The following is a 72,089-nucleotide window of genomic DNA, read 5'->3' as shown; positions in this document are numbered from 1 at the left end:
TGCTCAAATGGTCACCAAAGGGACTTCATTCGTGCAATTGCATGGAAGTGTTTCATCTGGATACAGGAATCTCCAAAGAAGTGGAAAGATTAGCTCATAAAGAGATTTTCATGTGTCGTGCTTTGATTTTCCTGTGAACGGAGGCATGCAGTGAACCCTCGAGTGGCCTAGTCCTCAGTCTATGCCATAAACATGAATACTCACTAGGTGGGCTGATGTCACATTCCCACTTTCCTAATGTTATTACACGAAATCATAATTGCTTCATTTTTCATGCTCATGTGTAAATGATTTGTCTCCATTATAATTAAATAAGTTACAGTAATAACTAATTAAATGCACTAAATCAGTTGTCAATTCAATTATGACCTGTAATTTCTTTTTTAATAAACCTAATTTCATATAAAATACATAAGAACAAGTGGGGGTATGATATCAGTTTGCTCACTGAATATTCATGAAGACATGCTTACATCTGTTTCATTGGAATAATGCAAATATTAAAATTCAATATCCGATTTTGATCAAATTTCTAGCATTAATTGCTTTGTGAATTTTACTCTATTTTGGAGATGAGGTCAATGATGAGTATCTTCAGCCTGGAGCATCCCTTTATCATGTTGGTAGTGGAACACCTAAGTACCTTCTAGGCAGGGCCAGAGGCAAGACTTCGAGATTCTTTCTAGAATTTATTTACATCCTGGATAGAAATACATTAGGCTTTTCTAGTAATGATTTGGGGATGAAGGAATGGAGATGTGGCTGAGAATTCGAGTGTGGCAAAATGATTCTGTTTGGTTTGGCTTGTTGCAATTTCTGCAGGAATTATAATCATGGATCGTCAGGTCAACATAATGAAACACTAGGAGGTGATCAAATGAATTGATTTTTGTATATAGAAATACTGTTTTTACAAGACAAAGTGAACAACGAACCTCATTTTGTTTTCGGAAAAACGAACCTTATTTCGTTTTCGGATTAACGAACCTTTGGAACAATGAACCTCATATCGTTTTTGGATTGTCGAACCTTCGGAACAATGAACCTTATTTCGCTTTCGGATTAACGAACCTTCGGAATATCCAAACCTTCGGAAAAACGAAGCTTCGGAATTACGAATGTATACGAAATTAATAACAAGTTTTGATAATAATACATCACAAAACCATTCATTTTGAATTGGTAGAATAATTGAATGATTATTCAGAAAAGTGGCACCTTTATTATAGTTTCACTCTGCTATGCAGGTGAGACAAAAAAGGAGAGAAGGGAAACAAAAAATTTGTGCATTTTCATTTATTTACAGTCAGACTGCAGGTCCCAAGAAAGTGGCTTCTTTCATCCAAGTGATATTCATGACTTGAGTTGTTTTGCATATTTAATGAGCTTGATGCAGACCAAAACACCTCTTTTCATTTGGTCATTGCTGCTCTAATTGTGCATCGAATTTCATGAATTTGGTACCATTGTAAAGAAGAAGAATAATTCTTTCAGGTCATGTGTTTGGATTGATTCAAAGATTTTGTAATATAGGTTAAAATTTTGATCTAAAATATCCTACAAAGTAAATATTTTCACCTGACAAAAGCTGCTATTTTCACACTTTATTTATGTTTGAGCCCAAATGATTTTTATATCATGATAAAGCTGAATATGTATGCTTTGAAATGATATAGGTTTCAAAATAAGAATTGGTTTAATCGGGTCAAGATCAAGTACATAAAGCAGTTTGAAAACAAGAATACTGCACTCTGATTGGTCAAAGAGACCACCCAGTGGCAAATTCCAACGGTTCCAGTGCCTGGGTTCGTGGGAAGGTCACACTTCCCATGTGGTAATCTCAAATACCCCGCGCCTGTTGTTCTGTGAACCTTATCCAGCCAATCAGGACTCTGGATTTCATGCAAGTACAAAATTTCAGAAATCTTGTCTTGTACCTTGGTGGGAAAAGTGTGAACTTGACCCGATTAAAAGGTGCCGCACATCAAGAATGGCATTGTGAGAAAGTACAAAAGTTCAGCTTTATGGTGATATAGATATCATTGAGGCTCAACATAAAAAGTTTTGCACAATTTGCAAAAGAAAACAGAGGAAGAAAATTCAGTTTTGAGGCACACTTTCAGGCCAGAAATTTACTTATTTAACAAAATATTGTATACAAAATAAATGACCAATATGAAAGAGTAACTCTTACTCTATCTGATGGTGCAATAATATTTCATTTAACTTGAGGTTAAAACAGGTAAATTCTTAGAAAAAGAAAATCTCACGAATCATGAGATTTTGCAAGGAGGAGGATTCAGCCACGAGATGATTTGGATGAATCTGGCCTTTTTTGCTCATTAGCATAGGGACCTGTGGTCTGACTGTTTAGGCTTATTCATTTTCAATAGTCACAGCAGTTCACAGGTGCTGCCATATATGGTAACTATTATATCAGTGCTAGCCAGCAGCTTGCGAAGGAAAGTCAGTTTCAAAGTAATTGCTTCAGTGGTGTACAGATGAAGGGGGGGGGGGGGCTTTGGGTGCTTGCTCCCCCCCCCCTGCCTCCTACAAAAAAATCATGACCAAGAAAGGGGAAGAGAATATGGTGAAATACATTATTCAGAATATTGTGCTTTAATTGGATTTTTATAAATAAAACAAATTCTAAATTTTTGCTCGCTCACAAATAAAAAAAAATGCCCAATATGCCATTATCTAGCCACTTCAAAATCTTTGGCTCACTCTGCCAATGATTTGTTTCATCACACTTCTAGGCAAATGCTTTTATATAGAATACACTATTTCTCATGATTCCATTGTTTATATAATATGGCTTTGTGGAATTGTTTGGGGTCTAGAATTACTTCATTAATATGCAATTTTATTAAAATCACAAAAACTGCAAGTTCTTTTTTTCTCCTAATAATCAGAGGCGAAATGAGCCAAAAATTTTGAGGGGTTCAGATATGTCGTATCGGGCAAAATTCAATAAAAGTTGTGAGCGAGGAAGATTTTTCATTTAAAAAAAAATCAAATTTTGTAGCTTGACATGAAAATATACAAAAAATGTTATATTTCATTTTTCTCTCTTTTCTTTTCTTTCCTTTTTTAGTCTTTTTTTTGAGGGGGGGGACCATCCCAAGCTCCCCCCATCTGTTTACCTCTGTCTATATCACTGTTATATTGTTGTCATTATTTGATGACTAATTTCATAGAAACGACTGATTCAGAAAAATATTAAATACAGCCTTTCGTGAAAAGCTGTCCCGGTTGTCTCAAAAATGTGCGTTTATTTGTCTGCCCTCCATCAACCCACCCTATTTCAAGAAAAGCTCCCAGCTTTCTCGAAATGGTGCGGCCATCCCAGCTCTGCGAAGACAGACGATGGTAACAAGCCAACAGTTTATGATACAGTATATTTTGATGGTATCATAAAAACCTATATAATTATCATTATTTTATGAAGAAAGCCTGTATGGTTTATTTACGTTAACTATTAAAATTCTCTATCTGGGGGTACCCATCTCAACGTCCGTATGACATTTTTTTTAGTCACGAAATGAATTAGTGATAATTTCATTTTCTCAGTAATTTAATGCCCAAGTCTACATGGTGTTACCATGTTTGATGCATATTTTGCCTCTGTTATTATCTTGATTGGATTTATTTCCAGATTCTTCACAATAAATGCAAGTTTTATCATAATATTAGTTCTGAAAATTGACTAAGGCAGTAAGGCTTCATCTCTTATGTATTTTCTACCGATAGTATCGATATAACGATATCAATGGATTCTGGTTAAAAATCCTTTTGGGTTAAGATTGGAACTAACTCTGTAGATAAAGATATAGACTAACTTGTCCAGGTGTTGAGAAACGGGCCCCTGCTAAGTAAGCCTAGAGTTTTCTTAATTATGTGTAATTGATCTCATGGCATTCGTTTACATTTGCTGCAGATTCCCATTCAGCAATTGGACTGAACCTGTACTGTAACACAGTATGGATGAGCTTCATTGAATTCCTCCAAGAGCTCTGTACTCTGTTCTGATCATTTTGAAGATGCTTGCTTGACAGAACTGGGCAAACGATTCGTCTTAGACAGGATGCTGTCCCAACCATATTTGATATCCCCCCTCGTCTTCAGAAGGTACAGTAGATTAATATCATACATGTGTTCTAAAGAAACATATTTTCTGTACTATCATCTACCTTTGGTTTGACAGGACAATGTTTTAAACATTCCATTTTCAGTAGCCAAAGAGAGATAAAGAATTATATATTCGGGAGGGTAACCATAGACCTGGGCCTATATTGTGTATTTAAAGTAAACGCTTACTCAATAATCAAACAAATTAAAAATTTGGTTTAGCCCTACATAATTAGCCTGGGCTACTTTGAAATTGCATGGCGAAGGATGCATCGCTGATTTTTCAGACTCTATTGAAATTTATTTTAAATAAATTAATTTATGCATAGAGAATTCTCTGCTGTACAGGTAAGTCTCCAAATAATTCCCAAAGGTCTATAGTTTCTATCAAATGTGCACCTAAAAAAATGGTAAATCAAATTTCTATTATGTATTTTATTGTTTCTATAATTTCTTTGTTTCAGGGCCTTAAGTGTTTTGTTTTTTCTGAAGGGATTTCCATTGGATTAAATTTATATACAAAATAACGTTTTTGAGCATTATTTGGTCCAACATGAACTCATAAATGTTGCGTATCTGGGTGTTGCGAATTTGGTCCCAAAAGTTCTGCGAGACTTGAACCAAAAAACATCATGAGGACTTGTTTCTCAGTGTGGACTTATTGCAAAAAACTGTGGAGGGGGCGTATTAAGCCCTCCCCCCTTTGGGGCCAGATAGGGTTAATATATCATCATAAATATTAAAAAAACATGTTTTTCTTGCTGCAAGTCGGAGGAAAAGTATTGATTTCTAAATTAATATTATTCTTCATGTACTATTGAATATTAATTTGACAAATTCAAAGTTATCTTTCAATTCTTGTATCTCTGTTTGTTCAATATTTCTTTTTTTCTGAAATGTTTCTTTTTTAAAATTCACTCTTCTACAGAATTCACACAAGCCAGGGAAACCCCCGGAAGAAAGACGTTTCGATTCAGCGAACAACCTCCCAGATACTGCAAAGACACCTGTACCAAAGTCCTCAGCACTTTCATTTCTCAAGGACCACTACTACTCAATACCAGAAAGTCCAGGAGGGGTAAAGTGGAAGTTAACAACAATAATGGACTTTATTAAAAACTTGGAGAAGAGGCTGGAGACCACACAGAAGTGTAGATTACATGTACTTGCTGTTAAGTTTGGACAAACCTGACTTGCACAACTTTACAACAAATAATTTACGCTATGTGCATTCTGATTATTTAGCATAGCTCAATGAAATAGTTTATCACTGGGCATGTAACAAAAGTGAATTCATTAAATTTGAACGTGTTGCAAAAATGATGTCTTACAGTAAATTCATTCTGGCTTAGAATGTCGGAAGAGAAAAAAGTTTGTGAAAAGAAGGAATGACGGCAAGCTTACTGAAGAATAGAACAGGATAGAGCAAGGGAAACTTAAAGGTCAACTTCACCCAAAAAAAATTTTGATTTGAATAAAAAGAGAAAAATAAAACAAGCAAAACACTGAAAATTTGATTGCAAATTTGATGTAAAATGAGAAAGTTCTGATCCAATCCAATCCAAAAGTCATTTGATATAGCGCCTTTTCCTTTCGGTTACAAAGCGCTGCACACACACTACTCCATATTTGTTTTGGCCACTAAAACAACTGTTCTACACCTGAGAATGATCGGTCTAGTCCATGCAATTAATTGTCCACTTAGCAGAATAGATGGGATTTAATGGCCTTCTTGAATTGTTCAACAGAGGAGGCCATCTGCACTGCAGCTGGTAGGTGATTCCATAGTTTTGCAGCAATCACAGGAAAGGACGTTTCACTCGCACGTCTCTTGGAAAGGCGTTGAGTGAGCCAGATTGACGAAGATGAACGAGTAGTACGGACTTGAGAACGACGAATGAGAATGTTATCGATGTACTCCGGGCTTCTGTGGTTGAGCGACTTGAAGACTAGCAGCAAAATTTTGAAGGCTATCCTCTGTCTCACCAACAAATGGAGTTCCAGTCGGAGAGGTTCTGTGCGAGTCCGAAGGGGAGCAGAGAAGACAAGCCTAGCGGCAGAGTTCCGTAGTCTCTGAAGTCGGTCTAAGTCTTTCTGGCTAAGAACGCTGAAGAGACTATTGCAGTAGTCCAGTCTGGAAAGAACAAGAGCCCTGACAGCAGCATGACATGTTTGCTTGTCAATAAAACGTCTCACTCTCCAGAGGTTACGAAGATGAAACTTGACGTTTCTGCAGACCAAGGTGACGTGATGGCTGAGATTTGCAGAAGGCTCAAATGTTATACCAAGATTGCGAACAGACTTACAAGGCTGGAAAGATTTCTCGTTAATTGTCAGTCTGACATCCTTCATGAGATCAGATGATAAATGATGTGGCGAAGCAGAGACAAAGATTCAGTCTTTGCATCATTGAGTTTGAGCTTGTTTGCCTTCATCCAGTCATGGATTTCAGTGATACAGCAGCTAAGTTTGTGAATAGCATTATCAACTGCCACTGGATCCGTTGGAACAAACTGCATACATGTGGAAGGAAACATCATGAGATCGAAGGATATCTCCAATTGGACGAACATAGAGTGTAAACAACAGTGGGCCGATGACGGAACCTTGCGGAATGCCGTAGTTCAATGTATGTGGTCTGGAAAACTGACCCGACACAATTTTAAAATTTAGCTAAATTAAAAAAACAAGAGTTAAATGCACATTCTGGTCGGTATGCAAATGAGGAGACTGATGATGTCATCCACTATTTCTTTTGTTATATTTCTCCTCGTCATGTTTAACAAACTTTTATTCCTCTCTGATCATGTGGAATTAGCATTATTCAATACTATATGGTTCAGTAAAGTTTGCCCTTATTGTCATATCTCTAAATAATGAAATATCGTATAATTCAAACAATAAAAAACAAAATAAAGAGTGAGTGAGGGACATCATCGACTGTCTCATTTGCATGTCACTGAGTTGTGCATATTATTTTTTTTTTATGAAAAATAAGTGAAAGTTTGAAATGCCATATCTTATTAGACATGCGATTTTGATGGAATTTTTAGTGTTATGCTAGTTTGATTTCTCTCTATTTAATTGAACCAACATTTTTCTGGGGTAGACTTGACCTTTAATAATGAGCTGTTTGATAGAGAAAAAAAGATGAATTGAGATTGAGGGTGATAGACAAAGAGAGACAGGTGTGGAGGAGCCTTTGATTAATGCCCGAGAAAGCGAACATTAGGCCTACCATATTTTTTTTTTTTGTATTTCTAAAACTGTGTATGTTGTATGAAATGAAATGGGTATAATCCTTTAGTAAGATACACTCATTCACAGAATATTGACTTAAAAGAAAAAAACCCAAATATTTTACTGATTTTCTACTGATCAGAGACTCATATCCAAAGTACCCCCCCCCCCTTAACTTCAAGGTATTGGAGAGAGATGTTGAATGTGACGTGGCCAACTGCAGAAAAAATGCAGGGGGAGCCAAACATTTTTGGGATATGTTCAAGGGAGTGAAGCGACTGAGCAGAAAAATTATTCTGGGGATATTTGAGAGAGCGAAAAGACTGAGAACAAATGGAGGGGCCAAGATATTTCGAGAATATGTGAGAGGGAGCAAAGTGACCAAACAGAAGTAAAAAAGTAAAAGGAAAGAGGGACAAAAATTGTTGTGTTTGTGAGGAAGCAAAGCATCCGATCAAATAAACAGAAAGCAGGTCAGGCAAAATATTTTCGAATTTGTGCTGGTGAGCGACACATTCACTCCTGAGCAATAGGGACTTGTTTAAAAATGGCATAGGAATTATGCGTTTTCTAAGCACAATACGGTAGAATTTAAGCTTTGTGAGAGTTAAATTCTGAATGAACTGTATTGGTAGCTAAGACATGCGCAGAGGATTATTTGTCTTTATCCATTTTTATTTTCCACATTTGTCTTTTGTTTGACTTTATTCTCCAGGGGGGGAACCCCAGTTCCTGTGGATGCCAATGGGGCGGGGTCTTGGAATAGTTTGAAAGGGTGAACCTTAACTTTAAAGATATCAAAGAGAGAGAAAGAATTGTAAAATGAAAATGAATGAAAGCAAAGAGAGGTGGAGAGAGTGAGAAAACAGGTGAACTTTCGAGGGGCATTAAAAAGTCTCAGATTAAAAACATTTTTGTTTTTGTAATTGATTATTTATTTCTTGTTTTATTTACTCGGTCAATCAAAATATTTTGGAAAATGTCTGCAAGGGAGCGACACATTTACTCCCGAGCGAAAGGGACTTGTTTTAGGAAATATGCAATTTCTAAGAATGGTAAACACATGATGTAAAGTAAATTGCCAATTCGTCTACTGCCATTTAGTCCACACACCACATAGTCTACCTTCATTCGGTCTAATGCCTTTTTGTCCACCACCCATTTCGTCCAATAGCAGCTTCGTCTACCACCCATTTGGTCTAATTTTATGTAGGCTTATGCCAACTCGTCTATTAATCAGTTCGTCCAATTCTAAAATCGCTCAATTGTCATTTAGACTAATAGCCAAATAGCCAATTGGTGCAATAGCCATGTTGTCTAATACAAATAAGATGCATTATCCGAGGGGGCGAAATGACTTCTTAAATATACTTTGAAATTATTGAAGATAAAAAAGAAAACATATAACTAGGCCTACTGTCAGGAATGGAATGATGCAGTACAGCATACAGCATCCCACACGCTCTCTCTACTACATAACGCTCACAAAAAGGGGAATGGGAGTGGTTAAAAATGTTAAAATTGGAATAGGGTCCTTTGATTTGGAATTTTCCCTTTCTTGATAATCATCATTCATGATAATCATCATTCATCATATAACTGATAATATTAATAAATAATTGTAATTCACGATAGTACTAATAAATAAATGTACTATAATAATGATAATAGCTTTTGACGGTACCCAAAAAATTAAAAGAGAAAAAAGTGGGAAAGGAGGGGAAGAACATGACATAAGAACACAAAATGTATTACAATGGAGCTGAAAAAGTTTACTTTTACGTTTAAAAAAAATCAAACGACAGGTGTAAATTAATAACAAATCACAAGAGCAACAGGATGATCGAGTCAGCAATACACAGGCACCGAACTAGAAGGGCTGCTAGTAGTAGACTATTCCTATTTGATTATAGACAAAATGAATATTGGACCTATTGATGATTAGACCAAATGATTGTTAGAAAAAATGGGTTGAGACTAAGTGACAGTGGATCAACTGCAGTTGGACCAAATTGAACATAGACAAAATGAAAGTAGACTAATTGGTCATTGGCCCATTTGCCCTTAGACCAATTGGCAAATGGACTTAATGGTAATAGACATACTGTAATGAAAATTGGACCGTGACAAAATGGCAAAAATTGTAATTAGACAAAATGAAAATAGACGAAATGGTTATTAGACCAACTAGCTATTGGACATAATGGTAATTGGAAGATTTGGGAAACAACTGATTTTACAAGAAATGACATACCATTTGGTGAGTGGGCAAAATGGCAGTGGATGAAATGGCAATAAACCTACTGTAGGCCTACGGTAGAATTTAGGTGTTTTGAGAGTTAAATTCTGAATGAACTGCTTTTGCTGGTAAGACATGCACCAAGGATCTGTTTCTTTTATCCATTTTATTTTCCACATTTGTTTTGTTTGATTTCAGTTTTCAGGAGGAAGCCCCCCCCCCCATCCTGTGGAAGCCAATGGGGCTGGGGCTTAGAATAGTGCAAGATAGAGAGGGTAAACCTGAACTTTAGATATCAAAAGACAAACAAAGAATTGTAAAATGAAAATGAATGAAACAAAGACAGATAGAGAGAGAGAGAGTGGGTGAACTTTCGAGGGGCATAGGAAAGTCTGAGATTAGAAACAACGTTTTTGTTTATTTTTTTATTCATTTATTCTGTTTTCTTTACCCAGGGTAGACTCTTGAGTACAAAACTGCTTTACAAGAGAGCACTGCACATCTACATGTATTTATCAGCATTAATCCCATCTAGGCCTGGGGGCCTCGGAGGCCCCCCCCCCCCCCTCAACGAATCGCGTGATATTTTCGTCGTGCGAAATTTTCTGACCGCGCCGCTCGCTGACTTTTTACTTTCAAGTCTTGCGCAACTTTTGAGACCAATTTTGCGTCACCCGGGTACATGGTTCCGAAATTACGCAACATTATGTAAGTGCATGTCAGACCGAAAATTGCTCAAAAATTGTGTTTTCAACCAAAATTCATAAATGTATGATTATTTTTAGTTTTTCTAGTCTAAATGTATTCATTTTATGCTTTTTATGATCACAGAAGAGTCCCCAACAAATTTCATTGAAAAAACAATGAAAAACAAAAGGTAAAAAAAAAAACAAAGAAATACATAAGAAATTGCAATAAACAACATAATACATAAGAAAATGATTTGATATCACAATTTCTTTCATGTACACTTGCTAAGGACACCACAAAGAGTTTCTATACCAAAAATTAGTACATTTGGAGCTTTATTTAGGGAGTTAAAGGGAAAAGTATGATTTCGCATACTAATTACGCATAAATTAGCGTAATAACTTAATAGCGATTCGCATGAAATAAATTACTATACAGTCTTGTAGATTATGCTCCAGGCAACCCGCGTGCCGATTTTCCGCGCGGTCGACGGCTGAGATCTTGGGGGGGGGGCCTGGGAGCCCCCCCCCCCGCGGCCATAGGAACTCCAAAAATACCCAGGCCTAGATAGGGTTAATGGTTTACATAATTTCTAAAATTTGCGCAAAGCTCTGGCTGAAAATGTGTGATATTCCAACCAGAAATATTGGCATTTTAAGTGTATAAGCCCCTGCCACCCACAGGAGGGCAGAGGGGGCCTTCCTGCCTATGCTATTTTAAAACAAGTCCCTCCTGCTCGGAGTGAACGAGTCGCTCCCTCACACATATTCAAAAATATTTTGACTAACCTGCCTTTCTTTTTGATCGGTTGCTTTGCTCCTTCACATACCCTAACAATTTTTTTCTCCTCTACATTTTCTTCTGCTTGGTCACTTCGCTCCCTCTGACATATTCCCAAAATATATTGGCCCCTGCATTTTTCATATATCCCTAAATAATTTTCTGCTCTGTCGCTTCGCTCCCTTGCACATTTCACAAAAATGTTTTGCCCCCTCCCCCTGCATTTTTTTTTTCTGCAGACATCCATGTCCAGTCCAAACTCTCTATCTCTTTCTCAAATACCTTGGACTGATGGGGAGGGGGGGGGGGTTGCTTTGGATATGAGAGTGACTGAACAGTTGAAAATCAGTGAAATATTTGGCTTTTTTTCTTTTGTTAGTATTATCTGTGCGAGTGTATCTTACAAACAGTTTATACCAATTTCATTATATAAGACATACAAGTATTCTGAGAAATACCAACAGAAACAAGTGGAATGCCTCTGGCCTTCTCTCGCCTGCATTACGCGATTCGATATAGCAGTAGTACTGACTTTGAAAACAGCTAGTACATTATTCACAAAAGAATACTATGTCCATTGACCCAAGATGATTTTTGACCATGATCATATGACCTAAGACATGTGCAAAACAATTATTTATACTTGATTACCTTATGTCTATGTTTCATGAACTACATGTGTAGATCCATACACTTTCTAAGTTAAAATGCAAATTCAACAAATATACCCAACACAGCAAATTTCATTGACCCTAAATGACCTTTGATTTTGGTCATGTGTCCAGAAACAAGCACAAAATATTCAGGAATACATGGTTACTCTAATGTCCCATGAACTAGATCTATAAACTTTAAAGTTATGACAATTCCACCAATACCCCCCCCCTCCACATTATCAAAGTTCATTGTCCCTACATGACCTTTGACCTAGATCATGTTATATGAAACTTGCACAAGATGTTCAGGGATACTTAATTGATCTTAGTCTAAGTTACATGAACTAGATCTCTAAAATGACAGTTATGACAATTCCTCAAGTACGCCAACATGGTCAAAGTTCGTTGACCAAAGTGACCTTTGACCTTGGTCAAGTGACCTGAAATTCAGGCAGGATCTTCAGTTATACACTATCACCCTTATGTCCAAGTTTCATGAACTAGGTCCATACACTCTAGAAGTTATTTCAAATACTTAACCTTGGTTAAGATTTTGATATTGATTCCCCCAACATAGTCCAAGTTCATTGACCCTAAATGACCTTTGACCTTGGTCATGTGACCTGACACTCAGGCAGGATGTTCAGTAAGACTTGATTACCTTTACATGTATGTCCGAGTTTCATGTGCTAAGTCTATATATTTTCTACGTTATGATGACTTATGATTTCAAAACTCTAACCTTGGTAAAGATTTTAATGTTGACGACTCCGCCGTCATTGGAAAAGCGACGCCTATAGTCTCACTCTGCTATGCCGGCGAGGCAAAACCCCAGATTCTTCCTTATTGTCCAAATCCTTAAAAAAAATTATGGTAATTATGGCTCTTTCTATATTACCGTCATTCTTAATTCATCTTTTTTTCTATATCAACAGCTCATTCTTAATTGTCACCTTGCTCTATCCTGTTCTATTCTTCAGTCAGCTTGCCATCATTCCTTCTTTTCACAAACTTTTTTATCTTCTGCCATTCTAAGTCAGAATGAATATACTGTAAGACATCATTCGCAACACATTCCTATTTAATGAATTCACTTTTGTTACATGCCCAGTGATAAACTATTTCAAATAATCAGAATGCACACAGTGTAAATTATTTGTTGTAAAGTTGTGCAAATTATGTTTGTCCAAACTTAACAGCAAGTACATGTGATCTACACTACAGGATTTCTGTGTGGTCTTCGGCCTCTTCTCCAAGTTTTTAATAACAGTCCATTATTGGTGTTAACTTCCACTTTACTCCTCTTGGACTTTCTGGTATTGAGTAGTAGTGGTCCTCGAGAAATGAAGGTGCTGAAGACTTTGGTACAGGTGTATTTGCAGTATCTGGGAGGGTGTTTGCAAAATCGAAATTCTTTCCAGGAATTCCTTGGTTTGGGTCATTTCTGTACGAGACAAATTAGAAAAAAGAAACATTTAAGAAAAAAAGATATCAAACAAAAGGGAAGGTGGTTATTTTCAAGATGGCGTCCAAGATGGCCGTCACTCAGTATCCACCATAGAATCCCATTTAGTTCGATTTTCATGGTCTATGGGGTAAACAAAATTGTTGATACAGGCTAGAGTGAATCATACATGTAATCCTTCCAATGTGATTGGCAAATCCAAGATGGCGCCCAAAATGGCTACCATAGGTTAAAAATCCACAATTCATCTAATTTGCTTTTATTTGGTTCTTATTCAATGGTTTTAAGGGTGAAGTAGTACATTGGAACAAGTTACAAGGTCTGGTGTGTCCAAAAATCCAAGATGGTGTCCAAAATCCAAAGATGATCGATGGCTTCCCAAAATGGAGTTTAAAATGGCTGTTGAAAAATAAATTGGACATAGTTCTTTCATATCCACCTGGGACATAATGATTTTGGTTTCTAGACCAGGTTTCCAATGGTCAAATAAGACATTGGGATAAGTTACAAGGACAGTCGGTTCAAAAATCCAAGATGACTTCCAAAAATGGATTATAAATATTGCTGTTGCTACTTTAAAACAAGTGGAATGCCTTTGGCGGTCTCAACTGCATCACGCGATTCTATATAGAAGCAGTGCCGACTTTGAAAACTACTATAACTCGCACAAGATGTTCAGTGATACTTGGTCACTATTATTTCCACGTTTTATGAACTAGACCAATACACTTAGAGATAGGATGGTAATTCAACAAATACCCCCAACGTGTCCAAAGTTCATTGACCTCACATGACCTTTGACCTTGAACATGTGACCTGAAACTTGCACAGGATATTCAGTGATACTGGATTACTCTTATGTCCAAGTTTCAAAAGTCAGATCCATAAACTTTCAAAGTTATGATGGTAATTCAACAGATACCCCCATTATGGCCAAGGTTCATTGACCTTTGACCTTGGTCATGTGACCTAAAATGCGCACAGGATGTTCAGTGATACTTGATTACTCTTATGTCCAAGTTTTATGAACTAGACAAACATACTTTCAAAGTTATGATGGTAATTCAACAAATACCCCCAATTTGGCCAAAGTTCAATGATCCTAAATGACCTTTGACCTTGATCATGTGACCTGAAACTTGCACAGGATGTTCAGTGATACTTGATCACTATTAATAATAATAATAATATTCCGCATTTATATAGCGCTTAATACATCGGAACGACGTCTCTAAGCGCTTTACAGACATATTATTACCCCGGTCATCGGATCCTTGTGTCCACTATTATGTCCACTTTTCATGTATCAGATCCAAAAACTTTTAAAGTTTTGATTGTAATTCAACAGATGCCCCCAAATCGGCCAAAGTTCATTGACCCTAAATGACCTTTGACCTTGGTCATGTGACGTGAAACTCGTGCAGGATGTTTGGTGATACTTGATTAACCTTATGTCCAAGTTTAATGAACTAGGTCCATATATTTTCTAAGTTATGATGTCATTTCAAAAATTTAACCTTAGGTTAAGATTTGATGTTGACGCCGTCGCCGCTGCCGTCGGAATAGCGGCGCCTTTAGTCTCACTCTGTTATGCAGGTGAGACAAAAATGAAATATTTACCATCCTTGTTACTTGTCCAAATATATTATTTGACCCTTTATACCAAATTTAGACACCAACATTATTTCTTATAGATAGATTATGTACAACTCTGACCATTGAGAGATATGAGTCGTTTTAGATGTCTTTTTTGAAAATCATCTTAGATTTTTTATGCAAACTGGACAACTGCATATCAATGTGACCAGTCTAAACGCATAATTTTAAACATGAAACTTTAGTGTGGACACCGAAATCATATCTCCTTGGTGGATTTAAATAAACTATGTCCTTTTTTTAAAGTAACAGTAGTCATTTTAGACTCTGATTTTTGGAAGTCATCTCAGATTTTCGACATACTGGATGACCACAGACTGTCCTTGTACCTAATTTTCTGACTTTTAATACCATGGTAAAGACATAAAACCTTGGAGGATATTACATGACCTATGTCCATTTGTAAATGCCAGCGGCTAATATTATCTTTAAGGCCACCATGGAGTTAAAGACATAATTGTCCATCCATCATCCTTGTAACATATTCTTATGTATTGTTTATGTTTAACCCTATCTAGGCCGGGGTATTTTGGGAGTTCATATGGCCGGGGGGGGGGGGGGGGCCATGATCTCGGCCGTGGACCGTGCGATCGCGCCGAAAATTGGCACGCGGGGTTGCCTGGGACATAATCCCGGGGGGGGGGGGCACTTACATTGACGAGTGGATACCATGCACGACCAAAAAACACGTAAAAAGGATGTCTTTTTCACGATAGGGCACGTTACGTACGTAACGTGATAAGGGTGTCAAAAACACAAAAATAATGAAAAAAGGGTATCTATTTCGCTAGGAAATTTACGTGTTTAGGGTCGAATTTGCGGGGATGATAAAACAAAATTAATTTGTTTTATAAAGGATATCCTTTTTGCTCCAACACTTCGTGTTTAGAGTCCGATTTGCGCGAGGTGTAGAAGTAAAGCCGAAGACCGAAGGACCTGTAACAATAAGACATTCCTGTACTTGTTTAGGGGTTCATTTCAGGGAATATTTGCCAAGAGTATCGTTTTGTTTCCAATACTTGTTAAGAGTAGGGTTTCACACGCCAATACTTGTTAAGGGGTGCATTTTCAGAATATGGAAATTACATGTTTAGGGTGCTTTTCGAGACCCCATGGTCGTGCATGGTATCCTCTCGTGAATGGAAGTGGCCCCCTCAGGGACATAATCTACTAGATTGTCTAGTAATTTATTTCATCCGAATCGCTATTAAGCGATAATGCTAATTTATGCGTAATTAGTATGCGAAATCATACTTTTTCCTCTAACTCCTTAAATAAAGCTCCAAATTTACTAATTTTTGGTATAGAAACTCTTTGTGGTGTTCTTAGCAAGTGTACATGGAAACAAGTGGAATGCCTCTGGCCGTCTCACCTGCATCACGCGGTTCAATATAGCAGCAGTGCTGACTTTGAATACTACTCTAACTCGCACAAGATGTTCAGTGATACATGGTTACTCTTATGTCCACTTTTTATGAACTAGACCAATAAACTTACAGAGATATGATGGTTATTCAACAAAAAACCCCAACATGGCCAAAGTTGAGTGACCTTACATGACCTTTGACCTTGATCATGTGACCTGAAACTCGAACAGGATGTTCAGTGATACCTGATTACTCTTATGTACAAGTTTCATGAATCAGGTCCATAAACTTTCAAATTTATGATGGTAATTCAACAGATACACCCAATTCGGCCAAAGTTAATTGACCTTTGACCTTGGTCATGTGACCTGAAACGCACACAGGATGTTCAGTGATACTTGATTACTCTAATGTCCAAGTTTAATGAACTAGACCAATAAACTTTTAAAGTTATGATGGTAATTCAACAGATACCCCCGATTCGGCCAAAGTTCATTGACCCTAAATGACCTTTGACCTTAATCATGAGACCTGAAACTTGCTCAAAACTTTCAGTGATGCTTGATTACTATTATGTCTAAGTTTCATGAATCAGATCCATAAACTTTCAAAGTTATGATGGGAATTCAACAGATATCCCCAATTCGGCCAAAGTTCATTGACCCTAAATGACCTTTGACCTTGGTCATGTGACGTGAAACTCATGCAGGATGTTCAGTGATACTTGATTAACCTTATGTCCAAGTTTCATGAACTAGGTATATATATTTTCTAAGTTATGATGACATTTCAAAAACTTAACCTCAGGTTAAGATTTCGATGTTGAATCCTCCAACATGGTCTAAGTTCATTGACCCTAAATGACCTTTGACCTTGGTCATGTGACATGAAACTCTAATAGGATGTTCAGTAATACTTGATCAACCTTATGGCCAAGTTTCATGAACTAGGTCCATATACTTTCTAAGTTATGACGTCATTTCAAAAACTTAACCTCAGGTTAAGATTTGATGTTGACGCCGCCGCCGTCGGAAAAGCGGCGCCTATAGTCTCACTTTGCTTCGCAGGTGAGACAAAAATTGCGATATCAAATAATTTTCTTATGTATTTTATTGTTTTTTGCAATTTCTTATGTATTTTTCTTTTTGACCTTTCGTTTTTCATTGTTTTTTCAATGAAATTTATTGGGGACTCTTCTGTGATCATAAAAAGCAGAAAATAAATACATTTAGACCAGCAAAACTAAAAATAATCATACATTTATGAATTTTGCTTGAAAACACAATTTGCATTGACTTTGTACACGAAATCACGTTTTTGAGCAATTTTTGGTCCGACATGCACTTACAAAATGTTACGTAATTTCGGAACCACGTACCCGGGTGACTTAAAGTTGGTCTCAAAAGTTGCGCAAGACTTGAAAGTAAAAAGTCAGCGAGCGGCACGGTCAAAAAATTTTGCACAGCGAAAATATTGCGCGATTTGTTGAGGGGGAGGGGCCTCCGAGACCCCCCCCCCCCCGCCTAGATAGGGATAACCCATTTAACAATGGTATAGGCACAAAAATCATATTCCGGATATTGAACAAACTATGACATTGGGTTTTTTTTAAGTAGCAACAGCATTTCTTACTCCTTGGATTTTTGAACATACCTGACCACTGAGTGTTGTCCCAATGTATTATTTGACCATTGAAACCATGATCTAGACAACAAAATCATATTCGCGCCTAATACTAATTTGTTATTATTATTAGCTCACAAGCTTCAGATGAAAATTTTACAATTTTTAGAACTTTTTAAACTCAAACACAATTGAATAGGTTTACAGGATTTTATTAGTCATGATTTTAATGCATGTATTTCACATTGTAACAACTAAAGGGAAACTGTTTTTTATGCCAACATTTTACTCATTTTTATTAAGATTTCTTATGTGGTGGAAGATGTGTTATTTTACAAACTGCGTCATTCTCCAAATTTTAAGTAAGCGTTCTCAGAATTGAGCAGGACGGTTTCTTGGGACGGGCGACCACTCACCCCCCCCCCTTGGTTCTTCTTCTTTTTTTTTTTATCTGTATGCTTAATGAGTGCAAGGTGTCAGGGGTGACTGCTGGGTTGGTGGGTGCAGTTGTTTGATTTAACGTGCTTATGGTTGTTTGGATGAATGAGGAGTGTGCTATGAATGTAAATGTTTTTTTTTTTTTTTTTTTGTAAGAGATTGTTTGTCGGCCCTATTAATGTAGTGAGGTTAGCTGACCCTAAGTTCCGCCTGAGCGATGGATTTGAATAACCAATTCCATTGCCCAGGTTGAATGGTGTTGTAGAGGATTGGCATTCCCTGGCTGGAGCTGTGCATTGAACTTGACTGCTCGCTCGTCCCCAGACACACTCCTGTCTTTAGTTCTTTTGTTACTTGCTTAAATCTACGTTTTTATTGTTTGAATTTGAGTGGCGATGTTTGTCAATAAGCATTCTTCCACCACCACCATCTTTCAGTCTTCTATTTGTTCTTTTGTTAAGTTGCATTATATTTTCTTAATCATTTCAAGTTTTGATGTTTTTAAATCAGCTATTTATACATGTATATACCTGTAAATTGTACACAATACAGCCTTTTGGCTGCAACGTGCAATGATTTCGAATAAAATCTTTTCAATTCAATTCATCTCACATGTAGATATGATATCAGCTATGTCCATTTTAATCATACAGCCATTTTAAACTCAATTTTTGGAAGATATCTTGGATTTTTGGACACACAAGACCACTGACTGTCCTTGTAACTTGTCCCGATGTACTACTTCAATACTTAAACCATTGCACAGAATTGAATTTAGAATTAAAGCCACTGAAGTAATAGATGAATTAGATTTTTTAGCCTACGGCAGCCATTTTGGGCGCCATCTTGGATTTCCTGGTACTTTGGAGTGCTGATATTCACTCTAACTTCTATCAATAAATTTGTTTACCCACTGGACCATGGAATATGAACATAAATAGGATTCTAGAGTGGATAATGAGAGAACTATATCCATTTTCAGTGAATGGCGGCCACCTTGGACACCCTCTTGAAAATAAGTACTTTCCCAGATGTAGATTTTGGTAGATTTTTAGTACTTTATACCTGAGGTCAAATACTGCCAGAAACAGTTGAAAAATCATTTGTTGCAATTTGTTTCAAGTCAAACCATATATTGACCCGTTTACAAATCAAAGGGAGATAATATGGAGTACCGGGTATATTTCTTTATAACACATATATGATATGGATCTACTGTACCTACTTAAGACGAGGCGGGAAATCAAATATGGTTGGGGCAGCATCCTGTCTAAGACGAATCGTTTGCCCAGTCCAGTCAAAGCAAGCATCTTCAAAATAATCAGAACAGAGTACAGAGCTCTTGGAGGAATTCAATGAAGCTTGCTTCATATTGACCATCCATACTATGTTACAGTACCGGTACAGTCCAAAAGCTGAATGGAAATCTGCAGAAAATGTAAACACATGTCATAAAATCAATTACTCATGAGAAAACTCTAGGCCTACTCAGCAGTGGCCCATTTCTCAACAACTGGACAAGTTAGTCATATATCTTTATCTACCAAACACAGAGATAGTTCCAATCTTACCCAGAAGGATTAACTTGAATCCATTGATATCATGATATCAATACTATCAGTAGAAGGTACATAAGCCTAAGTCACATAATAGCATATAATTTTCAAAAAGTAAACTTATGATAAAACTTACAATTATTGTGATGAATCTGGAAATACATCCAATCAAAATAATAGCAGAGGCAAAATAGAAGGGGGTGAATATAAAAATAGTATTTCTATTTGAAAAAAAATCAATTCATTTGATCACCTCCTAGTGTTTTATCATGTTGACCTGAGCATCCATGATTACAACTCATGCAGAAATTGTAACAAGCAGAACCAAACAGAATCAGTTTGCCACACTCAAATTAATTTGCATTGTTTATTTGTTACATGGGTCAGTCCATGTCATATCAACCAATGCTTGTCACCCAACCCACTTCGATTTTCTTTAAACTCGCACAAAATGTTGCCCCAAGTGTCTGACGGAAAAATCTGAAATATTTTGCCCCAAGGTCAAATGGTTGCTAAGATACGGCCTCCCATAGCAACCAATGCGCGCACAACAAAATTATTTTAAATAAAATTGCCTATTTTTGATTGACTACTGCAGCAAAGTTTGATTGATAGCAGTCTTTATTTTCAGTAAATTGGAAGAACTTTTTGGTCTAAACATGCAGAGTATACTGTAGCGCGGACCTGTCAACCGGATTTTGCACACGAGGTCACCGAAAATGGCGTTAAGCATCCGTGTCAATGATTTCAGAAGCATGTTTGGAGGCTCATAAATCCAAAACTAAATTAGCTTAGAACCAAATATTGTGCACATTAATGTACTTTCAGATACTCAACAGATTTACAAAAAATTGACCAAAGAGTATGTGTCGTTTTCCTGTAGGGCGCCGTCAAAGTTGGATATTTTCAAAAGATGCCAAGTTCAAGGTCACGGATCGCCTCCCGTCCCATCGAGGAGGGGGACCAATTTCTGTGTTTTGATAGACATTTACCCATATTTTCAAGTGTTACTTGAGAAATTTTGCTAACGGAATGTTTAGGGGCTGATTTGCGCATTCCAAAATGGTCGTAAACACCCTAAAATTGATGTTAATGACAATATATGCTTTTCAACAATTTTCAAATTGTGATAACTCAAAGATGAAGAGCCCAAAGACATTGATATCTTCTGTGACGATAGTCTGTAATTAGTATTAAAAGAATATATCTTCAGAAATAGTTTTTATTGTTGGCAAGGACCTTGAAAACACACCTAAAATTCAATAAAAACAGTAAATTTGCTAATTTTCCAGAATCATAATGGCATTCAAATGGTGTTTACATTGACTTTCAAATGGGTGTCATTTCAATACAAAGGGTGAGCTTAAGCCAAAACTTGAAAGACATGTTCAACTTTTGGTCTACTTTGGGCAACATAAAATATTTGAACTCAAAACCATATCATTTGACCTTGAAATTATTCCAAATATAGCTATTTGTTGCTTCATAAGTACATGTAGCACATCCAAATCGCGCGTGTACTTTGTACTTTGCAACACATTTCAAAATGGATTTTCTCATAGAGAGAATACCTGATCAGGCTGATATTTGCAGTATAAGTAGTCTGTAATGGGTTCTTGGAGGATCTACAGATTAAGTACCTATTCTCTCATGACAATGACCTTGAAAATACAGCTGAAAATAATCAATAAATCATACAATTTTCATAAATAATCAAGTGTTTTTTATCAACTTTTCATTGTGTGTTATTCCATCTTGGATTGTGAGTTCATGCTGATAATGGCAAATCCTGTTCCACTTTTGGTCTACTTTCAGCTACATAAAATATTTGAACTCAAGACCATATCATTTGACCTTGAAATTATTCTAAATATATGTTGCTTTATAAGTAGCATATTCAAATCGTGCGTGTACATTGTACTTTGCAACCTATTTCAAAATGGATTTTCTCATAGAGAGAATACATGATCAGGCTGATATTTGCAGTATTAGTAGTCTGTAATTAGTGCTTGGAAAATCTACAGTTTAGGTAACTATTCTATCAAGACATGAGTGGGTTAAAAACACTTGATTACTAATGAAAATAGTATGATTTATTGATTTTCACGATTATCAGCTGTATTTTCAAGGTCATTGTCATGAGAGAATAGGTACTTAATCTGTAGGTCCTCCAAGAACTCATTACCAACTACTTATACTGCAAATATCAGCCTGATCAGGTATTCTCTCTATGTGAAAATCCATTTTGAAATGTGTTGCAAAGTACAATGAACACGCGCGATTTGAATATGCTACTTATGAGCAACAAATGGCTATATTTGGAATAATTTCAAGGTCAAATGATATGGTTTTGAGATCAAATATTTTATGTTGCTCAAAGTAGACCAAAAGTTGAACATGTCTTTCAAGTTTTGGCTTAAGCTCACCCTTTGTATTGAAATGACACCTATTTGAAAGTCAATGTAAACACCATTTGAATGCCATTATGATTCTGGAAAATTAGCATATTTACTGTTTTTATTGAATTTTAGGTGTGTTTTCAAGGTCATTGCCAACAATAAAAACTATTTCTGTAGATATATTCTTTTAATACTAATCACAGACTACCACCACAGAATATATCAATGTCTTTGGGCTCTTCATCTTTGAGTTATCACAATTTGAAAAGTGTTGAAAAGCATGTATGTGTCATCAATATCAATTTTAGGGTGTTTACGACCATTTTGGAATGCGCAAATCAGCCCCTAAACATTCCGGTAGCAAAATTTCTCAAGTAACACTTGAAAATATGGGTAAATGTCTACCAAAACACAGAAATTGGTCCCCCTCCTCGATGGGACGGGAGGTGATCCGTGACCTTGAACTTGGCATCTTTTGATAAAAATCCAACTTTGAGGGCGCCCTACAGGAAAATGAAACGTACTCTTGGGTCAATTTTTTGTAATTCTGTCGAGTATCTGAAAGTACATTAATGTGCATAATATTTGGTTCTAAGCTAATTCAGTTTTGGATTTATGAGCCTCCAAACATGCTTCTGAAATCATTGACACGGATGCTTAACGCCATTTTCGGAGACCTCGTGTGCGAAATCCGGTTGACAGGTCCGCGCTACAGTATACTCTGCATGTTTAGACCAAAAAGTTCTTCCAATTTACTGAAAATGAAGACTGTAATCAATCAAACTTTGCTGCAGTAGTCAATCAAAAATAGGCAATTTTATTTAAAATAATTTTGTTGTGCGCGCATTGGTTGCTATGGGAGGCCGTATCTTAGCAACCGACCTTCTGGCAAAATATTTCAGATTTTTCCGTCAGACACTTGGGGCAACATTTGGTCGAGTTTAAAGAAAATCGAAGAGGGTCGGGTGACAAATTGTCTGAAAATTGGTTGATTTGACGTGGATTGACCCACATACCTATCCCACTTATTATTACAAAAAATGCTTAGAATGACCATTTTTCGGGTCGGAATCTCAACAATTTTTAGCTCGCGCTTTGCGTTCTCACTATTGAAATATGTACTGTCCTCTAGGGTAAACAGTCCTTAACAGGTCCCTTTTCGATAATGCTCGAACACTTACTTAAAACAATTCTGCTCATGCTTGGCATTTTTAGTAATTATCTAGTTACATATGCATCTTGTTCAGGATCACAAACAGTACCCAGAATGTTGAATTTTCAGGACAAAATACATGAAATTCAAAAAAAGAAAGAAAAAAATATTGGCTCGCACTTTATATAGGGCCTATGAGATTATTTCATATTGATGTTATTTTATAAGAATAATGCTAAGAAGTGACTGATCAGGGAAAATACAGATAATTTTGGGCCCCTTCCCGGGCCATCATCCCCTATTGGCGAAAGTCGGATCCACCCTTGTGACACACACACACAGAAGAAATGGTGCCCCCTGGCCCTGCCACTGAAAAAGCAAGGATCCCCAGTGCCCCCCCCCCCGGAAAAATATCCTAGCTACGCCACTAGACTGATTTCTTCATCCCAAACCATTACAAGATTATTTCTATCCAGGATGTAAATCAATTCTAGAGAGGCATCATTCTGGGAGTCTTACCTCTGGCCGGGCAGCGAATATTTTTTCTGCATATGGAAACGCTATGGAATATGAATAATTCATACGTTGATTTAAAAAAAATGAAGTGCGCAGGCGCATGGACTTGGCAATAGTTCTCTAGCTTTATCAATTTGTACATGAACAAATGGACGAGCACACTCTTGTACATAAATTAATGGACTCCATCGCATCCTCCCCGCTTTCTCAAAGTTTTGATTTCTCTCCCTTCCTCTCTCTAATAGCTGGCTTGGTCACATTTGTCCTACGGCCGGCGTACGGCAGTACGGTGAGTCGAAAGCAGCAGTTTCTTTAATTAGGTGATCTGTCAATCGACAATAATAATGCCGTTTTTACATTATATATTAAGATCTAGGCCGGAATATCTTCAGCCTGTATAATTCATTACAATTTCAGATGTGCAGAAAAGACAAATCACCCTCCCCGGCCCCATGCTGTACTGACAACAGTACATAAACTTGAATACACGGGACTAGCATTGTTTTTGCAAATGCAAGTTTGGTAACGATTAACGAATTCGCGAATTTCCCTTTTTTAACGTAATTTTTTAGTCGAAAACATTTAAGCTGAACTTACGAAATCAATGTCCATCCCAATCCTAGCGATTAGAGCAGTTGTATGCAGCTCATGTAGGCATGAATAATGTGAAATCTAAGCTAAGACAAGTTCACCAACTCGTCAACAACTACGTGACCGGCCCGACCGGAGCTTTAGTACAGCTAGCTAGCTGCAGGCGCTGGCAATCAGCGACCCATAGCAGACAGAGGAGACAAAATTTTTTTGTGTGTTTTGACACAAAATCATTTCGTCGACGGAATGATTTCGCAACGGAACGAAATGAATAGACAGAGACAAAATTTTTTTGTGTTTTGACACAAAATCATTTCGTCGACAGGATATCGCATCTGAACGAAATGAATAGACAGAGGAGACGAAATTTTTTTGTGTTTTGGCACAAAATCATTTTGTCCACGGAATAGATATCGCATCGGAACGAAATGAATAGACAGGGGAGACGAAAATTTTTTTTGTGTTTTGACACAAAATCATTTCGTCGACAGAATAAATTTTGCATCGGGACGAAATTGATTAAGGGTGACACAGAATAAATTTCGTATACGAAATCACACTGCATCATGACGAAATGATTTTCGTTTGAGTGAAAAAACAAAGTGTGCATACAGAATTTTCCATTGGACACTTAGGGCGCCATTTCGTTAGATCAAAATTCATTTTGTACATACGAAATAAATTTTGTGGACGCAATTACATTTCGTCTCAACGAAAATTGATTTCGTCGGACGAAATTAATTTTATGTGACAAAAAATAAATTTCGTATACGAAATAAAACAGCGTCATGACAAAATGATTTTCATATGAACAAAAACAAATTTTGTGTACGGAATGGCGTGAATTGGACGGAATTAAACATCGGACATTTGGTGCGCCATTTCGTTTGATCAAAATTCATTTCGTATGGCACGCCAAATAAAGTTTGTGGACGTAATTACATTTTGTCTAGACAAAATTTATTTCGTGCATTTCGTCGAGACGAAATTAATTTTATGTGACAAAAAATAAATTTCGTATACAAAATAAAACAGCGTCATGACGAAATGATTTTCGTCTGAATAAAAACATATTTTGTGTACGAAATGACTTGATTTGGACGAAATATACTGGCGGACACTTGGCGCCCCATAGTGTACATGCATGGAATGTGTATGCCGTGCATATAGCTAGGTGCCGTGTGTTTGACCACTATACACGCAGCGCAGTGATAGTGCGTAATACTTGTAGTACCGGTACGGATTTATGATTCTGAACAGAGAGCTAGAGAGTCGAGGTTTTGTCAAAACAATAGTTGGTAATTTGATTATTTTTTGTTTGAGTGGATGGTGATTTCAAAGATGGAGAACAACTGTGGCAGATGCTGTGAGAAGGCATCCGAAGTGGAATGTGCAGACTGTGGAAAGCATGGTCAAGGACAAGGTGGAAAAAGTGATGCTGCTGCAGCAGGCGCAGGTGAGATATTTAGATGTTAACAAGTGAAAACAACATGGTTAACTAAACTAGGCTAAAGCTTATATAGGCCCACTCACACATTGTACGAGGTTAGTATGTACTAACCTCGTACAATAGACTGTGTTTGACCCTGGATTTCGAAGTAGTCGGCAAACATCGCTTCATTGCTGAAGTAATATTTGCCGAAGCTCCTTCTCGCTACGCACCGGGGCTCTTGCCGGTAAGTAGCAAGAATTTTTTGAATATAAAATAATAATAAAATAATAATCCGACAAAAAAAAGCACATTTTGCTTACCTCGGCCTCGAAAGTGACTTCGCTTGTCTCTTCCACGGAAATACAAGGAAGCCCGTTGGTGGCGCTAATAATTTCACAACCTTGATTCAGCTCCTCGGTAATTTTATAACTGTATCTAAATTCTTTGAATGCGCAATCCTCATGATTAATTTACTAATTATGGGCACCAATTAATGAAATGCCTTCAAAAAACATAATTAATGATTATTATTGGTGATGATAACACTCATTTGCATTAATTTAAAAAGATGACTGATAAAAAAAAAATGAAAATAATATACGTGCCTGGAAAGAAACCAGCAGTACAAGCTTTGACGAACGTCAATAATACGTATACGGTGTACCAAAGTCTATACAATGAAAAGATTGAACACTTCACGGACTTTGCGTAATGCCTTGCGTCGATATGCGTGTAAAATAGTGTAGGTGCCTATTCTTTCCCTTGTCGTGTCTTTGATATGAATATAAATCGCGCGCCCTCTTCAGGAGAAAATTGATATCAACGCTGACTGATTTCTATCTCCGTAAAATCTTCACTAAAGATCAAGAAAATATACATATTTTTGGAAAGAAACTTCAAGGAGAAGTCACGGATGGATCTAAATGATTCGGTAAGTGTCATAGCAGGATGTGGAATGTTTATTTAAACAAAATATTTTATGTGGGCAAAAGCCCACTGTATTTTCGAAGTGTAGTGGTGTGTCGCGTGCGTATGACTGATAATCCTTCACTCGCGAGACGATATGAACCCATGGGTGATATAGGCCCTAGTATAGAAACACTCCTAGTACCAATGAGGTCCAAACATTAACATGTATGGACCTCATAGGCGACATTACCCAAAAATATGGGTTAGACAATGCTGTTCTGATTTCCAACCCAAGACTTTGGTAAATGTACGCCTTAATACAAATTGGAGTTACGTGATATGACTTTCATTTGTTGGGGAGACATTAAAAGTATTAATTAAGTAGTTCAAATTAAAATATATTATCATTAAACTTACATTTCAGGCCCTTTTTGTTGATTTTCGGTGAGCGTTCCACACAGCTGCGACGAGTGATCAACTCCGAAGTGATACGCGAACTGGTCAGCTGATCGGTCAGGTGATCGGTAGATTATCTTTTTGTCAGACGTTCATAATTTATGTAAAGCGTATCAATCTTCAGTATCTTGATTCCAAAGTATCAGTATTGCAGATAAATGTCATTATTGATTGGAATCAGTGGCGGATCGGGGGGGGGGGGGGGGTGGGGGGGGGGGGTGAGCATTTCTGCCCGATCCCCCTATTGAGATTTGTAGTAAATATTTTGGAATTGAATACGTTGTTCATACTAGTTATGCGACCCCTCCTTTATGATGATCACAGCATTATTTGTAATGGGGATATTTCGTTCATAATTATTCTTGTCTCTTCTTTCTCCTTTTTAGCCTTTTTTTGCTTGTTAAAACCTTTTTTCCTTTTTTTTTTGGGGGGGGGGGCTCGCCAAATTTTACGTGGGTCAAAATTACCTTCATTTTTTTAGTGACAATCTTTTTTTCATTTGTCCAGTTCTACGCGAGACAAAATTACCTTCGATCATTATTATAGTTAAAAACTTTTTTTTATTTTTTATTTATTTATTTATTTTTTTTTTTGGGGGGGAGGTTGCCAAATATCACGCGAACGTTTGTCAGCTTTTACTGTTTTATTCGACTTATAATCAAATATTAAATGGGGCTTACCACAGTTTTTTTTAAAGTCAATTCATAAGAATATTCCTCCTCGGGATTTGAGCTTTCTTTCATGAAATATCAATTTTTTTCATGATTACCAAAAATACTTAAACTTTTTATCGGTGTATGCCTATAAAGCTTTAGCTCATGCGTTGCGCCTGCCATATTTTAATGCTGATCAACTTTATGCTTTTAATGAATTCCTAAAAACAATAAATTCTCAGATCATCAATTTTGTCGCAATCGAATAATTCGATTGCGTCTCTCTATCAGTTTTGAATATTCATAAAAAATATCAGCTCGTGCTTTTTGCTCATAATATTTTGATTAGTAAATTCTTCTCTTATATAATCGAGTCGGATAGATAGATAGATAACTAGAGAGAGAGAGTTGGGGGGGGGGTCCCTCAGCTACTTGTCCTCGCTTATTTGTTATTATGCTCATGTTGTGAGAGCTTTGTGTTTTCACATTTTTTTCTTTTTCAACCTTTTTATTGTCTCGGAGCTTCCCTCTATTTCTTTACACTATATTATAATGTAGTCCTGTTTCAATCATTGGCGGCGGAAGCCCCAAATTTTAGGAGGGGACAACCTAACAAATTTTGACAAGCAAAAAAAGGCTCTCAACCCAAACATTTTAGGGGGGACGTAGGAAAATAAATTGACAAGCAAAAAAAAAGGTCAACAACAAATTTAGGGGGGAACGTCCCCGCTTCCGCCGCCTATGGTTTCAATTCTTTTTTTGTTCTCATTTCAATGAAAACATCATTATTAAACTGACGTACATGTAGAAGACTTTATTACGAAATTTTGACATTGTTTTGTTTCATTTGTTTGGCTTTCTTTTTTTCTTCTCCTCATCTTCTTTTTCTTCTTACTTTTTCCCTTTCCTTATTTTCTCTTCAGTATTTCATTCAGGTATCCGCCAATTTATACAACACCAAGCATATAGAGGCGGATAATCAGTGAGGGAGCATGACGGTGTGCCGCTCTAAAAAAAAGGAGGAATATTGGAAGAAAAAAAGAAGAAGAAGGGATGGGGAAAAAATAAAGAAAAAAAAGAGATGATGATGGCAATGACGATGATGAAAATTATCTTGGTGATGATGATGGTTGTGGTGACGGTTGTGGTGATGATGATGGTGATGCTAATGATAGTGGTGATGATGATGATGACGAGATGTAATTTTGTTATTTTGTCTTTGAAAAAATTAAGTAGTGCAAAGTTGAATTCATTTAAAGTTTATTATGAAAATAGCAGAAAAAAATTGGTATGCGTTCGAGGAAAATCCATCCCCCACCAATCTTTTTCAAAGGTAAGATTTTTTTTTTGCCCGGGGGGGGGCCACTTCCATTCACGAGTGGATACCATGCGCGACCATGGGGTCTCGAAAAGCACCCTAAACACGTAATTTCCATATTCTGAAAATGCACCCCTTAACAAGTATTGGCGTGTGAAACCCTACCCTTAACAAGTATTGGAAACAAAACGATACTCTTGGCAAATATTCCCTGAAATGAACCCCTAAACAAGTACAGGAATGTTTTATTGTTACGGGTCCTTCGGTCGTCGGCTTTACCTTATTTGGTTTAGTACGAACCCACCTTCTACACCTCGCGCAAATCGGACTCTAAACACGAAGTGTTGGAGCAAAAAGGACATCCTTTATAAAACATTTTGATTTTGTTTTATCATCCCCGCAAATTAGACCCTAAACACGACGGTTTTCCTAGCGAATTAATAGATACCCTTTTTTCGTTATTTTTGTGTTTTTGACACCCTTATCACGTTACGTAGGTAACGTGCCCTATCGTGAAAAGGACATCCTTTTTACGTTTTTTTTTGGTCGCGCATGGTATCCACTCGTCAATGTAAGTGCCCCCCCCCCCGGCCCCCCGGGTTTTTTTGTGACGGCGTAGGCCTTTGCAAGCAGCTATTATTATGGTAAAAAAGTAAATGAAATGTCAAGAAATACATGATAATGATTTTTATGGTACATTTTAGTAGGCCTATATCAATTCATACTTGTTATCAAAAAGAAAAAAGTGGGTCGTTACGGACCATTAAAAATGGGAAATTTGGGCATTTTATATTTAGGATAGAGCAACTGCTCGTTATAGACGTCACAATAAATCAAGCATTCTAAATTCTATCAACTCCATTTTTTGTCAAATATAACACCTTCATCGATATTTTGAAATGATTTTTCTCATATTTTCATCATCTTTTTATCAGGGTGAAATTCCCCTTTAATTTACAAAACAGATTCGCAAACAATATCAAGAGTAGTGGGAGGCAAGGGTGGAAATCTAAGGTAGGGGACCAGGGGCTGGAAAACAGGCAAAAAAAAACAAAAACAAACTAACAAAAAAAAAGGAAGGTTTATCACCCCCAAAAGAAGGTCGTCTCGTCCAAAATACATGTTTTACTTCGATTTAAATGATGTAGGCCTATTTCTTTCCATCATATATAAAAGAACAAAAATAGTAGGGGGACATTTGATAATGTGCCCCTACTATTTTGGGTTAGGGGGAAGTGTCCCCCTGGGATTTGCGCCCATGTGGGTGGGGGGTGCTGCACCTCCTTTCGGAATCATTATGGAACAGTGTGAATAGTCGCTGTGATTTCGATCTCATACCTATAAAAAAATAGAACAAAAGAACGCCTTGACCACAGGCCAAAATGCCTAACAATTTTTCCGCGGCATTAACAACTCTCGTAAGGGGCGCTCCATTTATAAATAGAGTTGCATGTGTAGCTGTCTATGGCAACAGAATCCATCGCAGAATTGAAGCCAGAAGCGTGGGAATTTGGCAGAAAATTCAAGAAAAGAACCGGTGAGTACCGATTTAAGAGTAATTATATATTCATTAACATTTATTGAATCATAAGAATAAAGATTTTTTACGGAAAGAAAGCTTAGTTCTAAGCTAGGGCTGCCCAAATGCGCGTGAGTGGAGTCTCAGTTTCTTAACACGGGTAAGTATTGCGGTGTCGCCTAGAGTGTATAGAAAGGATGCCATCCCCAAAATTGAAGACTCGTTGTAAAGCTAGTTTTAAATATTTAACTGGAATAAGCTCTAAAACTTAATGTATTTTAAAAACTAAAAACCCCAGATGTTTTAGAAATGAATGAAATATCGAAGTGAAAGTTGAAACATATTTTCAAACTATGAAAATTAGATGAAATATTGCAGCATCACACACATGACACAGGCATCTCTCATCCCATTCCCATTACAAGTTCGCACCGATCACATCAAGACACGGGGGGGGGGTGGCAGTCAAATATATTGCAGTACACATGTGTGACAAAAAAACATGTTTAAAGGGGTGTTTTTCAGTTTTGGATGTGGGCTGCGCGTGCACTCGTTAAGGGTATAATAAAACGAAGAATTTTTTTTAAAGGGTGGTTTAGAAAGACTTGTCAATGGTTGATCGCGGGGTCAAACGTATATAAGGTATGTTTTTTTCCAAAAGCTTTTTTTAAAAAGAAGACTAGCCAAAGAACTTTAGGGTATGCTTTTGTCCCAGGTATTTTTACTTGGGCTTGCAGTTGTGGGGAAGGGGTTGAAATCATTTTTGTCTGATTTCTGGGGTTTTAACTTTATAAAGATATAAAGAGCAGCAACATCATGTACATGTAACCCTCTATATGCATCTCATGTTGGACAATGAGTCCTGCAAGTTTTGACCAAAGCTTTATTTCTTTTGTGACTGTGCCCCATGACATGACTGCTTTTGCAAACCAAGCAATTCTCTTTTTGAGTCAAAGTCTAAGAGATTGTCATTTGTTTCAGAACATCTGTCTCGTTCAGTTTACATGTGGTCATCCCTTGCTTTCCCTTGGGAATGGAGCTATATGTGCAGTTTCCGGGATAAGGCACTGGCTGGATTAAGGCCAATGGCCCTAAAAGTAAAAGGCCCCAAACTCTTATTTGATAAACCAACAAATTGTATTCAATTTAGTCGGTAGAGTAAAGTAGATCCAGGTCTCCGGATACAAGCCCAAGCTGGTACCAAATTAAATTTAATAGTCCAATGTTACTCAGGCCTACAGTCACCTTGGTCCTTGGGTATGGCCACAAGATTTTTGTTTTCTTCAAAACTAACTTTTCCATTCATGAACTACAATCATGTATATTTCTGGCTGTGGAATGAGGAGAGGTACATGTACATAGATGCTTTTACATGTGGTGACAGTTGACTCATGGCCTCCTAATTCTGTTTCATTCAGCAATGCTTTCATTTGAAATGTAATTTTTTATCTCCTAATGCAGGTGCCATTCCTCTTTGTTTGGAGTGTTCCAATCTTCTTCATGTTGGTTTCATGAAAGACCATAAACTTGAAACCATTGAGGTCAAGGTATGTATTGCTTGTAGAATAATAAATAGAAGAAATACTAATAGTAATAAAAAAAAATTAGAAGGTATCCTTGATTAGTAATTAGTTCAGTCTTATAGTGTCACACTTTTTAAAGCTGCAAGATTCGTTTGTGAACTTCTAATGTAAAAAAAAGAATCATTTCAGGAAAGTTACATAATGTTCTATTGATAATCATATGTTTGATTATTCTCCAATTCTTTATCTGCAGGCGAAAAGAGAGGACTTCAAGGACAACATGAAAAACTACAAAAAGTAAGTGTTTATTGTCACAAAAATACCTTTTATCACTTTTCACAATCACTTCTTGCTTATTCAAATGAACCATTATATTTATGCACTTTCTTCAGATCTGTAATGGTATTGTTCTTGAGATTACTTGATCCAGTTAAGTTAAAGTTATTTGCATAATAAAGATATATCTTGCATGTTTGAAAAAATAGTATTATTGGGCTTGTGGGCCATAGGTGACAGGGTTTAGGTTGTTTATATCATTACATTTAAAGCCTTGTCAATTAGAATTTTCACAACATCACAATCTCATATTACACAATAAACCATAATTATTTATGCACTCTCTTTGAATCTGTCCAGCCTAGCATGTTGGGCTACTATTGGGCTTTTGGGCCATTCACAGATGTCAATTTACTTTTTTTTTCTTATTCACATTATCACACTTAAAACCTTGTCTATTTACAATGTTTGACAGAAAATGAATAAAGTATTTCTTGACAAACCAGACTGAATTTTGTTGAAAACTTTGACATCCATTAATGTTTTTTTTTTCAGTCTATTGATAATTATTCAGTGTATGTGTATGTATGTATGTAAATTCAAATTTGTCCCATCTGTATTTTCATAGAGCATGAATGATTTAAGCTCCTTTTTAATCTACTGACTTTGAAATATAAATGTTAAACTCAAAATGTTTAATATTTGAGGATGTTGTTTTAATTGTGCCGATTTTCCTTTGTTTTAATTTGCAGGAAGGAACAGGTGTTGAAGAGAAGTCTTGTTGAGATCAAGCATGCATACCAAAACATCACAAGCAGGTATACACATCTTACAGGTTTTCAGAAGACAGATTTGGAAATTCCAAATCTCATAAACTATATGAATGGTGCATGGTTGTAGGAAGGTACTAGGTTAGAATTCCAGGGACTAGAGTAAATTACACAATGAATGGTAAATTACATTGAGAACTAGACCAGTTATTATGCGCTTAATAAGTATCCTCTATTATTATTATTATTGTGCAATATGATAATAGCCACTTGAGTTCCAAGAAATTGTTTTCCCATGGGCCCTGTTTAAAACAATGATGTTATTACTCAGGATTTATCTGGGCCAGTTATGTGCTCAAGCATTTGAGCAATTTCTTCCTTTTTAGTACTCATTTACTAAACTTTATAAATCTTGTTTATAATCATTTTCTCAGAATCACTTGGCTTTGAAAACAAAAGTTCTGGATTTTTTTTTATAAATTGGAAAAAATATGAGGTGGTTAGTTTGGGAGAAGTTAGTTCAGTATTCAAAATTTTGAATTACAACAGTGATTGCTTTAGTAACAAATAATTTCAATGATATACAACCTTGATCTGATTCCTTAAAGAGAAATGCCAGTAGTTGCAGTAAACACTGATTTCATGAGAAATTCTGTAAAACCAGGCTTAATTGTAAGTATGTCATTGAGGATCTAGATCTGGTACAGTTACATGAACTGAACTTTCTTGAAATCTACGCTGAAAAATGTTCACACTGAAGATCACCAACATACATAGGCACACGTGGGACAGTGTATTATTATCGCTGGAATAAAGACCCAACGGAAGTGACCGAATCCGCGCTTATTTTGCTTATTTCTCGGCAATTACACAATTTCTTCCAGAATCCTTTGGCACATATTTTTTATTCATACAAACAAACACTTGGGTAGTCATTATATTATATTCTGTAAAAAGTCATTTTGAGATTGTTACCAATTCTGGAATTTATCTTAAATGTCAATTGCCTTATTTTGCTTTAAAAATTGTTACTACATGCCAATCCATGTCTTCTCTTGAACTTTCTCCAGGGGTGAAAACAATAAGTACACTGTACAACAAGCATTGGTAGCTATTAATCATGCTCTGAAGAAGAAAGAGGAAGCACTGATGTCATGTATGAATCAAAGTATTAGCGCCCTCAAAGCTCAGCTTGCGACAAGTGAAAAGGATCTGGAACAACGTTTGAAGAAACTGCAAAGTGTAAGAAAACTTTCTATTGTTTCTAATGTTTTTTACTAAGTTTGGTAATCAGTCTCACAGGGTTTTTTTAAAAATCTTTTTTGATAGCCATGCAGTTAATTTTTGTATCAATTGATATTCTAATTTTATTTTGTATGTAAATTTCATCTTATTTGTGATATAAAGATTGAATTGAATTTTCAAGTTATCTTAGGATATTCCAGTTGTAGTTGTGACAAGAAGTGGAGATTTGACCTGAATTAAAAACATTTTCTTGATTGCTCATAGAATAATGATTTGGAAATGTCAGTTTTCAGATATAAAAGTCAAGTGAAAATTTACAAAATTTTTCATGATATCTATGATCGGCAAAGATTACTCATGCTCACCAAAAAAGTGTAAATCACTTTTAATTCATCCTCTCAGGCACAAACAAGTATTTCACAATGAGGTAAAATATCCTTATTATCCTTATCCTTGTGTTTGGAATACAGGTATCAGCAGTTATTTTGGGATGGAATTTATTCTACTTGAATTATTATATACTGGTGTATTGGATGAAAAAAAAGTTATTGCCATTCATGTGCTTTATTTTCTGCCTCTTGTTTTCTTGTCAGTGCCATGAGAAGGCTGAAAAAGTTGTATCTTCTGAAGCAGAAAAATTCATGAGTGAGCATTCAGAGGTAGCAGAAGAGGTGAGTGCTCAATTGATTGATTCTCATATTTCACTTAAGGTTCACCCCAGTAATAAGTTCATTTGTATATATTTAAAATAAAAAGAAATCATTAATTTCAGATGTCAAATGATAAAATTATGACATTTTATATTTTTGCTTAAATCTATGAATTGATTGTATGTACATCCTGATATGAAGACGAATATAAAGAATAGAACATAACATTTTAATAAACGGAACATGTTTCGAGGTGTCGCACCTCATCCTCAGCCTGAAAATTATTAACAGAGTCATTGGTGTTTATACAGTTAGGATGTCAAGTAAAAATTTCAAGAATGTAGTTACACAGGATTACAAGGTGTGAATTCAATGTTAAATGGAATGAAGTAAAAAAAAAGATAAATAAAATAAACAAATTTACAAGTTTGATATGTTTGCAAATGGGGGAACTGTTGATGTCACCCACTTAAGTGTTTATTATTTGAGATGAACTATTTCAAATTTTTCCTCATTACAATGTGAAACAATGTTTTATTCCTCCCTAAACATGTGTAAATTTCACCAAAGCTGCAAAATTTGAAGTATTCTATGATTCATATGATAAAATGCAAAAGAAAAGGTGAGTGTGTGACATTGCTGACTCTCATTTGCATATTACCTTTGCTGTGATGAACCGTTGTTTTAAAAGTATATATGAAATGTGTTAGTAGATAGGTCTGATATATAAATAAATAATACATATTATTGAGAGTTTGAATAAGAATTACATGCACAATATACCTTTGGAACCCCTCGGGCAGAGCTGAGGGAGTTTGGACTGTTTCAGAGGTAACAAGTGAGTGTTAGTGGAATATAACCCCAAAGCAAAGTGGATCCTTGTTAATGGATAAAACATCCTGTGAATACCAAGACCAGTCAGTAGAATTGTAAGTACAAGTACCAGTCATTTATTGCAATTTTCCTATGAGCTAAAATAAAATACAGGTCACATGATAGATTTCAGTCAGTCATTTGATTTGGATCCATTTCACCATTACAGATTGAGAAACTGCTGGGTGAGAAGACACCAGGAGACATTCCATCTTTGAACCCATCTATCTCAGTCGATGCCCTTGATGTCAGCAAGGTCTTAGGAAGTCTTGAGAGCTTTGGCGCTGAATGGCTGGCTAATCAGAAGACTGATGAAAGAACTCCACTAGCTGATAGTGTCAAGGAAATCAAGGAAGGTCAGTTAGTGCTTTAATTAAGAATGTTTATGGAGATACTATTAATTTTCGATTGGATGAGGAATAGTTAGTGCCAGGATAAACTCCATCAAAGACTGGAATAATTTAGGAAGGAAATGAAGTCTTCTGCATATCAGTGTCTTACGATATTGCTGTGATGTGAATCATGGTAAAATGGTGTTAAATGAAACCCCCATTAATTACTGTAAACCCAGCATATAATTTTGCTACCCCATCTATATGTATATATTATTAGTCTATGTTCTTTGTTTTTTAGGAGACAAGCTGAAGGGATACGTTGAAAGTCGAATGGATGCTAGGGGTTGTTTCTGGGTGTGTCAGGACATGGTTGAAGGAATCACAAACCTCTTAGATGATCTTAGCTTTGAGATCAGGTAGGTGTTTCATAAAGTGGTTTGTAAGTTACGAATGGCTGGTGATCCTTGCTGATGCTACATGATGTATTCCTATTGTATGCACCCGACTACTCCATTTATTTGTAAAGTTGTACATAACTCAAAGGAGAATGAAACTTTTGGAACAAGATAGCTTGTGTGAAAACAGAAAAATCAAATAAACAGATCAAAGAAAGTTTGTGAAAAATCGGACATATAATGAGAAAGTTATGAGCATTTGAATATTGCGATCACTAATGTTATGGGGATCCTCAAATTGGCAATGCGACAAAGATGTGTGATGTCACCTGTGAACAACTCTCCCCATTACTTTAGTATATATTTCACTTAAATTGCCTCTTTTATCACATCTATCAGTAGATCATGTGTTCTCTCTATAGGAGGGTATGTAATACGGAATTTTAAAGAATACATCATGGATAAAGAGTTTGTATCACCACAAGAAAAAGCAGAAAGAGACATTTTGATGGTATTTTATAGTCCATCAAAGGGAAAGCTGTTCACATGTGACATCACACATCCTTGACACATTGCCAATAGGAGGATCTCCATAGCATCAGTGATTGCAATATTCAAATGCTCATAACTTTCTCATTTGTTCGATTTTTCTCAAACTTTCTTTGTTCTTATTCTTTGATTTTTCTGTTCCGGCACAAGCCTACTTATTCCATTCCCCCTTAACTAGCTCATTGAAAAGGCATTTTGAAATGGCTTCCTGTCTACCACACTTAGAGGAAATCATCTGTGATAATTAGATGAGTAACATTGTATTATGCCAGTCTAATACACTTTCAATTTTTTAGGAATTCATTAAAATTTTATTTAAATGCATTCACCCTTTTCCCACTATTGACAACTCGTGTCATCAACTCTGGCTTGCTAATGTAGGAATAACAATGACATTCAAATTTCAGAGTAAGTTGCCATGATATTATGATTGTTGCACCATATATGAATATAACCTAGACGTCTTTTTGTTAGAGTTACAATCAACAGATAAATCCTCTCTAAAATCTGTTCCAGCTGTGTACATTCTTTGAATCAAGGTTCCATGAAATCAATAGTAATATTTTACCTTTCTGGATTTTACCTTGCAGTTTATGTCTGTATCTTTGCAACAAGCAGAGATTTCTTTTTGAATCTTTTCACTAGTAATTTGATGTTACCCTGTTAGCTATCATCAACTGGTGTCTTCTGTCATCTTCGGACTAGCGCTGACTCACTAGTGAGATGAACAAAGACTTGTGAATAGATGAACAAAGAGGAACATTGTCAATCTAATGAATATGTTTATGGATATATATATTTGTATTGCAATAAAAGAAGATGATTAACCTACACTTTTCATAAAAAAATAGTCGCTGATCTCATATCTTGTTCTTTATTAGGAAGGATATTATAACTCATGGTTGGGAGGATCTGACTGTTCAAGAAGGCTCCCTCTGTGTTGCTCAGTATTATCAAGATAATAGATGGTACAGAGCAAGAGTGGAGAAACTCAAAGAGGTGGGTATTTAGTAATTCCATGAAGTATGTATGTGTGACTTCAACTATATCGGTCTTTGCTGAATTTATTATTATCTGTTTCTTATTTTCTTGTATCATCTGCCCTGAAGTGCATTGAGCATGTAATTAGGGTGGGAAGGGTGCTATATAAATCATATGTATTATTGCTATTATATGGTCAGTTGTAATTTTCTCATATCGTCATAGCATGAGTAGTTCCTGAAGTGAAGAAAGGATTGACAACAAAAAAACTTGTTGCTTCTACAGCTCTTTCACCTATTTCCCCAAAGCATTTACAATAGTGAAGTGATGGAATGAAATTTTGAAGAATTTTGAGTCTGAACCCAGTGGAGGTGCGACTATCCACACTGATAAGATGCAGCTGCTGAGCCATAGTTGGTTGTAAAGATGAAAATGTTCTATTTGATCTTTGAATCCTATGTATGATGATGATTTGTCTTTACAGCACACAGCAGAGGTACGATGGTTAGATTATGCACACGCTGATGAGGTTCAGCTTAGTCACATTCAGCCATTGAGAGAACGCTTCATGGACATCCCATTCCAGGTTAGTACATTTGTTATATCTTTTCTGTTAACACAACATCATATTTAATTGCCGTTTACCACAGGAGAAAGCAATGTTTGCATAGATTATGAAGCAACTGTGACAAGGGGCTTTGGAATAGAATATATCAGTAGACATAACAATTATGATAATAATAATGATAATTATAATGTTATATTTACCCAGGGAAGTTACCTAAATTCTGAAAACTAGCCTCCCAGTGGGCCTTGCTAGTATTATTATCCCCGGCTTTAGTCATATTTAAATGTATAAGTAACCTATTTGACAGATCAACTTCAGACTTGATGCAAGTTGGGATGATAAAGACCCGATCCAATTATGAACATTTGGGGGGCCATTAGGTCAAAGGTCATTGTTTTAAAATGTTGAAGTTGGATGCTTAATGTATTTCTGATGTGACAGTGGCTGAGGTATTAATTAAGCCTGAGTCGAATCGATTTTAAAATCGGTGTTCGATCGATGTCATCGAACACCGGTGCAGATTTTGCAAAATCGGTGCATCGAAAAAAAAATAAAATACGTCGGCCGGCCGATTCGTTTGGATCACACAATCAATCATCAAAATATCAGTAATGTCCAACTTGACTACTACTTACTTGATTTCTATTGCCCCCCAAATGAGACCGATTGTGTAATTATGATGCCTATTCACCATTAATTTGAAGTTTATTTCGATCATACTTCGAGTCTTACTCGTCTGCTCGTGCTGAGATAATTTATGCACGATGAATTCATGAATGGAAGTCATGGCCATCGATCGTGCATGCGCAGTACTGTTCTTTAATCAAACCAGAAAATGGCCGGGCGGAGATTGACGCGATCAACGTAAAATAAATCTTGCTTTCATGAACAATATTAATATCATGACCACAGAACATTATTTAATCGTAATATTTAACAATAATTTGCATATGATAATCATTAATATGAATTTAGAGCTTGATGTGAAACGTTTGTATTTCGTTTCAATTTTCAATGGCGGACATCTCATGACGATCGACTTGAGTCGAGAGAGTGCACTTGTCTAAAAAAAAATAATTATCACATCAGGATTGATTCTCGAACATTGCCTACATTCAAAAACTCATTTCAAGATCGTAATATAACCATATAATAACATTTTACATTTTGACAAAACAGAGAAAATTGCGTTTGATATTTTTTTCCCATCAATTTGAAGCTAGATTGTGCCCAACTTTGGGCTCTGATTTCATGAATGGAAAATATGTCATACGTCATCGAACACGCATGCGCATTGTGCTTCTTTTCTCGGAGCTCGGAGAAGACGTCCAGAGATGGAATAACAAAAGAAATAATGCCAGTATTAATTCTTCCATATGAACATAACATACTTTGCTGACATCGTCAATATTCTTAGTATGACCATAAAATCTTGTTAAATCGTAATAATTTATATGAATTTAGGGCTCGATTCGAAACATTCGTATTTATTTCGATCGCATGCTCAATATTATTGTGTCAACAACAAAAAATGGATTGTCATCATCAGGATTAATTCTCGAACATCGTCATAACTCATATTCCACAATCTTTCCTCACAATCGTTATATCAGCATTGAATAGCAATTCAAATGACCATCCAGAGAAAATTACGTATTTATTCGCATAAATTTATTTGGAACTCATTTTGGAGCCAACTACACAATCTCAGGCAAGTTATAGCGCTCTCCGTTGGTTGCACTTGTTTGCTGGCGCTGACAAGCACGCCTGTCGTTTCGGGAGAGTGAGTGTACGGGGCTGCGGACGGGGCTGGTGAATGCGAGTCTGGACTGCGAATGCTAGTTGACCGAAAATCATTCGGATCGCCTCTGCGATTCATGTCTTTATTATTGTTTCACTTTAAACTTATATGTTGTCATCTGCAAATATCATTGTTGAAGATATTTTGGGAAGAATTCTGCATTGGGCCCCGGCCTTTTTTTATGTGTTTTGTGGTCATGGAAAATACAAACGAACTTTGCTCTGTCATCTGCTTGTGCAACGCTCACCCGGCTAACGCCAGCGCATACCGTCAGTGCGTAGTGCATGCATAGCGCATCGACGCGATGGCCGGAGCATTTTTTTCCCGCCTCTTCAATATTCGATGCATCGATGTTCGATCGAATTAAAGCTGTCGAACACCGGTTTTCAAAATAATCGATATGACTGAGGCTAAGTATTAATTTCAACTCTGCAATCATGAATCTATTAAGATTTTGTTTTAGTGACTTGATGATCTATCCAGTTATTTCCTATTCAAATTTTTTTAGATGCATGCATGGTTTTATCACCCAGTAGTGTTTTACTGCTGTTACATCACATTGACCTGGTTTAATACCAGTTCTCCAAATCAAGATACCTTTATATACCTGCTCAGTTGAACCAATATGTTTCCATGGAAATATCCATCGCTGGTAAATGAAATGTTTCATTCCGATACTATCCAAGCTAAGAATCAAACTTGTTGTACTTACAGGGCTTGGAGTGTTCACTGTTTGCTGATATGTCAGAGGAAATGCCTCGTCAAGCTCGTTGGGAGTTCTCTGATCTTGTCTCTAATATGATCTTGGATTGCAGTGTCATCAGGAAGGTAAGGGATTAGTCAAACGATCAATGATGTAATAAAACTATCCCAAGGCTTGGTGCCGACTTAGACATCAATGACTTTATTTATTTCAAAGAGAATGAAAATCTGTATAGTTAGCATTGTCTCTTTATAACTGTATCATTGCCTTATTACTAAAGAGAAATTCCAGTAGTTGCAGTAAACACTGATTTCATGAGAAAGTCTGTAAAACAAGGCTTAATTGTCAGTATATCATCAAGGATCTACATCTGGTACAGTTACATTAACTGAACTTTGTGAAATCTTGAAATCTACGCTGAAAAATGTTTACACCTAAGATTCCCAACACAGATAAGCGCACGTGGGACAATGTATAATTATTGCTTAGAGCGTCGGGCCTGACGCTCTACCCGAATCCTGTGCTTATTTGCTGATTTCTCAGCAATTACACAATTTCTTCCAGAATCCTTTGGCACATGCGTTTTATTTATACAAACAGACACTTTGGTGGTCATTTCATTGGATTCTGTACGAACTCATTTTGATATCGTTACCAAAACTGGCATTTACCTTTAAGAAATCCCTTCTCAGTCGTGTTGAAATTTTTTTTTTTTCTCTTTCCCCATTCCAGACAGAAATTTCTTCTAGATCTAGTATACTCAGACAAAAAATCATTGTGTTGTGCAATGAGAAGATTAGCTTATATAATATTATATAAGTATGTAAAAAAAATTACATTTATTAATATATTATCGTACATTATCTCCATCTTGAATATGGAAGACTTATGATTAGAGGAATGCTGTTTTTCCATGGAACCTTGGACCAAGCTTTTCATTATGGTTAAACTGAGGTTTAATCATCAGAATACAGAGCTACCAAGTCTCACGCATAATGCGTGAGACTCAAGCACTTTGGACTCGTGTTCATCCCCTCAAATCTCTGTCTCACGTAACTATCACAGCTTATCCCCATATACATTGTGCACAATGTCTGTGATCTCACTTAGATTCACAGAAAATCTCACGCATAGCTGGTCTTTGAACTTGGCATCTCTGAGAATACTTTCTGTGTATCTTTCTTGATGTAGTTATCTTCAGCCAATCAAGGGAAAGTTCCTCTGTATCTCATCAGATTGGATCAAACTGAGGGAGAGAAACAAGATATCGCAGAATGTGTCTGGAACAAAGGTATCTATACCATTTTTATATCCGTCAGATTTTATTGGAAAGTCTGATTTTTCTTCCAAGTTATGAATTCTGTCTTTGTTATGAATGCTCATTGATCCCCTTGCATGCCTTTGCCTAGAATAATTATTGTGTAGGGAATATCACACCATCTAACGTAGTCATATGTGTGTTTCCCAGGACTTTGCCTATTACACAAGAATAAAGAAAAATAATTCCTGTTAGGGATTCAAACATAGTACTGTGTGCTTCAAATCAAATACTTATGCATAGAAGATGCCCTTTTGTTCAATTGCTGAAAAAATAAGAAAAATAAAAAATCTGAGTTTTCTCTATTCATCTCATTGACTTTTAAATATTATCACTGTTTCTATTGTTCTTCACAGCCCAAGATTCAAGAAGTAGTAAGGTGAGTATTCAATTAAAAGCCACAACAATGAAATCTTTCATCCATTTTGCTTCGAAATCTTTCATCCATTTTGTTTCAAAATCTTATCAACTTCGGCTGTTTGAAATTATTTTTCAATTTCCTGTGACCTCATCTGTCAATTTTCAGTCTAGGAGTATGTAGTTTTACCAGAGCTAACCATTTGTTAGCAGTCTCAACATAAAAGATCTATGCAATAAGTTATATAGTAAGGCAACATAACGGTATTGTGCAAGTGTGTTTAATTCTTAAGTCTGCATGTGGTGAGCTGTGGGAAGTTACATTGTCTGCTTAATTTTAGAGACTCTGATATTGATGACTTGTACATTCTAGTATCAAACAAATGTTTTGGAACTGTGCAAGATTTTTTAGCGGTTAACTGTTCAATTGTTCTCTCACCTCAATGAAGTTCAGCAGAGACCTAGTGATTACTTTTCTTGTTGGTCAGTTACAATATTGTTTAAGTTTTTGTTCAACTTGCTCTAATTTCTAATATTTATGTATCATTTAAGTTGGTACGTATGATACTTGGGTAATACCACATGTTTTGTGTTGAGGAAGATGGGCCAAAGGTCATCTAGGGATCAAAAGGTCAAATGATATGAGGTCATGCCCATCCTTGTTTGAAGTTTTTGTTCAACTTGCTCCCATATGTTTATTTCTGCATCAATTTTATCACATTTTTTTCTGCATTTATTTTATCCTTGGTAATATGAAATGAGTGTTCATGAAGATGATAAGGTCAAAGGTCATCTAAGGGTAAACAAAAATCTTGTTTTATATTTTATTGATCTCAAAATCAGGCAAAACTCATGGTTTGTGAACCACCTTGTTGAAAATGACATTGTGGGTAACGTGCTTGTCCGTTTTGGTCATGATCATGGGATCAACTGCCAGGTTTTTTTTTTTTTGAGGGAGGGGGCTGAATCAGCCTACCTACCTGTCTTGATAGGCATCAACATAGTCCAGACTTACATGTAAGGTTTAATTAAAGGTGACTTGCAAAAAAAATTTCATGTAGTACATGCAGGTCTTGCAAACCCTAAATGACATATTTTATGTAACAATATGTACATGTTATATTTATGGTGTAGTGGTTCCATCTGTTGCGTCGTAATCAGAGGGTCATGGGTTCAGCTCCCAACATGGCCTGGCGTCCTTTGGCAAAGCTCATTCTGCACTTTGCCAGTGTCATCCAGGGGCTAATTGGGTATCGGTAGGAAAAAAACCTACATTATAGTTGATTTAGCAAGTGTGTGCCTAATAGGCTGTTAAAAAAAGAATCCAGTGACCGGGTAATAATAATTGTGAAGTGCTTTGAGCAGTCATAGCTTGGTATCTCGCTATATAAAAGCCAATTATTATTATTATTATCAGGGACCAATTGCATACCGGGACATCCGTCTACTCAACGAAGAAGCCAAGGATATACAGGTCATCAAGGAAGTGGTCAATTCAAGCAAGAAAACGTCTGATGATGCAGCCAAGACGACATCGGAGGAGATAGAGGGTGACAAGAATGAGGACGGGCAGAAAGAAGATGGTGAGAAGGAGAAGAATGAACAACTAAAAGAAGAAGAAAAGAAAGAAGAAAAACCTCTTGAATCTGAAGATGGACCTCCCATGAATGATGAGAAGAAAGTAGAATTGAAAAAAGAAGAAAAGAAAGCAGATAGAAGGGAAGATGAAAAACCTCTTGAAATGGAAAGGGAACCTCCAAAGGTGGGGAAGAAAGAGAAAGAAGGGGAATCAAAGATAGAAGAGATTGACAAGAATAAGAAAGAAGAAAACACAAGTGAAGAGTCACAAAGAGGTAATGATGGGATGAAGATGAGTGAAAAAAGAAGAGGAGAAAGTTGAATTTTTGTTTTAAAGGATTATAAAATCTCTGGGTAAACAACCGTTCTTTATTTTTGGCATCGTAGATGTAGAAAGAGATTTAGCTATTACTTGTAATTTGTGTGTTCAGCATTCTATTTTAATCTCTTTTTTCATTGCACAAACTATTCTCTGCAAGGCTTATCCGAAAAATCTAGCATGCCCTTTGTTTTTGTGTATATCCTATAAGTATGCTTTATTTCTTATTTTACTTAGTATCCATAATTTCTCTTTCTCTTTTTTCTTTTTCTGTCTTTATTCAGTTCTCTTTCATTCAGCTTTCCATTCATTTCTCTATACATGTACGTGTTTCTGTCTCCCTTTGAGTATCTTCGTGTCACTAATTTTATCCCCCCTCTCTCCTCAGGTTATTTGTTCTATGTCTTTGATATCTTTATCTAATTTTCATTCCATCCTTTCTTTATCTTTCTTACTTTGTTAATGACTTTATGGTCTGCATTCTCATATTTCATTCCTCTGTATTTATACTTAATGTCTTGCACAAATGCTTCATGTTTCCTTGTTTGTTTAGAAAAAAAAAATGGATGAGCACATTCTAAGTAACAGTGCTGACTCATATTTTCTCCCTCATATTCTGTATTGTACTTTGCATTCCTGCTTAGCAGAAGAAACGAAGGAGTCAAAGCCAGAAGACGAAGAAGACGTGAAGCTGTTAAATGGAGGTGATGGAGAGACTGAAGGTGTGAAAGATGAAGGATTGAAGGATGAAGAAGTGAAAGATGAAGGGAAAGATGGAGAAGAAGATCTGAGTCTAGCTCAGAAGCTTGAAAAACAAGGAGATACTGCCCCGGCTGATGGAGGTAAGAGTTGAACAAGTCCATGTTTATTTACATACCCTTTAAGACTTCATTTAGGGTCTCCGATCAATTTTCATTTAATCCCTAGATAAGTTAACTTGTATGAAGTGTAATTCTTTGAGCTTAACTTACGAAATTATATGAAAATTTTTACTTTACGTAGATTTTCTAAAAATGCCACACCGACATCCTTATCCATTTGTGCGGATGCGATTGTAGACATTGTAGAATTTCTTCATTTGGTCCAACTTCAATTGGAATAAACATCAGGCTAATAGACATCTGTGTGATGGCAGCTTTGTAACCCATGCCAAAGTCCTTAACTTTGTGTCTCGTAGTAACCAACGTGAAAAATATTGACATTGGTTTAAAATCAACACCAAATTGAGAGAATCACACTGAATATTCTAGAAAGCAATGATTGTATGAATATACTTCATATCTACAAAGTATTTTTGAAGAAATGTGTATTTTAGATGTTGACATTGCTGGATTTCCATAGTTGTGGTTGATCGTATCAGTTGTAACTCTTTGTAAGATGGGCCCAGGGTAGGTATATTGAAGAGAGGTTACAATCAAAAGTACATTGGGGCAAAAAATATACAGTGTAAGTGCATGTGCTCTATTTTTTTAACATAAGTATTCTTTCATAAATACTTCCCTTACCTTAAAAGACTGATATTCCTTTATTCCTTGGGTAATCTTTCATTTCATCCCTAAATTATTTCAACTGTCTAAATGTTCATTGATGTTTCAGTTCCTACTGGTACGCGTATGTCCCCGATGGCATTCATCGCAGCCCATGGGAGCTATACTGCTATCAATGGTATCAGTAGCAATGAGAATACTGGTAACACCATGCCACCGTTTGTTGGACCTCAACCTCAACTAGACACTGGATGGTATCAACACTATACAAGCCATTATGCTGTTACCAGTATGGGGTAAGTCCTTCCTTGGAGCAATATATGTGAACATTTTTGGAATAGAACAGTGTAGAAAGTGTTAGGGGTACCTACCCCCGGTGTCATTGCTTTGAGAGAGAGGGGGGTGGGGGGTCATGCTTGGTTGGAGAGTTTTGTTTGTGGGGGCTTGTCACAGAATTTTTTAATTAGAGTAGGCCCCTTTGTTGGCCCCAACTGCCGGTCAATCCTGGATCTAATGGCAAAATCTGACTGAAATTATGGAAAGCCAAAATGAAAAAAAAAGATTTGTCTCCATTATTTATGTATTTGGGGTCTTTTATTAAGCTTTCATATTTAAGATAATTGTTTTTTTTTCCCAGACAGTTTCCAATAGTTCGAGAGTCATATTTGCTGACGAATTGAGCATAGAACTACTATTAGTGTGTATTACACTTGGCTATCCATAATAAACCATCAGTTGAATATAAGTTCAGTATACTAGCTCTAGCAATGTCTTTTTTGCATGAGTGTAATGCTCAATCTGTCTGAAGAATCTAAAATATGTTTCCATATTATTATAGGGATATAATTCTACCATGTCTTCACGAACTCATTTTATGCATTTTTCAAATGGATGTTAGGATGGAAATTTCCTTGATGAGACAAAGTAGCATGATAGATGATATGCACTGTAGTTATGTATAATGTTTTTATGTAGTGTTTACTGTACTCTCTCTTTCTGTCATTCATTTTTTCTATTCATTTTTTTCGTTTGACTAACTTTCATTATATTTATAATATATCTTTCTCATTTCCACAATCTTCTTTCCTGTCCTTGCTATTTCTTCTCGTCACCCCTTACTCCATTTCTTCCTCCTGATTCTCACGTTCTCTCTTCTCACATTGCAGGCTTCCAGCGGTGGTATCAGCTTCTAATGGAGATGCCTATGGCATGGGTATGTCAACAAAACATTGATGTCTGATCCTGTAGCAGTATGCAGTTGATTGGCATCCTTGTGTTCATTACAATAATTCCTTTTTTTATCATCATAATTGCAAACTTTTATTCATGGGCAGTGTAAATGAATGTAAACAAATTAAAGAATGTGTAAATGAATGCTGAGTGAAATAGTTGGCTCCTTTTATATGTTTTCTTAAAGCTTGTGTATAGTTTTGGTAAATCCACCAAAATGCACCTATCACTATTCCAATTCATTGCTAGCTAATATGAATGAATATGCCCTATAACAGTTATGATGTGGAGGATATGAAATGAAAATGTGTTTTACAGGATAAATTTTGCGATTTTACATGGAAATTTAAGTTGATCGGGTCACCCGATCAAATTAAATATCTGTGTGTTTTTGTCTTTCAATTAAATCCTATTCCAAATCATGAAATGGGCTGAAACTTTCAAGATATGTTCTTTGTCTGTAACTTTTGGATATCTAATCACTAAATTTATAAGATAAGTGCTTGAATGCCCATTTTATTAATTTAAAACAAGCATCGCTGAGAGAGGGCGCCATATATCCAAGATTTGAATATTTGAAATTTTCTCAGAGAAGTGCATTTGGAAAAATATCTAACGGTCTCTACGCTTCAGTAAGACTGTCATATTAGATGATATTCGATTATCAATCGCATTATTGAACCTTTACCAAAGCTATACACAGGCTTTAATAGATATGCTTTCAGCTTATAAATATGTTTTATCAAGTTTATCTAAGGATCGGTAAACATCTCATTCTTTTCATGAAATGATATCTGTCTTGTAGAGTTATTCTTCATCTTTGATTCAAAGCAATATTTACTTTTCTCTCTCCCCCCTGTATTATCAGTACCAGGGTCACATCTTGGTGTTCATGTTGCCACCCCTCTGACAGTGGATGGAACATTCTGGGCAGCTAAGGTCAGAGGTCATGAGCAAGAGATTAGATTCAGGAGGCTCATGCATGAGATCAGGTATGAAGGATGTTCATTTGTCTTAACCGGTTGGAACACTAAATTCTAGAATTCACATAGGCATTTCCAGCAGACAGCAGGTTCTTGCAGCCAATGGGTTAACAGTAACTTGGTGTTTGTAGTTTCATAAAGCACAGTGAAACCTGCTGTACAATACCTGTATAGAAATACCACCTGTCTATAAAGAAGTAGTTGGTTTCCAAGAACCTGAACACAAAGAACACCTTGGCTCCATCTTACAAACATTTGCAATGGATTCAAACCAAACTGAAGTTATGATTGATCTCAAATTTCCATCACACAAATATAGATCTATGGCAATTTGAGTTTTGACTGTTTGTTAGACGGGCCCTGATCAAGTTTCTTGTTTTCCTTGAGCAGTCTTCACCTACAGCTTTCACTAGAACTAACATGGAAGTTGAGGTCACTAGTCAACTTGGGGACAAGTTAGTATGGTATAAATGGTCATCAGATTACTAAAGTCATGTGCAGAGGACAAGGTGTATTGAGAAATTTATCATTCCATATTAAATACCTTTTTGAATATTAGCATTCTACAAACCTATCACTTTGTTCAGATATATATCAGTAGTATAGGTGTACATGGATGCTGTTCCATGTCTTGATTTGTATGTACATTGATGATGACCATGTGATGTGCCGGTTCAGGATAGTTCCTTGTAATATCTGTATTTTACCATTTGGTGCATACTCTCTCATGCATTCTCTTTGTCCTCCCTCTTCTGTCTCTTATTCTCTTTCTCACACTCTTGTTTGCCCCTGTATTCTGTAACCATCTGTCTCTCTTGCTCACACATCTGTTTGCCCCATCTGGGAGTGTCTCTCTCTCTCTTTCCCTCACTCTCCCTCTATTCTCTATTACCCTTTGTCTTTTTTGTTTAAAGATAAATTCCAGTTTTGGTAACGATCTCAAAAGACTTTTTACAGAATCTAATATAATGACCACCCAAGTGTCTGTTTGTATGAATAAAAAATATGTGCCGAAGGATTCTGGAAGAAATTTTGTAATTACTGAGAAATAAGCAAAATAAGCGCGGATTCAGTCACTTCCGTCGGGTCTTTATTCCAGCAATAATAATACACTGTCCCACATGTGCTGGTGTTGGTGATCTTCAGTGTGAACATTTTTCAGCGTAGATTTCAAGATTTCACAAAGTTCAGTTTATGTAACTGTACCAGATCTAGATCCTCGATGATATACTGACAATTAAGCCTGGTTTTACAGACTTTCTCATGAAATCAGTGTTTACTGCAACTACTGGAATTTCTCTTTAAGCCTACTATGTTGCTTTCTTTACCACATTCTCCTTTTATCTCTATCCCACAGTGCTCCAGGTGACCCCTTGCCCAAAGATCAGCTTCATAGGGGCAAGATGGTCTGCGCCTTTCAACATGATATGGGACATTGGTGCAGGGCTAAGGTGGAAGAAATCGCTCAAGACACGGTAAGTTTGGACGTTCTCTTTCGCTGTGTAGATACTGCAGTAAGGTTGAATTTTTTCAAAAGGAGTCAGACATCTAGGTTTTTAATCCAGTTAAGTCCCCAACTACGGGGATAGCCAGCTTCTCCTCGCACTCACAGAGATCAACCGTTCCCCTTGCTCCACTTTCCTTTAGTTAGTACGTCCTTTTCCCTCAACACAGCCCTCAGACTACACTTGCCAACACTTGCTTCTTCTTCCTTTTTCTACTTGCTTTCCCAACACGCTTCAGCTTTAGTGGAGACATAGTACACTATTGGCAACAACAGTCTAGATAATTCCATGATAGTGTTTGATGCATTGTCTTAATGATATTTGACAAAATGTAAAATTGTAATTAACCAAGTATCGTTTTAACTCTTTGTTTGATTTAACCTTTCAGGTTCATGTTCGATTGATAGACTTTGGATCTGTAGCTTCATTGGATTGTAAGCAGCTCAAAGCATTGGATGTAAGGCATGGTGTCTTCCCATTCCAGGTCAGTTAATCCTTTTCATGTCATTACCATACACTTATATTGCATAGAGCTAAGCTTTCCTTGATTGTCTAAAGTTTCGGGCAGGTTTATATTTTGAAGAACTTTGTTCTGCCTCTCTACTCTCCAGTTTCTAGATATTGGATAAAGTCGGTTGATTTTCATTTTATGAAATGTTACTTTCATAAAGAATCACATCACAATTGATCTGTTCTGTTGGTATTTTTGATCTTGTTGAGCAAAATCAGATGTTGTCTTTTTCAAGTTGCCAAAATGTAGGAAAAATTGCGATTCCAGCATTTTTAGCAGATATGCCAATGCTCCTGATTTGGTCTGGAGGCTTTCGGAAATTCATGCCTTTACTCTATCACCTTTGCCATCTTCCTGAACTTGTTGAAATTTTGCAGTGATGAGAATTAAGTACATGACATGTAAATTGAGTCAGAAATATTGTTTGTTTTCCTAAATTTGTGCATGTAGTAATACTGTGATGTTCGCTGTTACTGAATTCTGTGTGAATGCATAATGAAATTTGGAGCAGCGAAACTTTGGTTTGGCCTGCGATGAAGCAGCTACAATGTACGCATGCAATGTGCCTAAGCTGGAGTGGATATCTGACCAGCCCTGTAGGTGGTGTGTGAGCAGCTGTCAGAGTTGAAAGCTCTCAATTTGCGCAATGGAATGTCAATGGATAATGCTGGGTGTAACCAATTTGGAAATTGGCACAGAATGGGGGGAGATATGCGTGACTACATCATTATTCTTTGAAGCGTATTGACGGATTATAGTCGCCAAAACTTTTGTATCATCAAATTTGAAAGGCACAATATGCACAAAGTGTGGTGTTGAAATTCACTCGATTGAGAATACACAGACGTGAATGAAAAGGAGCGCTTGCGGCAGGCTGGAGAGAAAGGCATGGATATGTTTGCTATACTATGACATTAAAGTCTTGCGGCAGGCTGGAGAGAAAGGCATGGATATGTTTGCTATACTATGACATTAAAGTCTTGCGGCAGGCTGGAGAGAAAGGCATGGATATGTTTGCTATACTATGACATTAAGGTGAGCTTAGGGAGGTCATTGGGTTATTGCATGGACACACAGGGCAAGCTTCTCTATGAAATATAGCAGAACCTTTATTCATACAACGTGGAAGTGAACATACCAATATATGTACAGTCCATGATGACCCCTTGTTTATATCTAATCTGCCTCTTGTTATTGTTTTAGGTTTAGTAAATGAGGCCAAATCTAACTTTACCTAGTTAAAGGTCAAGTCCACCTCAGAAAAATGTTGGTTTGAATCAATAGAGAAAAATCAGACAAGCACAATGCTGAAAATTTCATCAAAATCGGATGTAAAATAAGAAAGTTATGGCATTTTAAAGTTTCGCTTATTTTCAACAAAATAGTTGTATGAACGAGCCAGTTACATCCAAATGAGAGAATTGATGACATCACTCACTCACTATTTCTTTTGTATTTTATTATATGAAATATGAAATATTTTTATTTTCTCGTCATTGTCATGTGAAATGAAGTTTCATTCCTCCCTGAACACGTGGAATTCCATTATTTTAACATTTTGTGCTTCAGGCAATGAGGTCTTAATCATCAAATTCGTAAAAATTGAAATATTGTATAATTCAAACAATAAAAAACAAAAGAAATAGTGAGTGAGTGACATCATCTACTCTCTCATTTGGATGTAACTGGCTCGTTCATATAACTTTTTTGTTGAACATAAGCGAAACTTTGAAATGTCATAACTTTCTTATTTTACATCCGATTTTGATGAAATTTTCAGCATTGTGCTTGTCTGATTTTTTTCTATCGATTTAAATTAACATTTTTCTGAGGTGGACTTGACCTTTAAATATGCTTGTTATATATTCTTCTTAAAAATCTGTGTTTTATTTAAAAGAAGTCACTATTAAAAAAAAAGTAGAATCCTCCCAACTTGTTCACACCCTCTTAACTTACTTAAAAATCAAATGATGTCCATCTGCTCATGTTTATGATATCTTGATTAGAAGACAAATTATAAGTGCACTTCTGTAAAATAGTTTATCTTTGTGATCATTTCAAGGCATTTGAGTGCAGTCTAGCAAAGAAGGACCTGACAAATTTCTCAGAGAGTTCCAGACAGCTGTTCCATCATCTCACTGCTGTTAAATTAATCACTGCCAAAGTGGTGAGTATATCTAATACGCACATTCCAGGGCCATGTCTTACAAAGAATTACAATCAATCTCAAGCATGGAGAGCAAGTAATGTCGCTATTCTTCATATAGGAGACATAGGAGATATATACAACCTTCCTGTGGGATTGAAGAGGAGCACAATGCATACATGAGTTTACATCATATAGATATATTTGATCAAACATGGATCTGATACCCCTTTCATAAACCCAATTATGCGGCTAATAGCAGCATAATTTGGTCGTAAAATTGGAGGAGGACCAGAGTTATCCGCATTATTTTGATGCTGCTATTATCCGCATAATAGCAGCATCGGGACAAGATTTTGAGTTTATGAACGCATTTCCAAATAATGCGGATAATTGCCATGGTGCGGTCACAAGGTCACCCTTTTCCAACACAACCGCATCGGAGGGGGCGTGTCCAGTTCTCATGACGATTATCCGCCTTTTTCAGGACGGGCGCTCGTAAAAATAATGCGGCTTATTTTCGGAGTTTGTGGACGCAATTTTTATTGAATTATCCGCATTACTCTTAGGCGGCTAATTGGAGGATAGGTTTATGAAAAGGGTATTAGGTGCTGTTTTCACTGGATTTTTGAAGCTGATTATCTTTCTGATCTGCTGTGTGAGACACGGCAGAAATCTTTTTTTTTTTGTTTTTTTGTTATGCGAGAAGATGTCAATTTAATAATTCAATTAATGAACATTACCAGCAGTCAATGTCTTCCAGACTGTTACATGAGCTGCTTTGATAAGTTGTATGTTGTGCAATTAGAGGATCATATCCCTTATAGTGAATTCTCTCTGGAGTCAATAAGAAACCACATTGGGCTTCTTACCAAGCAATTAGAGCTTTGTCTTGTGCAAGAATCCCATTGCTTTGTCTCTGTCACAAAACCTTTCCTGCAATGCCCATTGTTTTTCTATGACGAATGTGAAGATTTCTGATAAAATTATGCTCTCCGGATTCCTGTTTGAAAGATGAGGCTCTGGCATTTTTTAAGGTCCCATTATGATCTCAGTTATACAGTGAGATCACAGACAAAAAAGATAATTTTCAGGGAAAGAAACGACAGTCAGATATAAGAGAAAGGTAAGGAGAAATAAAAAACATTCAATATAAACGCGATGTTGACATCTTTGGCTTCCCATAATTTTAGCACAGAGTTGGACCATGGTCTAGTGAAACTGGAGTTCATATTACAGGCCATAGTATTGTAAATATAATGTTATTTTTTCATAAATGATTTCTGTTCAACCAGGATGCTGTCTCAGACTTCGTTGTGTATGTCTCTCTCTTCTTGACTGCTGAGGGAGGAGAAGTGGTAGATGTGGTTGCAGAACTCGCCAAAAATGGTAAGCAATAATCATTATCGATGATGAGTGTCGGAGCGTCATAGTCTGATGGTTGTTAGTCTCGTCTCTCAAAAGGGAGGCCATGGCTTTGAGTCGGGGTCACAGCGGGTTTTCCTTCTGTAGGAAATTTGTCCACATTGTGATTGTGCTGCACTCAACCCAGGTGACATAACTGGCTACCTGGTGGGAGTCAATCCTTGTGGGAAAGATGTTATATAAATCCAGTTACTATTATTATCAACTATCCCTTGAAAAATCGGTGCAAGAGCTATAATTGGAATATGCTTTTTATGATATCAGTAGCATGAATTCAAAGTGGCTTCAAATTTTCCTCTCCTACTTCTGGTTAGCCAATTCCTTCTGATCCTAAAGACAAACTTTTCCAAGGCTACTCTATCCTGAGCAAACGTTCAATAGATTTGCCAAATTCTGTGGTTATCCACTTCTATAATTTATCAATTCATTCATCTGTTTACCTCTGTATCTTTCATAGAATACTTGGCCTTCTTGTCATCTGACTCAATTTTACTCTATCTCCATGGAATAATTTCATGTTCATTAGCCCAAACCATCTTGATTTGATATCATTGTAATATTCATGTGAACTAGAAAACTGAAATTATTTCAAGAAGGTCCCTTATAGAGTATGGGAGATACATAATTTACGGCATCGCCCCTCTTCCTCCTCTGAGAGGTCTTTCTATTCTTTTATATCATTTAATTTTTTTTAATTTCATTTTTCTTCTAAACAAAAGAATCTTCCAGAGGAGCTCAAGGGAAAGAAGAAATTGCACCTTCACAACAAAAAGGGTCAGTATCTCATTTCAGATTCTCGTAAATAAACCCAAAACATAGGTTGTCTTTGACAACTAACATTGGAAATACTTACAGTGAAAATGTGATTACATAATTCTTAATTCATAATAATAATAACATTCTTGCATAATCATATTCCTACACTTGTGACATCGTATATGAAAGGGATGTTTGATGTGACCCAAATTTTTGGTCTTACATTATTTTATGTCTTTGGTCTTAAAATCATTCTCAAAGTAATGAACTTTCAGGCTATTAACCATCAGGTTAAATTGGAATCTCTTTAGTCATATTTTCTTCTTGACCAATCTATTGAAGTTTCTCATTTAGTTTCATTCTCATTTGTTCAAAATCTACTTCTATATTATTATTACCAAGGTTAAATATTTGATGGTGATTGCAATCATCTATTATATTCATAAGCTTATCATATTCTTTACATTTTTTATCAGTTGTAACACTCATGTTTTCAAGTTTCTGTTTGTTTTGAATCTGTAATATTTTGATTGTTTATTCCCTGATAGGAGCATGACAAATGGCCAGCCCAAATCCACATCGAAAGTAAGCTTCTCGCCATTCCTGAAAGAAACATATAGGTATGTTGAAGAAAATAATAACAAATATAATCACTCAATTCAGTCAGTATAATGCTCATTTTACTAAAGAGTTTTCATATTTTGCCATCTTTCTTATATTCACCTTATTTCAAAATATTTATTCTTATGTAGAATTTTTTTCAAGTTAATTTTAATTTAATAGTCATAATCTTTATTTATCCCAAATCTAAATTTCATGAACAAAAAGCGCTAAAACATGAATGTACATGGCAGTTTGTTGATATTATTCAACTTGTACAAAATTATACTAAGTGCACTCTGTAGGGTCTGGCTTGACTAGGTATATATAGTATATCCTGGTCCATTCTTAAAGGTCAAGTCCACCTCAGAAAATGTTGATTTGAATCAATAGAGAAAAATCAGACAAGCACAATGCTGAAAATTTCATCTAGATCAGATGTAAAAAAAAGAAAGTTATGACATTTCAAAGTTTCGCTTATTTTTAACAAAATAGTTATATGAACGAGCCAGTTACATCCAAATGAGAGAGTCGATGATGTCACTCACTATTTTTTTGTTTTTTAATGTTTGAATTATACAATATTTCAATTTTTACGAATTTGATGATTAGGACCTCCTTGCCTGAAGCACAAAATGTTAAAATAATGGAATTCCACGTGTTCAGGGAGGAATGAAACTTCATTTCACATGACAATGACGAGAAAAATAAAATATTTCATATGTCATATAATAAAATACAAAAGAAATAGTGAGTGATGTCATCAGTTCCCTCACTTGCATACCGACCGAGATGTGCATATAACTGTTTTGTGAAATGAAGCGAAACTTAAAAATGTCATAACTTTCTTATTTTACATCTGATTTTGATGAAATTTTCAGTGTTATGCTTGTTGAATTTTTCTCATTTTATTCAAATCAAGTTTTTGTTGGGGTGGACCTCTCCTTTAACGATACAGACCTTTATGGTATGAAGGTATGAAGGTGTAAAAGCTTGTAAGCATGTTAAAGCACTTTTATTGTGACGTCCCTCATGCACATTCTACATGCACCTAATTATTTTTCAAAGTGATTACAAACCTCACTACAGATTTTCTGGGATCCCATAGCTTTACTGGTTGATCTTTATTCTACCCTTCATTTTCAATTCATTGTTACATATTTTTTTCATTTTCCAATTTATACTCACGACCTGTGCTATTGTGTATGTCTTGGAAAAATGATGAACCAACATATCTTAGAACCCAATCACACAGTCGAAGCCTGCGAAATTCCACAGATAAATTATTGTTCCAGATCCTATTTCACAAAAAGTCACACTTGTTGATCCTGCAGTCTTCAGGCACTTAACATCATGGATCACTGTTGGTGTTTATTTTTCAAAGTGATTACAAACCTCACTACATATTTCCTGGGATCTCATAGCTCTGCTGGTTGATCTTTATTCTACCCTTCATTTTCAATTCATTGTTACATATTTCTTTGATTTTCCAATTCTTACTCGCGACCCGTGCTATGGTGTATGCCTTGGAAAAATGATAATCCAACAAATCTTAGAACCCAATCACACAGTTGAAGCCTGTTCCAGATCCCATTTTGCAAAAAAGTCACACTTGGTGATCCTTCATTTGCACTTGCTGCCCCCAAACTATGGAATAGCCTGCCAATTGACATAAGAAGCTCGTCATCCTTGACTCTCTTCAAATTGAAATTAAAAACATACCTCTTTAGTTAAGAAAATTTGCTGTTTAGAATTAAGTAAAAAGAGCTGTGAACAAGCGCAGCTGAATATATCCATGTAAAAGTTGCGCTATAAAAAATCTCTCATGATAACGAACGTTGGTTGCAAATTGATTATGAAACCCCCAAAGTGATCAATCTTTCTCTGTTGAAATGATTTTGTTTCCATTTCATAGGAAGTCACCCCCTTTTGTGGCTGATGTTGAAAGAGATTTTGCCAACTTAATAAACAGTGTGAATAAAGAGGTAAGATTATGGCTCATTTTAAATGTAATAATTGATCAAAGTTAAATTTTAGCTTATGGGTTTATTTTGGAGTGACAGTATACTGATGTGATTTGTTTGTCACATTGTCAAAGGTTATATAAAGGTCATTACTCATTGATGCAATCATTGATTCCATAGATAGCTCAGAATTAAACCTGATTCATGGATGTACATGGTTGTGCCAAGTTGATGGGATTAGGACAGATTTAGAAAGTTAGTAGTGCAATATATTTCAAATCAGTGGTGCCAGCATAGGTTTCAACACAGTGCAGTGAAGAATTCATCAATTTAACTATTTAAATACTAAAAAACAATATATATAGATATATTAAAGAGCCATTTTAAATTGAAAATATAACACTGTTAACCAATAACTTTAATTTCTCTATTGTCTCCTATCCAGTCACAACATCCAACCCAGAACTATACATTCCCTCCTATGCCCAGAGACCAACGTGCATTCGTTCATGAGCTAGCTGATTTATACTGCCTACCATCAGATAGTGCAGGTCAGGATGCTGCAAGGCATGTTATCATCACTGCTACAAGGTAATATCCCTTTTATCATCAGGGGTGTTTGTCAGAAGGTGGTTTCAAACCGCCTCGATCACAAGAATCCCTGTTAAATTACGAGAACTTTCTTCAGGCAAGGTAATACCTGTTTATTATTCACACATTCCAACCGCCCTGAAACATACCTGTCGGGATGAGTTCCTGAAGTTAGGAGCATGCACAGTATAAGGTTCGATAGGCAAACAAGGCGCGAGATTCAAATTCGCTAGCTCAGCAGCCACCCACGGCACCCGCACCCTACTACAACGCTGTGCTAAAAGTTTCTGTAATTCGCTTTCACATTACCAAAATACCTGCTACCTTGGAAAATCCCTGCGAAAGTTCTCGTAATTTTGACAAGTACCTACTATTTAGTGGGGTTTTTTTCAGGGAGATTCTGCGTAATTTGCTTTCACATTACCAAAATACCTGGACCTGACAAACTTTAAGTTGGTCTGAAACCACCTATTGTGTGACTCAAAAGCAAACTTAAATACCATGTGCATACCTGTCAACTGTACCATAGGGTTATCTATGGGGGTATCAGTGACAGTCCTGATTTTTGTGTTTGTGAAAGAGAGAGAGCCACTTCATCCACTACACCTGTTTTAGTTCATAATGTATTTGAACTCTGCATGACCATATTTTCAGCCTCTGTCTCTCTATTATTGGTATTGTACAACGCCTACTTAGCTTGTTGTACGCAAGCAAACGGAAGGCTGAATGTCAAACATTTGTATTGTTGCACAAAAGACGTACCATCCAAAATGTACCGTTGCACCGCTTTAGGAGTTGACGTCAAATTACGATTTAATTCATTTCGCTCAGTACAAATGAAGGTGCAATACGCGCATAGCCTGGCCTGGTGCCTAAATGCGCAATGCTGCCTGAGGTCATGTGCGCTTGTGGGATTTTGCTTTTCGATGTCAGTGTTTTTGGTCCCTTTTCATAGATTACTACAGGGATAAACTCTTGTTTTTTTTAATATTTTCGCCAAATTCCGAGGCGTTGTACAACACAAATAGCGAATATTCTTATTCATGCAATGGTGCAAGATTTCGCATTCGGTGAAAGAGACGCCCTATTCAATGAGGCGTTAGCCGAGTTGAATAAAGCATCTTTCTATCACCTCACGCGAAATCTCATGCCTATTTGCTATTTGTATATTGTTACATGTATATCTAGTATCAGTTATATCATTAGCTATTCATTTAAACCTTCCTAGTTTAGCATGGTGAGGTGATGTTGCTTATGGTGAGTTTATGCTATTGTGAGCGTAACGATGATGGAATGTCAATCTCATCCAGCAATCAGTGAACAATGAAGTTTGGTGGGCCACCACATCACGTCTGGCCGCCTGGAAACGTCTTGTCTTGCATGGTGATGAATTGCCCAGTTATGTTGAAAAAGCCAACGTGAAGTTAAAATTAAATCAGATTAAATGTCAATCTTTGACAATATGGTAATGAAAATTGGTTGGTTAGATGAACTTGAAATAATTCTAAGACAGAATTGGGAAATAATAATTTAAATCCAAAAATGGATTTAGAGGAGATTTTGCTCCTTTGAAGAACCGAAAAATGTGACCCCTCTCTCATGCGCCTGCGCAGTTTGGTTGTTCCAGGAGTTTTTCATAAAAGGACTTTACCAAGGCTATTTCCGACAAGTCCGTCTTATCTGACAGTTACCATGGTTACAGAGATCCCCAGCCGATCAAGAATAGTTGTCAGATCTGCCAACTTGTCAGTCAGACAGAAGTGTTGATGAAATGTTCCCCTGATTGAGATAATATTCCCTTTGAAGTACATATGGAATTTTCCTTGAATGGTGAATATCAAAAGTAATCAATTTACAATATTTTTCTTGTTGATTAGGGGAAAGAGTTTTGTTCCATCTCCTACTCTGTCAGAGGTGTGTCAGAATGAACCAGTCAACCCACCAGGGGCTTATGTAGAAGAACAACAAAGGTATGGTAGTAAAGACTTAGGCCCGTATTCTGAAGTCGGGTTTAACTTAGACTCAGGTTTAAAGTTGTAGTTTAAGGATGGCAAGCCAATTGTTACATAAATCAATAACAGTAGAGACATCATACTTCAGCTCATTTGGCTCTTAAATCATTCATAATTGTCTAGGAAGTATAAACAAATTATTGTAATTATAATTATTCACCATCAATGAATCAGGAAAGAGCACAGTAAACATAAGAAACATACAACTTAATAACAAATTTGATACGTTTGGCTTCCCATACTTTAACGACAACTTTAAACCTGAGTTTAACTTAAACCCGACTTCAGAATACGGGCCAATAAGATGAAGAATTGAGCAAAGATGGGAGTGGGGAGTAGGGCTGGGAGGAGAGACAGTGAAGTACATTGAGAGGTTGTGGTATCAGTGTTACAATTTATGTCTGGTTTTCAATTCGAATGATGATTGAAACTGTTTCAAAAGTGAACATGAAATGTTCATAAAAATGAGCATAAGAACTTTTGTTTTATTTAAAGCAATGGAGTTGTCAAAATCATAAAGAAATTTACTCCATTATTTAGATAGATAAATGGATTTTATTAAAAACATCATGTCTCGCAGTACAAACTGAAATGAACATGAATTACAGATTAAAACAATTACAAGACAATAAGCAATATACAGTATTAACATAGGAATTTAAATTAAAATTAAGGGGTCACTCTCGCAGTGCACTTAATTTCGGCAAGGATAAATACATATCCAGGCACCCCAAATGGGGTACCTGTAGAAAATTAACTTTGAATACAATCATCCAAAGTGCACCACGAAAATGACCCTGTAAATACTTGACATGAAAAAAAAATGCTAAGTTCTTACTTCGGTATAACAAGGCATAAATTAAACTAGATTCGATTCATAAAAAATCATGAGTAAAGTTAAAACTATCAAAATTGTACACAGGAAACCATTAGGACTTTACATTTAATATTAATAAAATACTTTACTATTAATAAAAAAGGAAAAACTAGCATGTATATAAAACAGAATATCAAATTATATGGACCCTAATTGCACTTAAAATTAGTTAAACCAGTGAGTAGGCTTATTTATGTGAGATTTTGCATGTAGAGAGAGAGAGAGAGGGGGGGGGGGGGGGAGGAAAGAGGGGGAGAGAGAAGTAGTACATGTATATAAAGTCATCAAGCAATGGAAACATCTTATATAATGAATAAGTTAAAGTTATATAAGATATAATTACAATAATTAACGCCAATATTTAATAATAAATGCATTGTCAAGGGTATTTTGTATTTCTTTATTATTGTTATAATTTACATTCCATAAACCCAGTAGTTTTGCTTTTCATTTCATTGATTATATGGTAAATAAGTATGTATGTAACCTTTATGTACGCAAATTGTGGTTTAGCAATTTTCCAAATAATATAAATATAAACGTTAACTAGTTACGCCAGAGTTGATATTCCAATACATCTGAGACCAGTAGGGGTGCAGGGTAAAACGAAACCATGAGATGACATAATTTTCTTTTAAAAAAGTGTCAAAAGCCAAAAACTTGTAAAAACATGTTAAATACAAAAAAAAAATAATATCTCGAAGTCATGCAATCAACAGAAAAGTGTCACTTGTTCATTTACAGTCCATATTCATTCAGCAGTCTGTGGAAAAAAGGAACAGGACTGTTTTTCATTCTAGTAGTTCTACTTCTTGGTTCAACACAGACACGTTGTTTCCTAAGCTCTCGACGTTGTTCAGCAGGTGCAAACCATCCATGTACTGCATTCAACTTGAAAGAGACGAGAGACAATAGCATCTACATGTTTATCCCATCTAAGATTATCCTGAATTGTGATTCCAAGGATTTTGGTGTCATTCACTTGCTGGACCGTTTCCTGACACAATTCAATGTTAGGTTGTGAACGAGTGGTTTTACTAAATGATACTTCAAATGTGACACACTTCTTGGCATTAAGTTTAACATAGTTGTCCTCACACCAGTTTTCCAGATATGATAGAGCATCAAGCAATGTGTCCTGGTGGTCACTAGCTTTTCGTGAACAGGCAATAGACATATCAATCTATTTCCAATGGTTTACCGATAGATCCCGCATAAGGTCATCGATCAAAACAAGGAAAATTAGTGGACCCAGACATGTGCCCTGTGGCACTCCGGCAACAACGCGTTGCCATGATGAACAAGTGTTGTGGAAACGGACGCTGTACTCGCGCTCCATCAGGAAGTCACATATCCAGGAAATGACAGTAGGCTGTACACCTAAGTCAATCAGCTTCGTAATGACAATTGTATGGCTTACACGGTCGAATGCCTTTTTAAAGTCAGTGCAGACAACAGTAGAAATGTTGGTTGGAAGTTCAGCTTCTTCGCAAGGAAGTTGATGAAATCGACAAGGTAGTGAGTAGTTGACAGCCCCGTTCGGCATCCATACTGCTTGGGATCAAGAATTGCTGAAGTATTATAGATGACCTGCTTGGCGATGAATAGTTTTGCGATTTTTGCGAAATGATCTGTCAAGGAGATAGGGCGTAAATTGTCAATTGCCACTGGCGGAGATTCCTTGGGCAAAGGTACCAGAATAGCTTTCTTCCAACAAGATGGGACACTGCAAGTTGCGTATGACAGGTTAAGAATGTGACATAATGGGGTGGCAAGAAAGATGGCGAATTCTCGTATAAGTCTCCCTGGTATCCCATCTGGACCACCGGATTTGCCAGGTCTGATCCTCTTCAACTCATTTTCATTTCATTTTATTTTCCACAAATCAATCAAAATACAAAGAAAAACATACAACTCATTCCGAAATATTATGCATAATTACAATATAAAAGCAGATTCTAAGTGGATAGACCTAAAGTAAAGCAAAAGCTTGTAGTGGATAGGCCCTTAACAAATAATTTATGTGTAATCATTGATAGCTACAAATAATTATATACCTAGCCACACGTTAACCTGCTTAGCGTGTTGAGCTGAAGGGAGATATTCAGGCAAGGCATTTCTGTCAAGTGGTGGTATATCTGCTGTTGTCCTCACACCAGTTTATCGGCGTTTACATCAGCGAAGAAGGATTTGATTTTCTCTGCTGTATGTGCGTCCAAGTCTTCAGAATTAGCCTCACATGAATCATTTCAAAGTGCACCTGGGAATAGATTATTTCTTGATAGATGGCACTATATTATTAAATTTCACATGTACTGCACAAAAATAAACATGTATGGGACTACACCCAAATTGTTGGCTTGACAGCTTTAGCTGTCATATTTTGAATCCATTATTGAGAGAGGTGGGGGTTCATGTACCCAAGCTGCCTCATTCAAGTAAATGGAGTTTCAGTCGCATGTGAAGAGGAACTAAGCTGGCTAGTTGTGGAAAAACAAAGGGAAAACTCAAGAATTTCAAAATTTATAAGCCTTTTTAATTCCTCTGATGGGCTAAGACTGCACACTGAAATGTTATCATTGAAGTTTAATACGAAACCGCAAGAGGAATTTCAATAGGAGGACGGCAAAAGCTTGCATTGGGTAGGGACACCCACAATCATCTTTATGGACTAACGTCAGCTAATTTTCTTTTATTTGTTTGTCTAGTGAGAGAGACCATGGGAGGTACATGGGAGGTAATGTACGAGGTGATGATGGTAGACAAGGATGCTTCGTCTGTGGTGATATAGGACACCGGAAAACAAACTGCCCTAGGAATAGGAACCGAGAAAGGAGTAAGAACGCATCATGGTGGGGAGGAGATGGTGGAAGAAAGGTAAGTCATGTCTCAAGGATAGATTTTATTTCTAGGTCAGAATTCAGGAAAGTTTATTCTGAAATTCTGATGACAAATTTTGTAGGTGCTCTTGTGGTTGATCAAAGTGCGCAGCTCTACACTCATGGACAAGCATGCAGGTCAAAAGTATGCAGTGTTAACATAGAGCCGGGTTATCTGGACCCTATTTATAGCCAGGAGGGGGGTGGGGGGGGGGGGGGGTAAACCAATGTCACATCTCATCTCTGATAACTATGACAATAAAAATAAGATAATTGATATTTTTCAGATAACTCCGAAATCATATCCTTGAAAATCAACTATTTTTCACTAAAAAGTTGGATAGTGTTTGTTGAATTCAAATGCAGGGTCAACTCTCTGATTTGGGAATTTCTTAAATGATACAAATATTCATTCATGCTTTCCAAAAGATAGTTGCACTTGATATAGAAAGATATGAAGATTCAACCCCCCATTGCTTGTTTGTATTATAAAGCTTCAGCATAAACTGTGTCTGTGTACTCATTATATTGTAAGAATGTTGATGTCTTATTTGTTTATATTCTTATAATGTCTCTCCTCACCTGATATTACAGGGTCGCAAAGGAGGCGGTGGAGGCAGGAGAAACTGATCATTTGATATCATTGGAGGGAAATAGACTGAGAATGAAGAAGAGAAGACCTTTATTCATGATCTAGGGAGCCAATTCAGATATGTTTCTTGCAATCTTCATAGTGCATCGAGACGGGTGTTGAAAAGTATGTCTCTGTTCATTGAAAACATCGATCGGTTGGACATCCAAGTTTTGGTGCTTGAAGTGTATGCATTAACATCTTGTACTAATGCAAACACCAAGTTATTAGCACCAAACTGTGTTGCTATATATTAGTAGTTGGTTTTTTTCTGCGTTGAAGATTGGCCTGGCAATTGGACTTTGTGGTCTGTTAAGGGCATTGAAGTCAAACAAAATAGAAGGGATTCCATCAGCTATTATTTTCTGAAAAGATAACAGTTGTTTCTTATTTTGTTTTATTTTAATTTTTGGACAGTCGCCATCAGAGGAAAAAGGTAGATCAATTGCTGTTATTGCATAGCCCTCATGGAAATTAAAACTGAGCAAGACAAGTATTATTCTCTATTTGATTATTATTATTTTCATTTTTATTCTTGTTATTCATATCATCATTATTATATATTTTTTTTATTCCAGCTTTTGTGGTAAGGAAAGGAAAAGAACAGCTAAATTGAAACGCAGTATCAGTTTACTTAATTTTGATCATTAAATGTAATTTTTTGAGATCTTAAAGCTCCCAAAGTTTTCATATATCCCCGCAAGTGTCTGTCACTTTTCCATGTGATTACTCCATAGTAAAAACTTGTCTGTCCGAAAACCTTCATGGTGTTGATAATAATGAAAAAGCTTTATTTGATGTAGTTTATGATCTTACAAGCACATTCTTTTTTGATTGGATGCCTGATCAAAATAAAATATCAACATATCTTTTTGATGTAAAGTAACTTTTCAATTAAGGAATGGGCTGAAATTTTCAGGATATGATCATTGTATGTAGCTTTCATGTATGTCATCAGTGAATTCTTAATTAGGTGTTCAAAGGGTCCTCCCCCCACAAAAAAAAAGGACTGAAAGAATGTGCTTGATATAGTAAAATTCAAGATTCAAATTTTCTTCACAATCAATGGCTGAAAAATAAAAATGACACTACTTTTATGCAATGTGAATTTTACTTTTGATCATTTAGAATTTTTTCATTAATGACCCTTGGTACTGAAATTTCATTTTGGAAAGAAAAGGGAGCGACATGCAGTTAGATTGAGGTGCAAAAGCAAATTTGCATGATTTTTTTTGTACTTTATTTTGTACAGGGTCATAAATACAGGAAATGATTCTTTGAATATGCAGATATGGAATCCAATTTAAATTGTCACTTCTTATTTTCAATTTTCCATGATGCAGTCATCTTGGATGCTCATAAATCCAGTCCTTCTCAATCAGGGGGATGTTTCACAAAGATTTTACTATGACTTATGGGGCGTTGCAAGAAACTTGCGATCAATTGCAAGTCTATTTCCGTTCCCAAAATCAAGCATATGCCATGCAATTAATTGCAAATTTGCGATTGATTGCTAATCTGCTCCATGAAACAAGGAGTGTAATATGATTTGCTATAGTTAAAAGTGATCAATCAATTGTAAAATTGCTACTGAATATTTGCGATTGCATTACTTTCTTGCAGCACCCCCTTGGAGTTGCACTTAAATGCCGACTTGCACATATATGAAATGCGCAATCTTATTGATCAATGCGCAGTAGTGCGCATCCTCTTCGCATGATCTGAAGAATGCAGTCATGCCTTTTATTCTGCATGCAACTAGGCATTTACGTGCGACGCATAAGTCATACTTAAGTTTTTGTGAAACACCCCCTGGGGATCATTTCATAGGGCTGTGACATCACTGTTGATCCTTTCTTTTGCTAAATCTTACACCACAATGGAGATGACATACACCGAAAACATTGTTCCAGTAGTCCATCAGATTTGTGAGACATTCCACTGTTGTTCTAGTACATTGACATCACAAAGTGTGACCAGTGTTTCTAACCCCCTTTCAAGAGGGGTGTTTCACAAAGATTTATGTATGACTTAGAGTCGCACTTAAAGGCCTGGTTGTGTACAGTATAAAAGACATGATCGCATTCTTCAGATCATGCCAAGAGGACGCGCACTACTGCCCATTGATCAATAAGATTACACGTTGCGTATCGTACACACCAACATTTAAGTGCAACTCTAAGTCATACTTCAATCTTTGTAAAAAAAAACCCAGATGTTATTGCCACTAGCCAGCGGTGACATATCATCTTTTTGATAGATAGATGTAAGTACATCATGAGTGGCAATCAATCAATTAATCACCCCTTCAAACCGTGTTTGTCGTACGGATAACAAGCGGTGATATAAAGTATGATTTATCACTGTGATTTGACTGAATTATGCCTCTCAGTGCACAACATGCTATTATTTGCATTGTAACATACGTCACAACAAGTATTATATGATATGTCGCAATACTGTCTATGAGGATCATAAACTGTGGTGATAACATCTGAATTACCTGTTGCTATCTATCCCAATGTGTGAATAACAAGGTAGTGATCCTCAATGAATGGTGATAAGGTCTGATAAGACCTAAAGTCGTCCATATGTCTCCTTTTACCTTCTTTTCTTGCCATTCTAGTAACATTACCTCGTATTTCTTGTTTATATTTGCCTGCACAAATATATCTCTTTTATTACTTACGTTATGTGATTATATGTCTACACCAGTTCACAAATGTCACATCGTATTCTTCCCTCGCTGTAATCTCAAGTATTTTCTTTATTAATTGAGTAAGAGTTTTCACAAGTTTTTATGATTGCTTTGGAATTTCTATCGCAACAAAGATAGACATGGATTCGTACTTACATAGTTGCATATATAGCCCATCCATAACAACTGTGTGGAATAGTTACAGTTAGTTGGAACTATTGTTTAGACCATATCCCCTTTAACATAGAGAGATACGATAAATAGTTGAAATAATTTATACATTTTTTTGTACATGGTTGGCCATAAACTGTTAATTACAATTGCCTGTATCGTGTTTGTCACCTGGTTCAGATCCTGCAAAATGTAATTTTTTGGCCCAATTACTTGCTAAGAGATTTTACTTTGGCAAATTCACCTTTACCCCTAGTGGTGCTATGATGGATCTGATTTTCAGGCATGTAGTCAGGCCGGCCTGACAAGAATTTCTTGGCCTCGGCCTTGGCTCGATTGGAGGTTTTTTTTCTGAACTACCAAACTCAACATCCCTGATTTCTCTGCAGGCTCAAGAGCATCCCTCTCTTTCTATTGCACTTCAATATCTCTGTTCATGCTAGATTCTCTAGGCCTTTTGCTATGTGTAATGTGACCCATGGTAACATTGATTGTGAAGAAGGCCTAGAAAAATCCTATAACACCTAGAAAGAAACAAAAAGGGAGAATGACACATGTACCTCAATCCACTTTATTGCTTCTATTTACTCCAGTTTTCAGGGATTGCTTTGTATGCAGATGATCTTTGGAAAAGAAAATGAAATCCTGATCAATACCACTCAAAAAAAAGAAAAGAACATGGAAGTACAGGATAGGCTAAAAAAATTGGCCATATGTATGTCTAAAAATTCCTTGGGTATTGTATAATCCTTGGTGAAAAATAAGTAATTTTAAATATTGAAAATTGGTCAGATGTTGTGATTTTTTAAAGAGTTCTTACGAAGTTTCACTGTGTATACTTCAAAGATTAGGCTTTTGCATGGACAGGAATGATGTATTTTAATGAAAAGAATAGTTTACGTCAGATTTTTTGTCTTAAAAAGTTTTGAAAAGGCGTAATCTGAATTAAGGTAATTCTTTCTTACTTTCAGTTATTAAAATAAATTTTTGAAAATGTTGAATTGGTTAGCACTTTACTTCATTTTCACTCCAGCTTTAATGGTCTATATTCGTGAATTAATTTATCAAAGATACATGTCCGAGAGAACACAGATGTATTCAGGATTACAGTATGTACAGGCGAAAACATTGATTTGACAATGCGTATCATCTGGGGAGCGTTTCATCAACATTTTTGTCCGACAAGTTGTCAGATCTGACATCTTTCCTTCATTCTGATTGGCTGAGAGTCACCGTTTCTATGGTAACTGTCGAATAAAACAGGACTTGTCGGATAAAACGTCCGACAAGTCCATTCATGAAATGCTCCCCAGATCTATATATTTTTTGTAATGTGTAATAGCACCTTTTTCAAGCATCACACTTCCAGTCATTGATTGTTCCATATTATGTGCACAGAAAATGAGGTGGGCGTTTTCATTTGGTCAAAGTGAAATGTAGAATATGTTAATATGTTAGACACATGTATAAACAAACATGGATGGAATATTTCCTTGACAATTGAGAATAAGATGAATACAAGCACAAGCCACATGGTAGTCTATTTTTGGTGAATCATGAAAAGCAAAGTGGGTTTCCCCATTGAAATTTTTGGTAATTTTTTCATTCATTTCAGGCACTTCTGGTTGAAATATAAGCACAAGATGCTCTCCTGTGTAATTAATAACTTCCCATGATTAATGTAACTTTATAGCTGTATGCAGAAATTTTTATAGTGGGCTGGGGGCAGGAGAGTAAGCGTTTTTTTAATAAAAAATTGAAAGCGAGGGAGCTTGTCATTTGGATGCTTTTGCATTTTGTTAAGTGAAATTGAAAGATTTTGTGTAGACTTTTGGTGAATTTGATTTGGCCAAGAAGATATCTTGGGTCTTTCATAATAGATGCCTGATTAAGTCACCAAAGTTGAAGGAAACATGTCAAATGTAAAAGGTGACCACATGTGACCTCTCGAGACCTTTCAAACTGTTATTTGAATAACTTTTTGCTGAGAAAACTTTTATTGACACATTTTAGTATTAAATTGCTATGAAAAATCAGAACTAGAAGACTGCGATGAAGCATGGACCCATTACAAAGTTGCTGTAGGTCCGTGGATGAAGTGAGTAAATAATTCATGTACATTTCTGATGACCTATTTATGACTTCTTTTCCCAACTGAACAAATTTGTTGTAATAGAAAGAAAAAAATCAGTTAAAGCAGAGTTTTAAAGATAAACACACTTTGTCGTCACCAAAAATAAGGGAAATTTTGATAAAAATGTACGAAAGATTTAGTGTATGTTGATATCATGTAATCACCAGAACGATTGAGATATTGACTGTTTTGCTGCAAATTCAAAATACATGTTTAAGACTGCATGCAAATTTTCAACCTGAACTTTTCAGCTCTTTGTCTTGTTTTGAATATCAGGTCATTTGGAGAATAGTCCTTTGCATGTTTTTTTTTCTATTTTACCATAAATGATGTTTAATGAATAACTGGAAAACATTTTTCACTTTTCCAACAATGAGAGGTTGGGTTGGCTTAATTTTTTTTCGGTCATTTTTTTTTAAACAATTTTTTTTGTTTATTTATGTTTATATGAGAAGAGGGGGTGAATTGTCTGCTTTACAGAGAGAGAGAGATAATTTTTTTTAGATGATAGCTTAGTCCCTTGAAAAGTAGTTATACCTGCATGGTGTACAAATACACTGTCATGTATGTGATGCTAAGACATGTATGATGGATTTCATTAGCACAATGTGGAAGAAAAAAGAAAAGGGATGGAAGAAATTTCAAGCACAGACTATTCATTTTATGTACTTCATACAGTAACCTTACATTGGATAATGTGTATTCATGTTTTGTGCTACTGTTGGTTGTTCATTTTGTGTATGTTTTATGACATGTTGTGAACTACCAATCTATAAATGCATTGGTAGTTTGTAATAAATCAAGTCAAGAAGTTGAATTAGTCATGACTTTGTTTTGGCTTTGAATTTTATCGGAATCAGGTTATCAATAATATTATGATGATGGTATTTATAAAGATGATGACAATGTTGATGGTAATATTGATCATGATGATATTCATATCAATGAGGAGGAGGATGTTGATAATAGTATTATGATGAGGGGGAGGATGGTGATAATGGTATTAATGATGAGGAGGATGGAGAGATTGGTATTAATGATGATGAGGATGGTGAGATTGGTATTGATGATGAGGAGGATGGTGAGATTGGTATTAATGATGATGATGAGGATGGAGAGATTGGTATTGATGATGAGGAGGATGGTGATAATGGTATTAATGATGAGGAGGATGGAGAGATTGGTATTGATGATGAGGAGGATGGTGAGATTGGTATTAATGATGAGGAGGATGGAGAGATTGGTATTGATGATGAGGAGGATGGAGAGATTGGTATTGATGATGGGGAGGATGGAGAGATTGGTATTGATGATGAGGAGGATGGTGAGTTTGGTATTGATGATGAGGAGGATGGTGATATTGGTATTGATGATGAGGAAGATGGTGAGTTTGGTATTGATGATGATGAGGATGGTGATATTGGTATTGATGATGAGGAGGATGGAGAGATTGGTATTGATGATGATGAGGATGGTGAGATTGGTATTGATGATGAGGAGGATGGTGATAATGGTATTGATGATGAGGAGGAGGATGGTGAGATTGGTATTGATGATGGGGAGGATGGAGAGATTGGTATTGATGATGAGGAGGATGGTGATATTGGTATTGATGATGAGGAGGATGGAGAGATTGGTATTGATGATGAGGAGGATGGAGAGATTGGTATTGATGATGAGGAGGATGGTGAGATTGGTATTGATGATGAGGAGGATGGAGAGTTTGGTATTGATGATGGGGAGGATGGAGAGATTGGTATTGATGATGAGGAGGATGGTGATATTGGTATTGATGATGAGGAGGATGGAGAGATTGGTATTGATGATGGGGAGGATGGAGAGATTGGTATTGATGATGAGGAGGATGGTGATAATGGTATTAATGATGATGAGGAGGATGGTGATAATGGTATTAATGATGAGGAGGATGGTGAGATTGGTATTGATGATGAGGAGGATGGAGAGATTGGTGTTGATGATGAGGAGGATGGTGATATTGGTATTAATGATGAGGAGGAGGATGGTGAGATTGGTATTAATGATGATGAGGATGGTGAGATTGGTATTGATGATGATGAGGATGGTGAGATTGGTATTGATGATGAGGAGGATGGTGAGTTTGGTATTGATGATGAGGAGGATGGTGAGATTGGTATTAATGATGAGGAGGATGGTGAGATTGGTATTGATGATGGGGAGGATGGAGAGATTGGTATTGATGATGAGGAGGATGGTGATAATGGTATTAATGATGAGGAGGATGGTGAGATTGGTATTAATGATGAGGAGGATGGTGAGATTGGTATTGATGATGATGAGGATGGTGAGATTGGTATTGATGATGAGGAGGATGGAGAGATTGGTATTGATGATGAGGAGGATGGTGATAATGGTATTAATGATGAGGAGGAGGATGGTGATAATGGTATTAATGATGAGGAGGATGGAGAGATTGGTATTA

General features: G+C 36.3%; 1 protein-coding gene and 2 long non-coding RNA genes across 4 annotated transcripts in view; 2 read left to right on the top strand and 1 right to left on the bottom strand.

The window, feature by feature from the left end:
* Window positions 1-5,369, top strand: part of LOC121416290 — a 13,623-nt gene extending 8,254 nt beyond the window's left edge. Inside the window, exons 2-3 of the long non-coding RNA XR_005970123.1 lie at window positions 3,941-4,131; window positions 5,060-5,369. This is a non-coding gene — a long non-coding RNA (uncharacterized LOC121416290). The remainder of the gene's footprint in view (window positions 1-3,940; window positions 4,132-5,059) is intronic.
* A 7,434-nt stretch (window positions 5,370-12,803) lies between these two features.
* LOC121416288 lies at window positions 12,804-24,904 on the bottom strand. Of its 2 annotated transcripts, none has more exons than XR_005970122.1 (3): window positions 24,507-24,904; window positions 19,507-19,712; window positions 12,804-13,180 (listed from the first exon to the last, which is right to left on the bottom strand). It is a non-coding gene; the product is annotated as an uncharacterized LOC121416288 (long non-coding RNA). The 2 variants fall into 2 exon arrangements; XR_005970121.1 differs by having other exon boundaries at window positions 19,511-19,712; window positions 24,507-24,899.
* An 835-nt stretch (window positions 24,905-25,739) lies between these two features.
* LOC121416287 lies at window positions 25,740-65,081 on the top strand. The gene is made up of 29 exons (XM_041609822.1): window positions 25,740-25,956; window positions 32,249-32,334; window positions 32,564-32,607; window positions 33,339-33,404; window positions 34,427-34,598; window positions 35,195-35,272; window positions 36,294-36,480; window positions 36,758-36,875; window positions 38,285-38,402; window positions 38,869-38,970; window positions 41,468-41,581; window positions 42,648-42,747; window positions 43,131-43,153; window positions 44,549-44,714; window positions 45,676-45,870; window positions 46,625-46,811; window positions 47,682-47,728; window positions 48,614-48,737; window positions 50,086-50,203; window positions 50,622-50,717; window positions 52,807-52,911; window positions 54,186-54,279; window positions 55,035-55,089; window positions 55,620-55,691; window positions 57,587-57,656; window positions 58,081-58,226; window positions 60,104-60,196; window positions 63,824-63,992; window positions 64,589-65,081. Exons 1-29 carry the CDS (start codon window positions 25,827-25,829, stop codon window positions 64,622-64,624), a joined length of 3,111 nt encoding a protein of 1,036 aa, XP_041465756.1. The 5' UTR covers window positions 25,740-25,826; the 3' UTR covers window positions 64,625-65,081.
* Window positions 65,082-72,089: the final 7,008 nt, after the last annotated feature.

This window comes from Lytechinus variegatus, chromosome 5 (genome assembly GCF_018143015.1).
Source record: "Lytechinus variegatus isolate NC3 chromosome 5, Lvar_3.0, whole genome shotgun sequence".
In the NCBI taxonomy this organism is placed as follows: domain Eukaryota; kingdom Metazoa; phylum Echinodermata; class Echinoidea; order Temnopleuroida; family Toxopneustidae; genus Lytechinus; species Lytechinus variegatus.
Note: the sequence above shows the minus strand (reverse complement) of the source record. Positions and strands in the feature narration are given on the sequence as shown.

What these genes read in the sequence shown, in the direction of transcription:
- LOC121416287 (XM_041609822.1), top strand. Translation starts at nt 25,827, where the DNA reads ATGGTGATTTCAAAGATGGAGAACAACTGTGGCAGATGCTGTGAGAAG. An exon ending in ATGGTGTCTTCCCATTCCAG is followed by an intron (nt 50,718 to 52,806) that starts GTCAGTTAATCC and finishes GATCATTTCAAG; the next exon opens with GCATTTGAGTGCAGTCTAGC. An exon ending in AATTAATCACTGCCAAAGTG is followed by an intron (nt 52,912 to 54,185) that starts GTGAGTATATCT and finishes CTGTTCAACCAG; the next exon opens with GATGCTGTCTCAGACTTCGT.